General features: G+C 45.4%; 1 protein-coding gene across 1 annotated transcript; it reads left to right on the top strand.

Moving 5' to 3' along the window:
• Window positions 1–61,316: 61,316 nt before the first annotated feature.
• LOC148530698 (general transcription factor II-I repeat domain-containing protein 2-like) lies at window positions 61,317–62,717 on the top strand. Its single transcript, XM_088468284.1, has one exon. It carries the CDS (start codon window positions 61,317–61,319, stop codon window positions 62,715–62,717), a length of 1,401 nt encoding a protein of 466 aa, XP_088324410.1.
• The last annotated feature ends 9,372 nt before the right edge of the window (window positions 62,718–72,089 follow it).

Raw genomic sequence — 72,089 nt, 5'->3', positions numbered from 1 at the left:
ATTCAGAGAATTTGTACGCAGCAGCGTGCAAAGATATGCAAATATGGCAGCTGCCGGGATTTGTATTGAGACGCCCACTGGCGGCTTCGCAAATCCAAGCGAATGAGTACAAAGAGGCAGCATCAGAGGCAGATCAGTCAGTAATGAGACTACTGAGTAACCCTGTGGTTGCGCAGAATGGCCGTGGGAGCTGAGACGCTGGAGTCATTATTACTGCGCACAGGATTGCAGTCGCAGGCAGAGACACATCCACGAAAATGGTTGCAACATGCCGGCGTTTGAGTCACCACCCCTCCCCTCTGTTGCCACCCAGAAACGGACCCTGCTTGTCAATCCCTTTGTGAATAAATCCTCAATGCGAGCGACACTGGTAATGACACTTGGCGCATGCGCAGTGCGACTCAGACACATGTACAGATTACTGATTATCGCTGAACTGCGTAAACATCAGCTTTGCGTCCATCTCTGAATCAGGCCCATAGAGTGGAGGACAGGCTGCATTTATAATGATATACTTAGGCATGGAGAGTACCCAGCCATTTCCACTCCACGATAGAACTTCATTTGTACATTGGTGGAAATGCCGGGCACAGTACATTGGTGGAAATGCCAGACACAGTACATTGGTGGAAATACCAGGCACAGGTGGAATAGCCAGGCACAGTACTTTGGTGAAAATGCCAGGCACAGTACTTTGGTGGAAATGCCAGGCACATGTGGAAATGCCAGACACAGTACATTGGTGGAAAAGCCAGGCATAGTACATTGGTGGAAATGCCAGGCACAGTACTTTGGTGGAAGTGCCAGGCACAGTACTTTCGTGGAAATGCCAGGCACAGTACTTTGGTGGAAATGTCTGGCACAGTACTTTGGTGGAAATGCCAGGCACAGTACTTTGGTGGAAATGCTAGGCACAGTCAGAGCACTGCAATAAACCACTTCACATTCACACACTCAATTACCACATGTAATAAAGACAGTCCAGCTGTCATCTCATGATTATCATTAATACAGCCACAGCATTATTATTGCTAAGGGTTAATTACATACATATAAGTTTACACTTGCATTCATTATTTTATAACTGAAAGAACATATTTTTAGAAGAATATTAAATATATAAAGTGACTTTATATATACTTGAATACAATATTAACTGTATTTAGTACATACCAAAACAAATAATTTCACAACCTATAAACTTCTCTTTTTTGTTACTAAGATTATGCCGCCTTAAAGGTATAGGGGCTGATTCTGATTTGGGAGCAAAGAAAAAAGCAAGTAACTTTGCACCTGACCATGTTGCAATACAGTTATTATTTTGCATGAAGGGTAAATACTGGCTGCTTTTGCATTTAACTTACAAATGCTGGGAAACTTTATTTTTAAACTGCAATTTAGATTTGAGTTTGGATGTTTTAAATTTGCCCCACCAGCAGTATAACATGGTTTTGCCAAAGTGCAAAGTCAAGGCCCCCATATATATAAATCAGCAACGGATTGTTGCAATTCCCCAATCCCCAGACTCTGGGGTCGGGGCATCAGTGAAATCCAACATGTTGGATCAGGGCCGGATTTCCCGCTAGGCATCCTAGGCGCTCGCCTAAGGCCCGGCGGGACCCAAGGGGCCCGTGAACGGACCCCTTTGCCCTTAGAAATTAAAGGATCGCAGTGCTCCCAGAGACGCGAGATGTCATGACGTCACGCAGCGTCACGTGGTCCCGCCTCCTCTCCCGACCTGCTGTCTCTCTGTCTATATGAGAGAGAGACTGAACGCGGCGCGGCCGCCTGCCTGCAAATGAAGGAAGAAGAAGCCCGGAGACAAAGTCTGAGTCCCGCCCCCTGCCCTGTCCGTAGCCAGCCTCAGCAGCCTCTCTGCCAGCCTTCCAGGCCCGCCGCCGCCCACCAGCAGCTCCCAGCAAGGCCAGAAAGGTAGGGCCCCTGATATATATATATATATATATATATATATATATATATACAGCGTATATGATGTGAGAATGCATATATCAATGGGTGCAAATATATATATATATTTATTTTTATTTTTTTTTCACATCTGTTGACATTTTAGAAACTGCATATATCCAGTAGGTGTCACTAGGTCAAGACTTGACCTGGTGACACCTACTGGATTTATGCTCAGTTTTTAAAATGTCACTAGATTATATATATAATGTGCTGAGCTACTACCTATTGTGTAGGTGTTTTTATCTTATTTTCTGTTCCCTCACCTTCTCCCGTCTCCCTCTGTTCTTCCCCCTTTCCTCCCGTCTCCCTCTGTTCTTCCCCCTTTCCTCCCATCTCCCTCTGTTCTTCCCCCTTTCCTCCCGTCTCCCTCTGTTCTTCCCCCTTTCCTCCCGTCTCCCTCTGTTCCTCCCCCTTTCCTCCCATCTCCCTCTGTTCCTCCCCCTTTCCTCCCGTCTCCCTCTGTTCTTCCCCCTTTCCTCCTGTCTCCCTCTGTTCTTCCCCCTTTCCTCCCGTCTCCCTCTTTTCCTCCCCCTTTCCTCCCATCTCCCTCTGTTCCTCCCCCTTTCCTCCCGTCTCCCTCTGTTCTTCCCCCTTTCCTCCCGTCTCCCTCTGTTCTTCCCCCTTTCCTCCCGTCTCCCTCTGTTCTTCCCCCTTTCCTCCCGTCTCCCTCTGTTCTTCCCCCTTTCCTCTCGTCTCCCTCTGTTCTTCCCCCTTTCCTCCCGTCTCCCTCTGTTCTTCCCCCTTTCCTCCTGTCTCCCTCTGTTCCTCCCCCTTTCCTCCCATCTCCCTCTGTTCATCCCCCTTTCCTCCCGTCTTCCTCTGTTCTTCCCCCTTTCCTCCCGTCTCCCTCTGTTCTTCCCCCTTTCCTACAGTCTCCCTCTGTTCTTCCTCCTGTCTTCCTCTGTTCATTTGACCCCCTTTCATCCTGTCTCGCCTATCACACTGTGTATGTATGTATGTATATACATACATGCACACTCCTTTCATGTACATATTTGTTACAGGATGATAGATATAGAGATATATCTATCTCTATCTATATATACACAGTCTATATATATATATATATATATATATATATATATATGTGTGTGTGTATATATACAGTCAGGTCCATTAATATTGGGACATTGACAGAATTTTCATATTTTGGCCTCTATTCACCACCACAATGGCTTTGAAATGAAACAAACAAGATGTGCTTTAACTGCAGACTTTCAGATTTAATTTGAGGGTAATTACATCCAAATCAGGTGAACGGTGTAGGAATTACAACGGTTTCTATATGTGCCTCCCACTTTTTAAGGGGCCAAAAGTAATGGGACAAACTAAACAATCCTAAATCTAACTTTCACTTTTTAATACTTTGTTGCAAATCCTTTGCAGGCAATTACAGCCTGAAGTCTGGAATGCATAGACATCACCAGACACTGGGTTTCATCCCTGGTGATGCTCTGCCAGGCCTCTACTGCAAATGTCTTCAGTTCCTGCTTGTTCTTGGTGCATTTTCCCTTCACAAAAAAATGAGCAGCGCTTGTAGCATTCAATTAATAGGGAAAAAGATATTTATTCATATATAAGTCAAATATTGAATATAAAATAATATATTTGCCTTTGGAACTGTTTTGATACAAATTTTAAACATAAGGATATTTTAAACTGAATATATGCAAGTGCTTTTTTTTCACTTTTTTTCACTGTTTCACCCTTCAGTGATACTATTATATGTATAGGCTGTGACTTTTTAAAGTATATGTGGGGATTCAATTCTCCTATTTTTAGTTTGCTTGAAACTGTATATATTATTTTATATTCAATATTTGACTTATATATGAATAAATATCTTTTTCCCTATTAATTGAATGCTACAAGCGCTGCTCATTTTTTTGTGATCTACATTCTATATATCACCAGGACACTACCTGGCAATTGTTTGCAGCAGCTGTAGCATCCAGAGATAGAGGAATTTTAGAATACTCTATATAGCGCTACCTTTTTCATTGCTTATTCTCTTGCATTTTCCCTTCAGTTTTGTCTTCATCAAGTGAAATGCATGCTCAGTCGGATTCAGGTCAGGGGATTGACTTGGCCATTGCATAACATTCCACTTTTTACCCTTAAAAAACTCTTTGGTTGCTTTTGAGGTATGCTTCGGCTCATTGTCCATCTGCACTGTGAAGCACCGTCCAATGAGTTCTGAAGCATTTGACTGAATATGAGCATATAATATTGCCCAAAACACTTCAGAATTCATTCTGCTGCTTTTGTCAGCAGTCACATCATCAATAAATACAAGGGAACCAGTTCCATTGGCAGCCATACATGCCCACGCCATGACACTACCATCACCATGCTTCACTGATGAGGTGGTATGTTTTGGATCATGAGCAGTTCCTTTCCTTCTCCATACTCTTCTCTTCCCATCACTGTGGTACAAGTTGATCTTTGTCTCATCTGTCCATAGGATGTTGTTCCAGAACTGTAATGGCTTTTTTAGATGTTGTTTGGCAAACTCTAATCTGGTCTTTCTGTTTTTGTGGCTCACCAATGGTTTACATCTTGTGGCGAACCCTCTATATTCGCTCTTGTGAAGTCTTCTTTTGATTGTTGACTTTGACACATATACACCTACCTCCTGGAGAGTATTCTTGATTTGGCCAACTGTTGTGAAGGGGTTTTTCTTCACCAGGGAAATAATTCTTCTGTCATCCACCACAGTTGTTTTCCGTGGTCTTCCATGTCTTTTGGTGTTGCTGAGCTCTCCGGTGCGTTCTTTCTTTTTAAGAATGTTCCAAACAGTTGATTTGGCCACACCTAATGTTTTTGCTATCTCTCTGATGGATTTGTTTTGATTTTTCAGCCTAATGATGGCTTGCTTCACTGATAGTGACAGCTCTTTGGATCTCATATTGAGAGTCGACAACAACTGATTCCAAATGCAAATGTCACACCTAGAATCAAGTCCAGACCTTTTACCTGCTTAATTGATAATGAAATAACGAGGGAATAGCCCACACCTGTCCATGAAATAGCTTTTGAGTTGATAGTCCCATTACTTTTGGCCCCTTAAAAAGTGGGAGGCACATATAGAAACCTTTGTAATTCCTACACCGTTCACCTGATTTGGATGTAATTACCCTCAAATTAAATCTGAAAGTCTGCAGTTAAAGCACATCTTGTTTGTTTTCATTTCAAAGCCATTGTGGTGGTGAATAGAGGCCAAAATATGAAAATTCTGTCAATGTCCCAATATTTATGGACCTGACTGTATATATATATATATATATATATATATTGTGATCTAGGAAGACTGTAGTAACTGTGCATATAGTACAGTAGGTATCACTGGAGCAAGATAAGGAAAACCTGGCCCTCCCCATTTGGAAAAGAATAGGCGGCACTCTATTGTCTCCAGTAAAACGTGTATTGATTACCGATGGATTAAATACTTAGTCAATGTTTCAAGGTCCTAAGACATTTTCATCAGGATTTAAGAGTGCCGCCTATTCCTTTCCACAGATCGGACAGATTTCTTTTGGAGAAATAAAACTATGTATACAGTATATATATATATATATATATATATATATATAGTGCATGTACATGTATATAATATGACGTGTGTGTGTGTTGTTCTCCAGTGACATCTACTGTAATATATGCACACAATTGTTTGAGGGAGGGTGCCCCTAACCAATATCTTGCCTAGGGCCCCGTGAGGCCTAAATCCGGCTCTGTGTTGGATTTCCCTGATTTGCCGATCCTGACTAAAGTATCATCTGATTTGGCAAATCTGGGATGTCCCAGATTCCCTGAAGGATATCGATCATTCTTTCCTACTGGCGGACCGACTGTTCAGGGTGGATTGGGAATCAGGGGAAAAGACTGCCTAATGTATGGGACCTTAACTTGCTCTCTTTTGCTTTGCTCCCAATTGAGAATCAGCCTAATAATTACCACAGTATATTTGTTGGCTTCAAGATATATATGTTTATAATAGTACATTTCTGTATAATGCTTTTATATCATAAAAGTGATAATTCTGCTAATTTACAGAATAGGCTGTTGATGTTTTTTCCACAACAAATGTAAGATGTATTACTAAAGAAGTAAGAAGGTTTCAGTATGATGTTTAAAGTTTTGTACAGTGTAACTTTCCCCCCTCTCTGCAGACCTGGGCACATTGCTAAGTTAGTAGACCATCAAAGAGCATTGGTGCAAAACCAAGGCATCATGCAGTGCACATTGGCTGTGCTCCATAAATCATATCCAATGTTTAGACTACTGCTAAGATTAGGTTAACATTAAATTATCTGTCTCTTTCAACACCTATACTGTATATCTAATTACTATAACTATTTTTAATCATGAATATAGTTCCAGCAAATTGGGAACAAAACAGTAATAAATAAATGAAACTGGGTAATAATAATAGATGGACAAAGAAGGCTGCTGTGTGTAATCCTGTATAATGGATGCAAGCCAGCAATCTGTGGGCAATTGTGGTTTTAAAATGGCAATATATAAAACATAATACAATTATATTATGAGCATGGTCAGTGAGCATGACATGACCACAGTAGTAATGCACATAGGCATATCTTCCAATATTGCTGATTAAACATATTTAACAATTATGAGATACTGTATGTACTTGGAAACTGTATACACAAGTTGACAACTGCTGTGATAGGATTCATGCTGCAGACCTGCACTTCATCTTCTCTGCAGAAATAGCACGATACAGAAGAACATTATAAATCATGACCCAGGAGAAATAATATTTGGCAATCATAAATAACTCCCATTGCTGACAGTGGTGACATGCTGCAGAATATGATCTGATCATTGTTATCCTTATACTTGCTTACTGCTGAAAACTAGTTTCAGGGAGATTATAGATGGTTGATAGAATGCGCCGCATAAAGCGCGGTGCGCCATCGAGGGGGCTTGTCATGCTCCACCCAAAGGTCTAACTACTGTATGCTCCAGCTCCAACTATGGGCGTATCTGTGCTTAATTGCTTGTTGCGAGAAATTTCTATATAACATTAGTAACAATATATTTTGGGAAATGTAAGTATTGGTACTAACACAGCAACCTGCAATAATGGATTTCTTGTTTACAACTATTCGCTGTGATATTTCTTCTCACTCAGCACAATATACATGATAAATGTGATGCCTATGCAATAATTCCAGCTATTTGACCATTGTGTGAATTCATCCCTAAACATATATATCTTGCCTGGACGACTGAGAATTTGTTGCTAAGTAGAATGTAGGCTCTTACGAGCAGGGCCCTCTACCCTCTTGTTCTTCTCCCTACTTTAGTTTCATCTACTTCTTACTCACCACTAGGGCACCTAACACGCTTATGCTCTGTTGCTTATCTGGGTGTTATGGTCGCTAATGTAGCAATATATATTATCCATGTCCTGGTCCTGTATTGTATTGTTCTGTACGTTGCTTGTCTACAATTTGTTTATGTACTTTGTAAGGCGCTGCGGAACACTTGTGGTGCCATATAAATAAATAATAATAATAATAATAATAATAATAATAATAATAATAATAATAATAATAAGTATGCTTTCCAAGTGTATTAGATGTTATTTTATTGTGAACCCTGGACTGCTTGCATTTTGTATGCAATACCTAAAATTATTGGCTGTTCTGTTTTCCATACCTGTATGGTATACTCCAAATTATTACAGACACCAGATACTCTTACTGAACACCACTTACTCCAATCTGAGGAATGAATTGCTATATGTAATACTAAATCATACTTATCAGTCACATGAGCTACTGTGAAGAATTGTGTTTGAGATCCTGATAGTATTTATTTAAACAGGCTGCTTATAGTCCAATTGCTTTATTAACCAGCTACTGTACATAAAATATACTTGCCTTTAGATCATGCTTAACATGGAAGCTATTATTTTGAAGTCTTATTTTACATATTTTTTAACCTATATTTCACCTAAATACCATTGGTTTACCACATATGATGAGAAATAGTAGACTTACTTTAATGATCATCTTTTGGTAAAAAACAGATTTGAAAACTTTTTGTTGTATTTTCCTTTATGTGTGTTCACAGTGAGGAACTCACAATGAGAGTAATAGCTCTTCCTCTTTAACTAAAGATCACTAATGCAAATTCTTACTCTCAGTCACAGCTCACACTAGCAGCAGCAGCAGATGGGACTTTAACTCACTGCAACATACACAAAGAGATCAGAAAACACTGTTCCTGCTAGGGAATCTCCAAGAGGCTGCCACAGTGACTGCAGAAAATCGTCCTTGCTCAGCAACTCCTTGGTGGTCCCCAACAGGTTGAGTTGATCTGCAGTGAAGAATCAGGATTTATGATTTACAATCTGTGGTAGTGGGAGAGTAGACAGTGATCCAGGAGTCTCCCAAAGGATGCAGGAAGGTAGGCAACTATGTGCTTAAACAGCAGGAAACACTAATAGATGACACATGGAGCTTCCTTAGGTCAGACCTGGCATGAACTGCTTGTCGTGTTGTGCAGGGACTTACAACACACTAAGGTCCTGATTCAGAGGTAGATAATCTGCTAATATTGAATGTAGTATAGCTATTTTTTGCTACTGCACGTGCATCTAAGTCACACTGTGCATGCATCCTAATTGTGTCTGTAGTGAGTCATAGTTGTGATTTTAGACGCATGCATACTCAGATGGAGAAACTGCATCTGCCATAGGACTGGTGCAAATTTAAATGGTGCGAGTGCCTGTGTGTCTGAAGACACACCTATTAGCATTACAGTGTGTATGGATGCTGGCAGTGGGCATCTCAGTCGTTGCACATTCTGACACATGGATGTACACAAGGGAAGGAATTTGTATTGTCTCAGACAGATGACTGGTAATAGATGAAGCTGCAAGCTCTTCTGTGTCCACCTCTGAATCAGGCCCTAAAACTCACAAACACTGTTCTGAATTATGGCCCTCATTCAGAGCCGTACGCTCTGAGCAGAGCGCACGCTCTGAATGAGGGCCGCCCTCCATAATTATGGAGCGTCCTCCTGGACGCTCGTATAGCTGTGGGTCACCACCCACAGCCTATACGAGCGTGCAGTTTGATGGCCGCGATGGTCTTGACCATCGCGGCCATCGCCACTGCGAGCCGGAGCCTGCGGTTGAGTTTTTCAACCGCAAGGCCCGGAGTGATTTCAGTGGGCCGGCTTCTGACGGTAGACATTCCCTTGGGAACGCCCCCGTCTGGGAGGCACGCCCCCGGCACGCCCACCAAAGGGGGCGTGCTGTCAATCAACATCGACAGCACGCCCCCTTTGATCAGACACAACGAGCAAAGGAAAGTCCTTCGCTTGTCGCGTCTGGCGCATGCGCACGACGGAGCTCCCGCCGTCGTGCGCATGCGCAGTGCACAACATCGACCCACTTGCGAGCGCACAGCCGCTTGCGAGTGGGTCTGAATCAGGCCCTATATTTGTTAAATAATTTATATCTGTATTTATAACTACCTTTCTGCAACATGGAATTAATATCTCTGGATACTGGCACTTATTAACCTGAGTTAGAGATACTTTGCTGCTTTCTCTGCCATCTCTAAGTGTGCTCCTTTACTTCTGAGCAATGTAATAAAGAGAAATATCTATGTACATGTGATACCCTTGGATACAGAAAAACACTTGTAGGTTGCACATGTGCAGAGTGAGAAGGATGATGCCGAGGAGCGGAGCTGGTCTGAATGAGAGACTGGGCAAGCAATGTCACTGAGGTGGTGCCAGAGGACAGGGCCACAGAGTACCTGTGTGTGCATGGAGGGCAACATCTGAGTCCCGGCAGAAGGATAGACAGTGTGCAGTTCAGCGCGGCAGCGCTGTGGCTGCGGAAGATCCGTGGAGGCTGACAGACTATAAAGTGAAGAAGGGAGTCGTCCCACTGGAAGTCTGTATTGCATCTTGCTTTTGATAAATGTAAAGACTGAGTATTACTAATTGCTGGAAAAAGATATATAGACTTATATATAACATTAAGTGCAGGACAAAGATATAACTGCTAAAGTGCTGAAGATACTTGTGCCCACAGGACTGAGATATATATTTGCTGAAGATTCTGTTTTCTATTTGTGCAGTATGAACAACATTAGATACTAACTTTTGTCTTATTGTGGATTCCTTAATATGGATTACAAATACATGCATGTAATAGTACAGTGACTACCTAGCAAGAGAGTACTCCAACAACAGAACTCTTTGTTTACCTATAAGTAAATGACTGATAAGTTTGGGGTATTTATGGTCTTTTTAATAGTAACATAAAAAGATCATATTTGCTATTATTCATACACATGTGAGAGTTACTCAGAATATAATGTGTTGAAATAGTTGAGGAACTGCATTTTCTACCTAATAATAGTTAAAGAGGTGCTGCAGCAGCTGAAGTTTAGCAGCAACTTTGATTGCCAAGAGTAGTGCAGTTTGCTGGTTATCCATCATAGAGAAGTATTGATAGGGAATTAATACATATTATTATTATTATTATTATTATTATTATTATTATTATTATTATCTCATTTTGTGTCATATTGTATGGAAATTTCATAGTGATAATTACTTTCTACTTATTTGCAGGTTATACTTTATTGCATTAAGTTCCATGTATGCTGATAGCTATTGCTTGCATGCCATATACCAGGATCTACATCTTCTTACTTCCTTTAATTAATTTGCCAGATTATTCTGTTTATCAAGATTGTAACGTTAAGTGATTTTACTGTGTACGGGCCTAGCCTCTCTGCTGTAGTCTGACATGTAAAAGCCAGTGGAGTCATTGCCTGCCAGGGGAGGGAAGGTCCACTGGAGCTGCCGTCTCTACTGCAAGGTACCATTTATACTTAACCTATATGTACCCATGCTAAATCTCAGGGTACTACATAATTTTGGCATCACAATAGGATTTCAGAGTCCCAAACTTGATACACATAATACACAGGCAAGATGACTGATGCAGCATAGAACGTGAATGTGAATCTGGCTCCTGATAATAATGTTCAAGGTGGGGAAGACCTCACACCCATGATAGCAGTTGCCCACAGTGGATAAGAGCAAGCACTGACAGTTGCAGCAGTTACTGCTATAACGCCACTTACTATGCAGTATTACTTTGGAGCACCCTTGCTCCCCAGTTACTCTGGAGATGACCGAAATGCGTATTCCTGCCATTTTTCTGAATTCTAGGCAAGGGTCCACATTCAGTTTGTACTCTCTGACTGAACATCATCAGGTAGAGATCTTGAAAGCACAGTCTAAAGGTTGTGTCTTAAGAAAAATACATTTCTAGCCTGCGAGTGAAAGGAAAAGTGTTGAGCAGATACTAGAGAGATTAACCACAATCTTTGATCAAAGAACTTTGATCAAAGAACTTAAGGCCTGATTCAGCAGGGAACGCACACTAGCAGACACACGTACCCAGCCACTGCGAGTATATGCTAATCGATACATACGCACGGAGACCACAGCACAAGAAGCAGACACCCAGCAAAACATAAAGCCGGCCACCTATGCCATGATTGACAGCGTAAACATCGGGAACATCGAGTGCCATCGAAGCTACATGTAAGCTAAGGGTAGACGTGACCCTGCCGCAGGACTTGAGAGATTCCTGCATGCAGAGAGGCGCCCGGCTGCGTGCGGTGCCGCTGAGATTAATTTATGCACGCTCCTGTAACGGCGGGCGAACGCACAGGCACGCCAGCATTCGGCCGACCACCCCCTGTCACCACTCCCAAATGGCACTTCCTGTCAGTCAACATCGAAGGTCTCTGCGGGCTCCCTGCGTACTCTGAGAGAGTCCTTACCATACTCAGCAACCTGTTCACGCATGCGCAATGCGATCGCAAACATCGGCTCACACCGTGCATCCTCTCACTTGCGTTGCTTGCTGTTTCAGGCCCTTTGTCTGAATTGAAAATGTGCTTCTTTCCACATGCAAAAAACAGTACCTGAGAGAATTGCTTTGTGAACCTGCCCTTGGTTTACAGGAAACCTTCCAGGCTATGCAATGTATGGACGCTAATGAGGCCCAGCAACCAGAAATTCTTACTGACCGTTTTATTGAAGGAGCTCTAAAAGTTCAACTCCATCTGGTAAAAATGCAAGCTCCAAACCTAACCACTTGTTCTTAGACTTCAAAGAGACAGCCACTCAAGTTGCTGGGGTACCCAGACCAACATTGCCTTGATCCTCTCAAATTATGTGAGACAACGGTTAACAATGTTCAAAAGCCAATTAGGGATCCAGTCCAAGAATTACAAGACCAACTTACTGATTTGACTCTCATTGTAAAGAATCTGAAAAATGACAGTAGAACAGATCACAGGCCTGATGATGGCCCAGTCATATTGAACCAGAACATCAAAGGGAATGGCGAGAATATCCTTAATGGACCAGTAAGATGCACAAGACTGGCTAATTTGCTATTGATATAAACCAAGTGAATGTAGTGTACCATATAATCTCCAAGACCCCAAGGCTGAGGACCGACCCTCAGGACTCCTGTCCAGCGTAGGTTCAGAAGACAGAGAGTGGTGGCCTAGCTATGTTGCAGATGCCTTATCCTCAACATTAAAGTTAACGGAGTGGTCATGCTGGCTTTATTAGATACAGAATACCAAGTAACTAATTGCCTAAATTCAAGGAATATTGGAGCAAAGATGAGATTATGTTGCCCCTTTCAACTACCAGCAAGTGAAGATTTATGGGTGCCCTTCCAAGGATACTGGTAGACAACAAATTAAATGGTCCGGGCCTGCCTACCTCATCAAGGATGTTACATTACCAATATTTGTGAAAATTAAGAACCCCCACTTATTATTGGGATGAACATTTTACAGAATTGCCTAGATGAACTGATCATAGCCCTACAGAATGAATTGGGAACAGTGGCGAGCCCTGAGAGAAGAGCACTGCAGCGGATGGTTACTGCAAGTGCATCAAAGATGTGTTAACCTGAAAGGAAAAGTTGTGGACAAAATTGTGAGGATTAATGTGCAATATGGCTTGGGCTTTTCAAAAATAAATTGTGGCCCCACCTTTGCAGAATCAACCAGCCCTGGGCTATTCCCTGCACTCCTGGTGGCTGTGCATGCAGGATTAGTTGTGTAAAAAAAGAATTTATTGTGCTTTTAAAATGGGACTACAGGTCCCAGGAAGCCTGCCCTGGCATGCTGGCGCTTGTGTAACAACAAGTGCTAGCATACTTGGATATTAAAGTCCTGTTGGCACTTGTAGTCCCACTGTAAAGAAAATATTACAATAATAACAGGACATGCATGCCGACTGTGGTAACCATTTATTAAACACTCTCACACTCACACTTCATACTTACTGTACCTACTCCATGGATGTGCTCCATGTACAAGTTCATGGGTCTTGGTAAAACAATAAACCGCTGTGATCCGATCCCACAGATATGCGCTGTATGTACAGAGCTTCCCGAAACGACAGTTCCCATGTCGGTCATTGTCATAGGAGTCTAGGGGGAAGCGCTGACTGGCTAAGAACCAGATGGTCTCAGCCTAGCAGCAGACGGTTATATGGCAGAGCACGCTGATTGGCTGAGAGCATCTAGCTCTTATCCGATCATCACTCCCCCCTAGACGTCTATGACAGTGGGAACTGTCATTTCGGGAATAGCACTATACATACTATACAGTATGGGATCAGCTTACAGTGTTTTTTTTTTACCAAAACAAGTGGACTACTACATATAGAAGGGGACTGTGCACATCCAAGGAGTAGGTGAGTATGAAGTGTGAGTATGTTTAATAAAGGGTAACACAGTCGGTGTAAATGTCCTGTCATTATTTAATTTTTTTTTACATGGGGCTACAGGTGCCAGCAAGTCCTTAATGTCCAGGTATACAGACACATACCCCACAAATGCCAGCATGCCAAGGCAGGCTTGCTGGGTCCTATAGTCCCACTATACAAAAAAATATTCTAATACATTTTTTACACAATTAACCATGTATTCTCCACCACCAGGGGTGCAGGTAATAGCACTTTCTGTAGATTTCCAGCCCTGGGCTGACCAGTTTGGGGCTGGTTTTACATTATGGCAGGGGACTCCACACTGCTTGTCTCCCTGCTATAGTGTAAGCCCCCCAGCTGGTTCAGCCTGGTGCTGGTTAATGTAAAATCACGAGGACTCCACTCTGGTGTTCCCCGATTTTCCATAAACAGAATAAGCTGAAAGTTCCAGAGCTAGTTATGGATTTAGGGGTGGACCTGCCACAGAGTGGTCTAATGTTTGGTCAGTTTGCCTTCTTTTTATCATCGTTTTTTGGTCGGTTTAAAAACTGACCATTAGTAAACATTAGTAAATATCCTGTTTCTATAGTCGTCTATGTAAAAGTATTGATTGACGACGTGCATCAGTGCAAACATTGAGAACATTGATGCAGATCAGTCAGCCACGCAGTTTCTGAGTGAAGTCTGGCCTGTATTAAACATTGTGTATCTTCAGACACACTGAGAGTTCTCATACTGCGAAGGAGATCACAATGGCTAATTTATGCAGTCCCATGAATCAGTGTTTGAATAGTGTGATAACTTGGGGTAATTAGCTTGGTAGAGGGTGGATTGGTGCAGTGTTTAGGTGCTTAATGAGGGTCCACACACACAACTTTCAAGTAAATATATGGAATGGTGCTTTACTTTCCAGCATGGAAACTAGGAAACAGAAAATAATAAACAACCTAGCCCTATTTAGGGCATCTAACTCACTTATTGACCCCTGACTATCATGGTGCAGCTAGTCTGCCAATAAAGTCTCTGCCTGCTTCTCTGCAGGTCTATCATCGGCACCAGCCTGGCTTGGTTTGGCTGCCACGGCTATATAAAATACAGTCAGTCTTGGTGGCCTTCCCTGTCTCCTCTAGGCATAGGCTCTGGCTTTCCCAGATTGCAGCTTAGCTGCTTTAATGTCACACAGTCTGAGAGGTTTGTGGTCCCCCCTGCCACTTGCAGGTCCAGACTCAGGCTCCTGGCCCCCAATGGCTTGGCTTAGATTCACTGGGCTCTCTGGTTACCACAGTCCCAATTAGACTATCTCCTGACTGCTCTGCCTTCTCATCAGCCCATACCTGAATTCTCTCCACAAGGCAGCAATTACACATATTCTCACAATCCTTTTCTCCTCTGTGTGGGCAGATCTCTCCTGCCCCGCACAGAATCTGCTGCCACAATAGTCAAACACCCCTGAATTTCCTTTGCCCCCCCTGTTACGTCCCCTAAATACTTGCTACTTGTCACTCACTTTGTGAGTGAATCATTTGTGTGAGTGTAAATCTAAACCATTTGCTGCACATGGGCAGTAAGGCTTTCATAAATGTGCAATGGCTAAAAAATTCTTAATCAGTGTAAATATCGGCATTGCGTAGATCTCAGAATCAGGCCCATTGTGCCCAATGGGTAGTAGGGAGGGGTCACTCCTTTGTGCCTGAGACAGGGGCGTATCTATAATGAGTGCAGGGTGTGCGGTGCACATTGGCCCACACCATATTATCTAATATCTCTCTGAGGACCCACGTCGGGTGTCTCAGCCCTGCATAAAACGCTGGAAAATAGCCGCTGCCTTAATTTTTCCAGTGTTTTGCGCATGCACATTAGACTTTGGGCACACTCTAGTGACCAGAGTCTACTGATGCTGTGGTCAGATGCATCAGTCTGCTGATGGCCAGTAGGGAAAGAGGAGGGGACCATGGATGGTGAATGAAGATGGGCCCCCTCCTCTCTTAATATGCCCCTGACCTGAGGCCACCTGGACAGATCGATATTAAAAAGAGGAATTTTAAACTAAGCACAATAAATATTTTTAGTGCAAGTTTATCCAAATAAATGGTAAAGTGCCCAATGCTTATCTTATTAGGAAGTCTATCAGGTAAGATCATATAAACAGATATGGACGCGTTTCGTCTGTTCCACAGACTTCCTCTTTTAAATATCGATTTCCTGTTACATGTATGTTTTTTTATGCTCTTTTTTTTTACATATTACTGTTCTTATTAATTTAATACACATTGTTAATATTTTTATATACAAAGTTGATGGGTCTATAATTTATAATTGAAACATATATCGGGTTACATTTTTATATAGAGATGCATGTTTTGTAGCATTATTTGCACATTTATGATTTTTGATCATAAACTGGGACAGTTATATACATGTAGAATAGCAGAGCGATTACCATGGGGACAAAGGGCCTGATTCTGACCCGCTCGCAAGCGCTATGCACTCGCAAGTGGGTCGATGGTGGGGCATTGCACATGTGTGGCGTGTGCAATGTGCATGCGCGAGCCCAGGAGCGAGTGAGACATTCACTTGCTCTGGGGCTCGCTACAAACGGAGCGGCTGTCGATGTTGATCGACAGCTCGCCCTGTTTTGTAGGTGGGGAGGGGGGGTGGCTGGACAAACTGAGGCATTCCTGAAGGAATGCCTGCTGTTTGTGGGCAGCCCTACTCACTGGGGCTTGCGGCAGATGAGACCCTACCACAAGGGTCTCGTCGCAAGCCCGATGGTCGCCATGATCACGACCATCACCTGGCCACTTGCAAAAGCTGTGGGTGATCACCCATAGCTTAGCGAGTGGCCAGGAGGCCGGCTTTTTTTTAAAAAAAACGTCCTTCCTCATTCAGAGCAAGCGCTCGCTTTTTGCGAGCGGCTCTGAATGAGGTCCAAAGTCCGCTCTGCTATTTTCCAGTGCTGGTCTGACGCCGGTCCCGTAATTACATCACTTCTGGTGACGAGGCACAGTGGAGACCGGAAGCGGAACACTGGAGCCTCTGGGACGGCGGTCGGCCCGGAGGAGGGATTTGAGTCCTAGTGGGTTTGTAAGTATATAAGTTTGCATGTAATCACATTTCACTTTTGTCTCTCCTTAAGACGGGGTCACATACCCCAAAATGTTGAAATAAAGACACTTTGTTTTTACTACCATGCAAGCCTTGGAGTGCCGCCTGACGTCTGTTGATATTTGGAGGGTGTGCGCAGGGCCAGTGCAAGGTGTCTGGACGCCCTAGGCAATATTTCACCCACCGCCCCTGCTGTCTCTGATTCATACTAAGCCACATATTAGTGACGCTAATTTATAATATGCCACATAGCAGAGCCCCAAATCATACTGTGTCTCGTAACACTGCCCCAAATTCATAATATGTTATGTTCCACAATTTATTATATGCCACACAGCTGTATCCCCAATTCATAGTTATGCTACACATCAATACCTCCAATACATAATATGCCACATGTTTATGCCCCCAATACGTAATATGCCACAAATTTGTACCCCTAATACATAATATGCCACACATTTGTGCCCTCTATACATAATATGCCACACATTTGTGCCTACAATACATATGCCACACAGCTGTGTGCCAAAGTTATTGTATGCCATATAGCCATGAATTATGCCAAACAATGCCCCCAGTACATATGCCACACATGTACCCCAAATTCTTTATATTCCATACACCTGTGCACCCAATTCATTATGCATCACATCCAGGCACCAGCATATTTATGCCACACATTTGTGCTCCAATATATGTTAGTACCCATTGCCTCCCGCATACACTCACCCTTCCAGCACTTATTAAACCCACACACACATACACTAACCCTGTCAGCAATCACTAAAACCACCCCCACACACTAAACCAACCTGTGTGGGACTGATAGAGACATCCTTTTTTTTGTGGACTCAGCAGTGCCCTCCAGTGGCCGGCGCTGCTAGGCAGCCGCCTAAAGCTGCCTAATGGTATCAACGGCCCCGGGTGTGCGCACCTATTGGAAGGCACCCAAGCCAGTTACTGTGACAGGGTACCAGCAGCTGCAGAGTGCCGGATTTGTGAGATTGGAGATATATATATATATATATATATATATTACTGTATATAATATAATAAATAAATAAATAACTAATGGGCATATTATATTTCTAAATAATGAGCAGGTTGCAGCACCACAGTGTTTCACTCACAGATTGCCAATGACAGTCACTCACTGATTCAGACACCGCTCCCCCCTTACCACACAATCCTCTCCCAGTCCCTGGCCGCCGCCCGGAGTAGACTCGCGGAATGATGATGTACAGTCCTTTAAAATGTAAGCTCTCAAGAGCAGGGCCCTCTTCCCTCATGTTTTTCCTCACTCATACGATCTTCTACTCCAAACTCTCCACAAGGGCACTTAACACTTGGTTGTTGATGCCCTACTGCTTATTATGTTCTGTATTGTTTTGTATTGTAAGTCACTGTTTTTACGAGTTTGCTCATTTGTTAATGTACTTTGTAAGGCGCTGCGGCACCATATAAATAAAGGATGATGATAATCATAATAATAATACAGTAATAATCTCGCGAGACTATCCCCGGTAGCTCTTCAGCGCATACTTGCCAACTCTCCCTCATTGTCAGGGAGACTCCCTGAAATAGCAGCAATCTCTCTGTCTCCCTGAAGAGTCTAGTAATCTCCCTAATTGCACATTACCCCATTATGTAGCTATTATATAACAGAAATAACATATATATATACATTCAAATGGGATCATCAGTGTCATTTCCCTGAATTGGTTATAAGGCCCAATGATGTATCAGTGTTATCTCATCAGCAAGTAGATCTTACTAAGCAACAACTGCTGCTTTGGGACTCATTTACATTTGGATGTAAGTCAACTTTATGACACGCCTCTAAGGCAGAGCAGTACACGTCCATTTTAATGCCGCAGTCATAGGTGTTGCTGTCACAATCTCCCTGAAATGCTTTTTTAAAAGTAGGCAAGTATGCTTCAGCGGCGCGTCTGGGGACGGGGGTGAAAGCACAGTGAGTGAACCCCCCTCCCCAACCGTGGCACAGCCGCCCACCCGCTCAATCGCCCACAGTGAGAAAGGCTGCATGGTGCAGTGGGTTGCTTGCTGGACTGGTGGGCCCCCTAAGTCACAGGACCCCATAGCAAGCACACCCCTTGCACCCAGGGCCGTATCTAGGGTAGTGCGGCCTGTGCCACGGCACAGGGCACCGCAGGGTAGAGAGAGCTGTTTGGGCCTGTCAATTTTCCTGTTTATTATCATTCTCACTTGTAGCTTCCTCTTATTTCATCCCCAGAATCTCCAGGCCGCCCCTATCTCTTCCCTGGCCCTTCCCCATGAGGCCATGGCCCTTTTTTGGGTGTGCGTTATATCCCTAGTTGAAAAATGGGGGTGCTCCAATGCTCTTTCTGGTACAGGGCACCACCTGGTGCTCTGTACCAGAAAACAGGGCTCTGCTTGCACCGCTTGTACAGGGCTCTGCTTCCACCGCTTGTACAGGGCTCTGCTTGCACCACCCATAGTTACGACACTGTGCAGGGAGGCTGCTGCCACTGAGCAGCAGCAACAGTCTCATCTGGCAGTTGGGAAGAAGGAAGGTGGGAGAGATCACACTGATCACGCTCCCCCTTGATCTGCTCCTGACTGAGGAGCATAACGGGGTCCCCCTGTGGATCGTGCAGTATTGTTGTTTTTTGCAAGGAGGTGTGGCTCCACCTCCTTATATTAGGCCACGTCCCCAAGTACCTGGGCCCAATCACTACAGCCCTGTGCAGAGGTCAGGAGAGCTAGCACAGGTACAAAGTCAGGGTCAAACTAGTAGGGATCTGGTACATGAGAATTCAAACAGGAGCACAATAACAGTGGAATAAGGAAATGAGACCTAATACTCTGGCAGCTTGCAGCAGCCAGAATATAGTTTAAAATGGCAGCTGAATCTTGAATCTGCCACCTCAGTGATATCTGCGGTTAGCTGACTGGCACTTTAAATGCCAGCAGATATAGCTATCCCATCCCTAGATGGCGCACTTGCAGCAGCATGATGTGGATCCAGGCTGGACAGGAAGGAAAGCATTATTTATATTGCCCAAACTAAAATAAATAGTTGCTGTAGAAGGGTAATATATGACCCTGCTAAAAGAATTATCTGTTCAGTTGCATCAATATCTCCTAATCAGTTTCTTATATTTCAAGGCAGGGCTCTAGGGGACCGTGGCAAAGTGAAGGACTTGACACTCCTTTCATCATCCATATATATTTTTTTATTATAACTTTGCCATCAGTGCTGTATATGTGATACCCCGAAATTAGGGGATCTTACTACTGTATAGAAAAACTTGCCAGTCATTTTATCATAAATGCCCTTAAGTTGTATTTGTAGAAAAATTTATTTTATTAGGGGGAGTACTGTAAAATGCGAAAGATGTCAGTCTAAGAAGGGGTGAACTACCCCTGTAGTGGGGGAGGAATGGTGCAGTCTGGACCGGGTGACCCTGTGTAACTTAGGGTCCCATAAGGCCAGGATTAGTCCAAGGGACTGAAAGCAGGGGGGGTAAAACACCCCTGCTGGATGCTGGGTGGATGTAGGGTACCGCACGGGACCAAGGGCCCGTTAAAGTGGACCGCGAGGACAGGGAGAGGATATAAAAGGCCCTGGACACGGGGCTATTGCGCAGTTGTTCCGGAGTGTTGAGAGCAAAGGGAGGAGCGGCTGCGCTAAACATACCTCTTAATGCTGAAGGGAGGCAGTCAGCGGTCCGAGAGGCAAGAGTGCTCCAGCGGCAGTCCGGGGACATCTGGTCGGAAGGAGGAGACGGCTGAGGGCAGGCGGAAGTCCTGTCGAGTGGAGGCGCGGCCGAGGCGGAGACTTGGGCGGTCATCCAAGAGGAGGCGGAGCTAACACGGGTCCTCTAGAAGCTGTCGGGACCCTGCTGACACGCATAGAGAGAGAGAGAGAAGCGGAGTTAATACAGCGGGGGTAAGAGGCTTGACTGCATATATACCCTTGCACGCAGTATCCACTCACAGTTAACCCACAGCTAGCAGACAGCTCCCGACCCTCATGCCTATGAATCTGCCATAGCCTCCCTCAGACCTCAGTACAGGAGAGTTATCAAAATCACACTAAAGTGCCAATAGCCTGGAACTTATTAACTACTGACGGCTAGGACGAGTGTAAGATTTGGCAGATAGACTTTAGCAAAGGAGAGCCCCCTAAGGAACGAAAGAGACTTTGTATATTAAACTCTAATAAAAGCTACCCCTTGCGTGGATCTACAGTAGAAGTTTGTTAATACAAAATACAAAAGGAGGAGCATAGCCAGCTACAGACAAAATAGTAAGCTGGGCATAGTAACAAGCTTGCAGTTCCTTAACACTTCTAGCAATCTTCCTTAGAACTGCTTGTATTGCGAACACAGTGACTTGGTCTCAGTGCCCGACAGCCAGCCAGGTTTTAGGAAGGGTAATAAATAGCAACCAGGAACAGCTCAGCATTACCTTCATTCAAAGTGGAATTATTTCTGCTAAGGCAGCCTAAGGACGAAGTTCCATAAATCCCGGGCAACGCAGTGTACACTTTATAGGACTGGGTATAGTGTGTATTGCAAGGGATAGTTATTTCTGGCCAGAAAATCTTAAGAGATAATTTAGAGAAGGGGTGTATAGCAAATGAATGTTTATACTGCTCATGACTGGTAACTTACCCTTCTGGGGATATTGCTTATAAGTTTCCATGTTAAATTGTTATGTGAATAGTATTGAATGCATTAACCCATTCATATCAGTAGGAGTAGGAAGATAATTTCCGAGAGTCCGGAGGCTATAGTTCCTGCTCAATAAAACAGAGTTGTTTGTTTTGTGGTGAAAATAAAAATTACAAATGTAATTGTTATTGTTGCAAAAGTTGATGTGATTAAACTTGTATATCTTAGAGCAAGAATGCAAGTTGATATGTTATAATCTCTTGTGGTGGTAATAAAATACAAAATCGTTCTTCTTCCCAAACCGTTGCCTACTTACCTCTTTACCTCTCCGTACACAAGTAGAAGCTAAAAACACCCCATTCTTACGTTCACCCCTATTAGGGGTTTTACATATAGGGCATATTATATTTAGGGGGAGGTGGGATATTGGACATAGTGGTCCTTAGGGAAAACAGGAGTATGAGATTGTTCAGTAGCAGTGGCAGGTGGGTAGGGATATTGAGCAGGAAGAATGGGAAAGAGAGGAAACAGGAAAGGTGTAGAGGGATAGGAGGGAGAATAGGGGGGAGGACAATGGGGGCAAGATATGAGGCCCTGTAGGATATATGCAAACATTGGGCAAAATATAGAGAATGTAAGGATGGCATGACCTGAGTTAGAGTGTAGAGAGGAGGGCATGACCTGAGTTAGAGTGTAGAGTGGGGGGCATGATCTGAGTTAGAGTGTAGAGAGCTAGGCATGATCTGAGTTAGAGTGTAGAGAGCTAGGCATGATCTGAAGCAAAATCAATAAAGAGAGGGGCATTACCTTGTGGAGTCCATCAGCTTCCAGCAACATGAAGGCAGTACTGCTCCAAGCCCTCCTATGCACAGTATTACTTTGGAGGTAGATGGGATCTTCTAACGCACTAGTCACATCCCTCCATGACCTGGTCATGCCCTCACCAATGAGGAAAACAGATGATATTTTGCCATTTTATACTCCCCCTGAATTAGGATCTGCAGTATATAAACAGAACGATATGAGCTTTCGCTCTACTAACAATACCAGTGTAAAAGTAGAGTCGAGGGTGACCACCTTTAGGCAGCCCTTACCGCTTTCACCAAGTCTGGGTCCTGGGACCTTGTTCCTGGATAACAGCCTGACGTATAGTCTCGATCTTCGGCGGAAAATCGTACACATAGTTAGGACAGAGTCCCCTTGCTCCAGTGACACCGTAATTACTAAAGATTGCTGCGACCTTCACTGGTTGGGTGAATGATCATAACTGGCGCAAGGCCTCAGCTACCCAGTAATCACCTATGCAGTGTTTGCACACTCAGGTGTACTTTGGATCTCACACCGTTGTGCGAGAGTTCCCTATCCAGTGCTCATGTGAAGGACAGACAGACAAGGAGAGATACTCACACTAGATTTCTTGTCACCTTGACGAGTTGATCGTCATCCCCTAATGAAGAAACAGAACAACCTACCTACCTTAACAAACTACTGATACAAATATGAACACAATGGGATTACCTGAATATCCGCCCAGAAACACAACCTTCACTTCCGGAAACTAATTAGGCAGGTAATATATTTTCCTTATGAATTTACTGCAAACGTAACTGGAGAATTCAATACAAAAAATCAGTGAAACATTATTTTAAACATTGCAAATAAACTAGATTTAGTGACAATACACTTCTAACAGAGACACTCTCAATGTAGCTGTTTCTTCCCTCCTCCCGGCCGGCCGGCCCTGTCCGTGACTTTGTGAACCACAGAATATACCTCCGTATTTCCTGCTTTCCTAGGTTTGCTTTTCAGGAGAAAACAACCCTCCTTTACCCAAGCCTGAATATATTCTGTCCCGAAACCGGACTGTACCCAGAAAGGATATCCCTAGTGACCTGGGCCCAATGCCCGGAACATCTTGATGAGGGCTCTGGCCCACCTTCCAGAAGAGCTACACCCAATGATCCGGGCCTAATGCCCAGATCACTTATTAAACTCAGGCATGCCTACCAGAGCAGTTATCACTAGTGATCTGGGCCTAAAGCCCAAATCCCTTTATATATTCAGGCCCACCTATCAACGGGCTATGACTAGTGATCTGGGCCTCATGCCCAAATCACTTATATGTGCAGGCCCACCTACCAGAGGGCTATAAGTGACCTGGATTTAACACCCAGGTCACCCACTTAAACTGGGGCCAGTGAGAGTTATAGGGCCTAATGCCCACCTTTGGACCCCAGGCCCAGTGCCTGAATATCTGCCCTCAGGCCTAGTGCCTGACTGCGCCGTGGGCCTTGTGCCCGAACCCTGGTGGTCTAGGAAGGGGTTAAATATAGGTGGAGGTGGCCCAAGGCTACCTACCCGTATGTCGGGAGAGGCTGCAGTGGGGAGCTTTGTTAGCTTTTTTACTCCCCACCACTGCAACACTTCTCCGGTCCTCAACTTACTTCTCCCCCCACCTCCGACAGCCGCCGTCCTCAATGCTCAGCCGCGGTACTTCTGCCTTCTGATGTTGATCGTGGAGTCTTCTAGCGCCTCTGGAGCTCTTCTTCTCTGCAGAAGATCCTCTTCACTCGATCCCCGCCAATGTACTACCCCACCCCGCTCGGCAGCGCCTAGTCTAAGGAGCTGCGATTGGCTTGCCTCGACGGAATCAGATTGGCTTTCCTCCCGTGAGCCAATACTGGCTCGCAAATGGCGCCAATTTCAAGACCGACATCTTTGATTGTACGAGCTTGAATCTTTTCAAATGCTAGCTCGTCCAGCCCTGTCTCTCGCCGCCACACCACGCCGCCAAGAACCCCATTGATTACCGGTCCAGTGGACACCGGATTCCGGCATGGGTCTGGCTCTGCACGGGTGACCCTGCTCATATTAGTGCAAAAATGTCAGTAATGAAGCTCATTCCTACTGTGGTGATGGTGGTGCAGCTCCCAATGTCCAGTGTTCACTTCTAGCAGTGACAAAGTCTCCGATAGCAAGCTGCGGGCTCCTCACTTCTAAATCTTCAGTGCCGATGTCACTTCCATCTTCATTTACAGATCCCAACTTCCCTATGATGTGCTGTCTGAGTACAGCCACCACACCTGCTAAGGTACAGAGGCTGCAGCCCAGCACTAGATATGTGATGCACTGTTCCCTCATTTTGAACAGAGCAAATTATGCTCAGTGTAATGAATAATAATAAATCCTGGCCAACCACTAGTTACGGCCCTGTTTCAGGGTGTGCATACTATAACAAAGAGCAATTTATTTTTAAAACACTTGTAAACCTGAGGTCTTATCAAAGAGTAACAGTTAACATGTTACTTGCATGTATGCTTAATGTAGATGCCTAGAATAGAGATTACATCTTGATTATGAGTTATCTAAAGATATCCTAACTGTGAACTAGCCAATTTACATTTGTTATCATTGTTCATCCATTTAACTGTAATCAGATATTGCTTGTTTCAATTGTTATTAGACATTGCTGTTTCTATTTTCTTCCTATATCATTACTGTATACCATTGTTCTGATGGTATACCATTGTTGATCTTCATCTACTGATATGTTGTAATATTGTCACTATTTTATTTTCCTCCTATGGTTACCTCATAACCGTTATCAGAGATTAAACATGTATTATGTCACCCACTATTTATCAGTAACACTGCCTTTTACTAAACGTGCCAAGTGATTTATCGCCTTTCCTGGAGTGTGTGTGATGAGTTGTGGTAAGTCCCTTATAGAGTTAGCAGTGCCCTGATTAGAAAACCTAAATACTTACCACCTGCAGTGTGGAGACTGGCGAGGCTCCTCTGACACCAGAAAGAAGCACTTGTGGTTGCTGTGACTGTAGAAATTGATGCACCTGGATGGAAAGTGCTGATGCTGGCTGGCTTTGTAGTCTCCTCTTTTATTCAAACCCACTTCACGCTGTCATGTTAGTGAAGAAAGTGTCAGCATCACAAGACAGCTGCTTCCCTGCCGTCTCCCCGATGAAGAGGATAACATTCTGTTTTGTCCTTATATTTTTATACTTTAGTATTATTATTGGTATATATATTTTGTTCCATATAACATATACTGTATGAAAACACTATATCCAAGTATAAGTTATTGTTATTTTAGCTATGTGCATTTCATACTAGCCTCAAATTCCAATAACCTACACCTACTCTTGTCATTGCCACACACATCATGTTGCATGACTGCTATTCTCATAGACACAGGGCATGATTCAGAGCCGCTCGTAAAAAGCGAGCGCTTGCTCTGAATCAGGGCGTGTGCTTTTTTTTTTGTTGTAGCCTCCTGGCTGCTAGCATAGCTGTGGGTTACCACCCACAACTTATGCGAGTGGCCATGATGGTGGTCACGATGGTCAAGACCATCGCGACCATCGGGCTTGCGACGAGACCCTTGTGGTAGGGTCTCGTTGCCGCAAGCCCCAGTGGACTTCCTGCACTATTAGAGCAGGAAGTCCACCTACTGACATCACTAGTGATGTCAGTAGTGCCGCCCACAAACGGCAGGCATTCGCATGGGAACGCCTCCGTTTGTGAAGCCACCCCCCGCCACGTCTACAAAATGGGGCGAGCTGTCGATCAACATTGACAGCCGCCCCTTTTGTAGTGAGTCCCAGAGCGAGTGCTTTTTGCGCTCGCTCCGGGGCTCGCGCACGTGCAGTGCGCACGCCGCACGTGACTATTAGAACATTTTTGATAATGTAATGTATGTTACATTACATTATCAAAAATGTCCTAGTCATGACTCATGACATGACATGTTCACAGTAAGCTGGTAGGTTGCATTCCCATCCCCCTCCCCCATCACCCCATGCATATTAAGAGGAGTCTCCTGACCTGTCACCTGAGTACTGACTCCTGAGAGGAAGCTGAGACCAGACCCCGGGATGACGACGGACGGATCCTCGACTCGTAACTATGCACAAAGAGTGGAGAAATAACATCATGTGACCTGTTGTCAGGGCTGCATCTATAAATCTATAGATAAAGTAGCCCTATCAAAGGGGCAGCCTATAAATGGATTTATGATAGTAGTGTTTTAAATGACATAATTACCACCTTTTTTTCACCCTTTACCTACATTATTTAACTCCTTAACAGTATATTCACTGGTTTGATTAACTCTAGCCTTGTTTTTTTCTGGATGGGAAAGGTGCTACATGAGGACTAGATTTGTGTTCCCACCCCTTTTTTGTGCATCATCAGCTTAATATAAGCACTGACCTGCTGCAGACTGGGGCCTCCAGTCACCTCACCACCAGTCCGGTGACCTCACCACCTGTCTGACCAGCACTAGAGAGAAGGAGCCGGACTATGCGGCAATCAGCGGCAGCGACTGAGCGGGACAAGGAGGCAGAGCCAGTAGAAGCTGGTCTGGGCGGAGCTGCTGCATCTTGCATATGACGTCTACATGCGGCATGCGGACTGGTGAGTCAACCGCAGGCAGGGGGCGGGGGCGGGTGCCGGGGGCGGAGAGGTGGTATTGCGGATGGTAATCACTCGTCACCCGGTAGTTGGAGCAATATGCACAGTGCTAAAAAAAACACGTTTACTAACAGGCCGGGGCTGCAGGGGGCTGGAGGGCCTCTTGAATCTTCGGGCCCTTGGGCAACTGCCCATCAAGCCCAATGAAAGAGATGGCCCTGTATAAACCCTATTCCTGGATTCTGGGAATCAAGCTACTGACAAAGTCGTCCGGGACTACCACGAAGAAACGTGTTTAGCGCCCCTCAACTGTCACAGATGACTGGAGAATACTCGGGAGGTTCCGGACCAGCACACTTTTATCTACACTCAGGCCGCATATACCGTCAATCATAACAGCAAAGGCAGGACTCCTAGCTAAGTACTGGGTCCTTCCCAAGGCTGGTAATACACACTACGTTTGCTGGATATTAACCCAAATTGCCCTGAAATTAACTCTGTTTTAATCTAACGAGTACTGCTATGCACTGTGGGCCTGAGAAATTAACTCCGTTTTAATCTAACGAGTGCTGCTATGCACTGTGGGCCTGATTCAGAGCTCTGAAATAGAGCTCGCTCTGAATCAGGGTGTTTTTTTTTGTGTGGCCTCCAGGCCGCTCGCATAGCTGTGGGTGACCACTCACAGCTATTGCGAGCGGCCAGGATGATGGTAGCGATGGTTAAGACCATTGCGACCATCGGGGCTTGCGACAAGACCCTTGTGGTAGGGTCTCGTGGCCGCAAGCCCCAGAGAGCTTCCGGCTCTAATAGAGCCGGAAGCTCTCCCACTGACATCACTGGTGATGTCAGTGGGGCCGCCCACAAACGGCACACGTTCGCTTGGGAACGCCTCCATTTGTGAAGCAACCCCCTCGCCATGCCTACAAAACGGGACGAGCTGTCGATCAACATCGACAGCCGCCCCTTTTGTAGTGAGCCACGGAGCGAGAGAATTTCTCTCTCGCTCTGGGGCTAGCGCACACGCAGTGCGGCCTCTGCGCGTGTGCAGAGCCCACCATCAACCTGCTTGCGAGTGTTAGCGCTTGTGAGCGGGTCTGAATCAGGCTCTGTGTGACAGAAGTTTCAATTATATGAACAGTGACTTTGTATCAATTGCGATTTTATCTATATTGTTCGACTGATTGGACCAAATCTCACCTGCATTTATTGATGTTTTGTTTTTTATGCAGTAATAAATATGTCTAACTTTTAAGCCAAGCCATATGAGGATCTTTATATCAGAGAGCCATTTGAGGATATATGTATATTTTCCTGTTCAGACCATCGCGACCATTGGGCTTGCTATGAGACCCTTGTGGTAGGGTCTCGTTACCGCAAGCCCTGGAGTGCTTTCGGCTCTATCAGAGCCGAAGGCACTCCCACTAACATCACTGGTGATGTCAGTGGGGCCGGCCCCAGATGGTAGGCGTTCCCATGGGAACGCCTCCGTCTGGGCAGCCACGCCCCTGGCACGCCCACCAAAGGGGGCGTGCTGTCACTCACCATCGATAGCACGCCCCCTTCGGTACGAGACCTGGAGCGATGGCTTGCCCGTCGCTATCCGGGTCTCGCGCATGCGCACGACGGAGCTGGCTCCGTTGTGCACATGCACACTGGGCCAACGTCGACCTGCTTGCGAGCGCCCAGCACTCGCGAGCGGGTCTGAATGAGGCCCTGATTTCATTATCTATTTAATGAGTTCATAGTTACCCTTTCTTAGATGTATCCATTTACAACTTTTCTATGAACGTCAGGTGAGACCCTTAGGACTAATTGATATTATAACTGTCTCCTTTAAGGAGAATTTCACTGCATTTTGTAATTAATAACAGCGCTGTTCAATTATTTATCGTATATCTTGATGTGCTATTGGAGCTTGACACATTCCTTATTAAACCCTTAAACACTCCTTATTAAACTCCTTATTAAGAAAGCTGCTTCTTGATTGCACCCACCTGGTCCCCCCTTTATTTGATTTCTCTACTGCGCATGTGAAAATCTACAGGAATATGGAGGCTGATCCATTCTCCAGATGATTTCAGCAGTGCATGCTCTGGACTCCGCAGAGGTAATGGTGTCCATACAAGGTGCAATTTTTTACCCGATATGGAAAATTTTGATGGGTTGTACCGACTAATCGTATGAAAATTGGTGTTTTTTGTGTGTTCTGCGACCCCGATGCACGTCCCCGCCGTCCTCTAGTTGGATTGCAGATCAGATGGTTTTGCAGAGAGATTCCAACCGATCGTGTACGATGCATCACACATCGCATGTACTTTTGTTCATATGCGATCCGATGTGGGATCTGTGATATCCCTGGCCACTCCCAGCCACCATTTTGTGTCAGACGAGGTGGAGAAGAGATCAAGAAGCAGCATTGTTTTGACTGTCTGTCCAGAGTTGAGTTCAACTGAGTATATACATCCCTGCACCATCACCCCTGCTCCACCAATGCATACCCCTGCCCCACCAATGTGTATAAACCCCTGCCCCATCAATGCATACCCCTGCCCTACCAATGTGTATAAACCCCTGCCCCACCAATGCATACCACTGCCCCATCAATGTTTATAAATTGCTGCCCCACCAATGCATACCCCTGTCCCACCAATGCATACACCTGCCCCACCAATGTGTATAAACCCCTGCCCCACCAATGCATACCCCTGCCCCACCAATGTGTATAAACCCCTGCCCCACCAATGCATACCACTGCCCCACCAATGTGTATAAACCCCTGCCCCACCAATGCATACCACTGCCCCACCAATGTGTTTAAATCCCTGCCCCACCAATGCATACCCCTACCCCACCAATACATACCACTGCCCCACCAATGTGTATAAACCCCTGCCCCACCAATGCATACCACTGCCCCACCAATGCATACCATTGCCCCACCAATGCATACCACTGCTCCACCAATGCATACCCATGCCCCACCAATGTGTATAAACCCCAGCCCCACCAATGCATACCCCTGCCCCACCAAAGTGTATAAACCCCTGCCCCACCAATGCATACCACTGCCCCACCAATGTGAATAAACCCCTGCCCCACCAATGCATACCCCTGCCTCACCAATGCATACCCCTGCCCCACCAATGCATACCACTGCCCTACCAATGTGTATAAACCCCTGCCCCACCAATGCATACCCCTGCCCCATCAATGCATACCACTGCCCTACCAATGTGTATTAACCCCTGCCTCACCAACACATACCACTGCCTCACCAATGTGTATAAACCCCTGCCCCACCAATGCATACCCATGCCCCATCAATGTGTAAAAACCCCTGCCCCACCAATGCATACCCATGCCCCACCAATGTGTATAAACCCCAGCCCCACCAATGCATATCCCTGCCCCACCAATGCATACTCCTACCCCATCAATGCATACCACTGCCCTACCAATGTGTATTAACCCCTGCCCCACCAATACATACCACTGCCTCACCAATGTGTATAAACCCCTACCCCACCAATGCATACCCCTGCCCCACCAATGCATACCCATGCCCCTCCAATGTGTATCAACCCCTGCCCCACCAATGCATACCACTGCCCCACCAATGTGTATAAACCCCTGCCCCACCAATGCATACCCCTGCCTCACCAATGCATACCCCTGCCCCACCAATGCATACCCCTGCCCCATCAATGCATACCACTGCCCTACCAATGTGTATTAACCCCTGCCCCACCAATACATACCACTACCCCACCAATGTGTATAAACCCCTGCCTCACCATTGCATACCACTGCCCCACCAATGTGTATAAACCCCTGCCCCACCAATGCATACCACTGCCCCACCAATGTGTATAAACCCCTGCCCCACCAATGCATACCCCTGCCTAGCCAATGCATATCCCTGCCCCACCAATGCATACCCCTATCCCATCAATGCATACCACTGCCCTACCAATGTGTATTAACCCCTGCCCCACCAATACATACCACTGCCTCACCAATGTGTATAAACCCCTGCCCCACCAATGCATACCCCTGCCCCACCAATGCATACCCATGCCCCTCCAATGTGTATAAACCCCTGCCCCACCAATGCATACCACTGCCCCACCAATGTGTATAAACCCCTGCCCCACCAATGCATACCACTGCCCCACCAATGTGTATAAACCCCTGCCCCACCAATGCATACCCCTGCCTCACCAATGCATACCCCTGGCCCACCAATGCATACCCCTGCCCCATCAATGCATACCACTGCCCTACCAATGTGTATTAACCCCTGCCCCACCAATGCATATCACTACCCCACTAATGTGTATAAACCCCTGCCCCACCAATGCATACCACTGCCCCACCAATGAGTATAAACCCCTGCCCCACCAATGCATACCACTGCCCCACCAAAGTGTATTAACCCCAGCCCCACCAATGCATACCCCTGCCTCGCCAATGCATATCCCTGCCCCACCAATGCATACCCCTACCCCATCAATGCATACCACTGCCCTACCAATGTGTATAAACCCCTGCCCCACCAATACATACCACTGCCTCACCAATGTGTATAAACCCCTGCCCCACCAATGCATACCCATGCCCCATCAATGTGTATAAACCCCTGCCCCACCAATGCATACCCATGCCCCACCAATGCATACCCCTGCCTCGCCAATGCATATCCCTGCCCCAACAATTCATACCCCTGCCCCACCAATACATACCACTGCCTCACCAATGTGTATAAACCCCTGCCCCACCAATGCATACCCATGCCCCATCAATGTGTATAAACCCCTGCCCCACCAATGCATACCCATGCCGCACCAATGCATACCCCTGCCCCATCAATGCATACCACTGCCCTACCAATGTGTATTAACCCCTGCCCCACCAATACATACCACTGCCTCACCAATGTGTATAAACCCCTGCCCCACCAATGCATACCCATGCCCCATCAATGTGTATAAACCCCTGCCCCACCAATGCATACCCATGCCCCACCAATGCATACCCATGCCCCACCAATGTGTATAAACCCCAGCCCCACCAATGCATACCCATGCCCCACCAATGCATACCACTGCCCCACCAATGTGTATAAACCCCTGCCCCACCAATGCATACCACTGCGCCACCAATGTGTTTAAATCCCTGCCCCACCAATGCATACCCCTGCCCCACCAATACATACCACTGCCCCACCAATGTGTATAAACCCCTGCCCCACCAATGCATACCACTGCCCCACCAATGCATACCATTGCCCCACCAATGCATACCCATGCCCCATCAATGTGTATAAACACCAGCCCCACCAATGCATACCCCTGCCCCACCAATGCATACCACTGGCCCACCAATGTGTATAAACCCCTGCCCCACCAATGCATACCACTGCCCCACCAATGTGTATAAACCCCTGCCCCAGCAATGCATACCCCTGCCCCACCAATGCATACCCCTGCCCCACCAATGCATACCCATGCCCCACCAATGTGTATTAACCCCTGCCCCACCAATACATACCACTGCCCCACCAATGTGTATAAACCCCTGCCCCACCAATGCATACCCCTGCCCCATCAATGCATACCACTGCCCTACCAATGTGTATTAACCCCTGCCCCACCAATACATACCACTGCCTCACCAATGTGTATAAACCCCTGCCCCACCAATGCATACCCATGCCCCATCAATGGGTATAAACCCCTGCCCCACCAATGCATACCCATGCCCCACCAATGTGTATAAAGCCCAGCCCCACCAATGCATATCCCTGCCCCACCAATGCATACCCCTACCCCATCAATGCATACCACTGCCCTACCAATGTGTATTAATCCCTGCCCCACCAATACATACCACTGCCTCACCAATGTGTATAAACCCCTGCGCCACCAATGCATACCCCTGCCCCACCAATGCATACCCATGCCCCTCCAATGTGTATAAACCCCTGCCCCACCAATGCATACCACTGCCCCACCAATGTGTATAAACCCCTGCCCCACCAATGCATACCACTGCCCCACCAATGTGTATAAACCCCTGCCCCACCAATGCATACCCCTGCCTCATCAAAGCATACCCCTGCCCCACCAATGTGTATAAACCCCTGCCCCACCAATGCATACCCCTGCCCCACCAATGCATACCCATGCCCCTCCAATGTGTGTAAACCCCTGCCCCACCAATGCATACCACTGCCCCACCAATGTGTATAAACCCCTGCCCCACTAATGCATACCACTGCCCCACCAATGTGTATAAACCCCTGCCCCACCAATGCATACCCCTGCCTCACCAATGCATACCCCTGCCCCACCAATGCATACCCATGCCCCACCAATGCATACCACTGCCCCACCAATGTGTATAAACCCCTGCCCCACCAATGCATACCACTGCCCCACCAATGTGTTTAAATCCCTGCCCCACCAATGCATACCCCTACCCCACCAATACATACCACTGCCCCACCAATGTGTATAAACCCCTGCCCCACCAATGCATACCACTGCCCCACCAATGCATACCATTGCCCCACCAATGCATACCACTGCTCCACCAATGCATACCCATGCCCCACCAATGTGTATAAACCCCAGCCCCACAAATGCATACCCCTGCCCCACCAAAGTGTATAAACCCCTGCCCCACCAATGCATACCACTGCCCCACCAATGTGAATAAACCCCTGCCCCACCAATGCATACCCCTGCCTCACCAATGCATACCCCTGCCCCACCAATGCATTCCACTGCCCTACCAATGTGTATAAACCCCTGCCCCACCAATGCATACCCCTGCCCCATCAATGCATACCACTGCCCTACCAATGTGTATTAACCCCTGCCTCACCAATACATACCACTGCTTCACCAATGTGTATAAACCCCTGCCCCACCAATGCATACCCATGCCCCATCAATGTGTATAAACCCCTGCCCCACCAATGCATACCCATGCCCCACCAATGTGTATAAACCCCAGCCCCACCAATGCATATCCCTGCCCCACCAATGCATACCCCTACCCCATCAATGCATACCACTGCCCTACCAATGTGTATTAACCCCTGCCCAACCAATACATACCACTGCCTCACCAATGTGTATAAACCCCTACCCCACCAATGCATACCCCTGCCCCACCAATGCATACCCATGCCCCTCCAATGTGTATCAACCCCTGCCCCACCAATGCATACCACTGCCCCACCAATGTGTATAAACCCCTGCCCCACCAATGCATACCACTGCCCCACCAATGTGTATAAACCCCTGCCCCACCAATGCATACCCCTGCCTCACCAATGCATACCCCTGCCCCACCAATGCATACCCCTGCCCCATCAATGCATACCACTGCCCTACCAATGTGTATTAACCCCTGCCCCACCAATACATACTACTACCCCACCAATGTGTATAAACCCCTGCCTCACCATTGCATACCACTGCCCCACCAATGTGTATAAACCCCTGCCCCACCAATGCATACCACTGCCCCACCAATGTGTATAAACCCCTGCCCCACCAATGCATACCCCTGCCTCGCCAATGCATATCCCTGCCCCACCAATGCATACCCCTATCCCATCAATGCATACCACTGCCCTACCAATGTGTATTAACCCCTGCCCCACCAATACATACCACTGCCTCACCATTGTGTATAAACCCCTGCCCCACCAATGCATACCCCTGCCCCACCAATGCATACCCATGCCCCTCCAATGTGTATAAACCCCTGCCCCATCAATGCATACCACTGCCCTACCAATGTGTATTAACCCCTGCCCCACCAATGCATATCACTACCCCACTAATGTGTATAAACCCCTGCCCCACCAATGCATACCACTGCCCCACCAATGAGTATAAACCCCTGCCCCACCAATGCATACCACTGCCCCACCAATGTGTATTAACCCCAGCCCCACCAATGCATACCCCTGCCTCGCCAATGCATATCCCTGCCCCACCAATGCATACCCCTACCCCATCAATGCATACCACTGCCCTACCAATGTGTATAAACCCCTGCCCCACCAATACATACCACTGCCTCACCAATGTGTATAAACCCCTGCCCCACCAATGCATACCCATGCCCCATCAATGTGTATAAACCCCTGCCCCACCAATGCATACCCATGCCCCACCAATGCATACCCCTGCCTCGCCAATGCATATCCCTGCCCCAACAATTCATACCCCTGCCCCACCAATACATACCACTGCCTCACCAATGTGTATAAACCCCTGCCCCACCAATGCATACCCATGCCCCATCAATGTGTATAAACCCCTGCCCCACCAATGCATACCCATGCCCCATCAATGTGTATAAACCCCTGCCCCACCAATGCATACCCATGCCCCACCAATGTGTATAAAGCCCAGCCCCACCAATGCATATCCCTGCCCCACCAATGCATACCCCTACCCCATCAATGCATACCACTGCCCTACCAATGTGTATTAACCCCTTCCCCACCAATGCATACCCATGCCCCTCCAATGTGTATAAACCCCTGCCCCACCAATGCATACCACTGCCCCACCAATGTGTATAAACCCCTGCCCCACCAATGCATACCACTGCCCCACCAATGTGTATAAACCCCTGCCCCACCAATGCATACCCCTGCCTCATCAAAGCATACCCCTGCCCCACCAATGCATACCCCTGCCCCATCAATGCATACCACTACCCCACCTATGTGTATAAACCCCTGCCCCACCAATGCATACCACTGCCCCACCAATGTGTATAAACCCCTTCCCCACCAATGCATACCACTGCCCCACCAATGTGTATAAACCCCTGCCCCACCAATGCATACCCCTGCCTCGCCAATGCATATCCCTGCCCCACCAATGCATACCCCTACCCCATCAATGCATACCACTGCCCTACCAATGTGTATTAACCCCTGCCCCACCAATACATACCACTGCCTCACCAATGTGTATAAACCCATGCCCCACCAATGCATACCTCTGCCCCATCAATGTGTATAAACCCCTGCCCCACCAATGCATACCCATGCCCCACCAATGCATACCCCTGCCCCATCAATGCATACCACTGCCCTACCAATGTGTATTAACCCCTGCCCCACCAATACATACCACTGCCTCACCCATGTGTATAAACCCCTGCCCCACCAAAGCATACCCATGCCCCATCAATGCATACCCATGCCCCACCAAAGTGTATAAACCCCAGCCCCACCAATGCATACCCATGCCCCACCAATGCATACCACTGCCCCACCAATGTGTATAAACCGCTGCCCCACCAATGCATACCACTGCTCCACCAATGTGTTTAAATCCCTGCCCCACCAATGCATACCCCTGCCCCACCAATACATACCACTGCCCCACCAATGTGTATAAACCCCTGCCCCACCAATGCATGCCACTGCCCCACCAATGCATACCATTGCCCCACCAATGCATACCACTGCCCCACCAGTGCATACCCATGCCCCACCAATGCATACCCCTGCCCCACCAATGTGTATAAACCCCTGCCCCACCAATGCATACCACTGCCCCACCAATGTGTATAAACCCCTGCCCCACCAATGCATACCACTGCCCCACCAATGTGTATAAACCCCTGCCCCACCAATGCATACCCCTGCCTCACAAATGCATACCCCTGCCCCACCAATGCATACCCCTGCCCTACCAATGCATACCCCTGCCCCATCAATGCATACCACTGCCCTACCAATGTGTATAAACCCCAGCCCCACCAATGCATACCCCTGCCCAACCAATGTGTATAAACCCCTGCCCCACCAATGCATACCACTGCCCCACCAATGTGTATAAACCCCTGCCCCACCAATGCATACCACTGCCCCACCAATGCATACCCATGCCCCACCAATGTGTATAAACCCCAGCCCCACCAAAGCATACCCCTGCCCCACCAATGTGTATAAACCCCTGCCCCACCAATGCATACAACTGCCCCACCAATGTGTATAAACCCCTGCCCCACCAATGCATACCACTGCCCCACCAATGTGTATAAACCCTTGCCCCACCAATGCATACCCCTGCCTCACAAATGCATACCCCTGCCCCACCAATGCATACCCATGCCCCACCAATGTGTATTAACCCCTGCCCCACCAATACATACCACTGCCCCACCAATGTGTATAAACCCCTGCCCCACCAATGCATACCCATGCCCCATCAATGTGTATCAACCCCTGCCCCACCAATGCATACCCATGCCCCACCAATGCATACCACTGCCCCATCAATGCATACCACTGCCCTACCAATGTGTATAAACCCCAGCCCCACCAATGCATACCCCTGCCCCACCAATGTGTATAAACCCCTGCCCCACCAATGCATACCACTGCCCCACCAATGTGTATAAACCCCTGCCCCTCCAATGCATACCACTGCCCCACCAATGTGTATAAACCCCTGCCCCACCAATGCATACCCCTGCCTCACCAATGATTACCCCTGCCCCATCAATGCATACCACTGCTCCAACCAATGTATATAAACCCCTGCCCCACCAATGCATACCACTGCCCCACCAATGTGTATAAACCCCTGCCCTACCAATGCATACCCCTGCCCCACCAATGCATACCCATGCCCCATCAATGTGCATAAACCCCTGCCCCACCAATGCATACCCATGCCCTACCAATGCATACCCCTGCCCCATCAATTCATACCACTGCCCCACCAATGTGTATTAACCCTTGCCCCACCAATACATACCACTGCCTCACCAATGTGTATAAACCCCTGCCCCACCAATGCATACCCATGCCCCACCAATGCATACCCCTGCCCCATCAATGCATACCACTGCCCTACCAATGTGTATTAACCCCTGCCCCACCAATACATTCCACTGCCTCACCAATGTGTATAAACCCCTGCCCCCCCAATGCATACCCATGCCCCATCAATGTGTATAAACCCAGCCCCACCAATGCATACCCCTGCCCCACCAATGTGTAAAACCCCTGCCCCACCAATGCATACCCCTGCCCCACCAATGTGTATAAACCCCTGCCCCACCAATGCATACCACTGCCCCACCAATGTGTTTAAATCCCTGCCCCACCAATGCATACCCCAGCCCCACCAATACATACCACTGCCCCACCAATGTTTAAAAACCCCTGCCCCACCAATACATACCACTGCCCCACCAATGCATACCATTGCCCCACCAATACATACCACTGCCCCACCAATGTGTATAAACCCCTGCCCTACCAATGCATACCCCTGCCCCACCAATGCATACCCATGCCCCATCAATGTGCATAAACCCCTGCCCCACCAATGCATACCCATGCCCCACCAATGCATACCCCTGCCCCATCAATGCATACCACTGCCCCACCAATGTGTATTAACCCCTGCCCCACCAATACATACCACTGCCTCTCCAATGTGTATAAACCCCTGCCCCACCAATGCATACCCATGCCCCACCAATGCATACCCCTGCCCCATCAATGCATACCACTGCCCTACCAATGTGTATTAACCCCTGCCCCACCAATACATTCCACTGCCTCACCAATGTGTATAAACCCCTGCCCCCCCAATGCATACCCATGCCCCATCAATGTGTATAAACCCAGCCCCACCAATGCATACCCCTGCCCCACCAATGTGTAAAACCCCTGCCCCACCAATGCATACCCCTGCCCCACCAATGTGTATAAACCCCTGCCCCACCAATGCATACCACTGCCCCACCAATGTGTTTAAATCCCTGCCCCACCAATGCATACCCCAGCCCCACCAATACATACCACTGCCCCACCAATGTTTAAAAACCCCTGCCCCACCAATACATACCACTGCCCCACCAATGCATACCATTGCCCCACCAATACATACCACTGCCCCACCAATGTGTATAAACCCCTGCCCTACCAATGCATACCCCTGCCCCACCAATGCATACCCATGCCCCATCAATGTGCATAAACCCCTGCCCCACCAATGCATACCCATGCCCCACCAATGCATACCCCTGCCCCATCAATGCATACCACTGCCCCACCAATGTGTATTAACCCCTGCCCCACCAATACATACCACTGCCTCTCCAATGTGTATAAACCCCTGCCCCACCAATGCATACCCATGCCCCACCAATGCATACCCCTGCCCCATCAATGCATACCACTGCCCTACCAATGTGTATTAACCCCTGCCCCACCAATACATTCCACTGCCTCACCAATGTGTATAAACCCCTGCCCCCCCAATGCATACCCATGCCCCATCAATGTGTATAAACCCAGCCCCACCAATGCATACCCCTGCCCCACCAATGTGTAAAACCCCTGCCCCACCAATGCATACCCCTGCCCCACCAATGTGTATAAACCCCTGCCCCACCAATGCATACCACTGCCCCACCAATGTGTTTAAATCCCTGCCCCACCAATGCATAGCCCTGCCCCACCAATACATACCACTGCCCCACCAATGTTTAAAAACCCCTGCCCCACCAATACATACCACTGCCCCACCAATGCATACCATTGCCCCACCAATACATACCACTGCCCCACCAATGTGTATAAACCCCTGCCCTACCAATGCATACCCCTGCCCCACCAATGCATACCCATGCCCCATCAATGTGCATAAACCCCTGCCCCACCAATGCATACCCATGCCCCACCAATGCATACCCCTGCCCCATCAATGCATACCACTGCCCCACCAATGTGTATTAACCCCTGCCCCACCAATACATACCACTGCCTCTCCAATGTGTATAAACCCCTGCCCCACCAATGCATACCCATGCCCCACCAATGCATACCCCTGCCCCATCAATGCATACCACTGCCCTACCAATGTGTATTAACCCCTGCCCCACCAATACATTCCACTGCCTCACCAATGTGTATAAACCCCTGCCCCCCCAATGCATACCCATGCCCCATCAATGTGTATAAACCAAGCCCCACCAATGCATACCCCTGCCCCACCAATGTGTAAAACCCCTGCCCCACCAATGCATACCCCTGCCCCACCAATGTGTATAAACCCCTGCCCCACCAATGCATACCACTGCCCCACCAATGTGTTTAAATCCCTGCCCCACCAATGCATAGCCCTGCCCCACCAATACATACCACTGCCCCACCAATGTTTAAAAACCCCTGCCCCACCAATACATACCACTGCCCCACCAATGCATACCATTGCCCCACCAATACATACCACTGCCCCACCAATGTGTATAAACCCCTGTCCCACCAATGCATACCCCTGCCCCACCAATGCATACCACTGCCACACCAATGTGTATAAACCCTTGCCCCATCAATGCATACCACTGCCCCACCAACGTGTATAAACCCCTGCCCCACCAATGCATACCACTGTCCTACCAATGTGTATTAACCCCTGCCCTAACAATGTGTATTAACCCCTGAAAAAAACAAAAAAAATGTATTTTATTTTATTTTTTTTAAATTATATAAACATAGTAAACAATTCAAACATATAAACTAATTGAAAACCTTCAAACATCATATCTTTAAAAGGGTAAACATTTATAAATATATTATAATCAATTTGTTTATCCAACAGGAATGACAAGTGCTCTTGAAAAAAAAATCCTAACAGAATTTATTGAGCAGTACCACCAACATGAATGTTTGTGGCGTGTGAAAAGCGCAGATTATCGCAACCAACATAAGAGAGCTGCTGCAGTCCAGGCACTTGTCCAAGTAAGCAAGCCCTATCACGATGAGGTGGATCCAAATTGGGTCAAGCACAAGATCCAAAATTTAAGTATATGTCCGAGGCAATCGGAAACAAAAGGAATCTCGGGCATCCAGAGCAGGGGCAGCTGATATATACTGCAGTACACTGTGGTATTTTGATCTCCTAAAATTTCTGCATGAACAGGAGCCTCAATGACCATCACAGGCGTTATTGATTGACAGTATTCCTGAGGAAACTGCAGGGGACAACACAGAAAATGAACAAGCGTCCTCCAGTGAAGTAGCACATTTATGTCATTATGCGCAGTATCTAAAGTTTAGCAGTTTTTACATATATCCTATTAGGTCTTAACTAGACCTTTTACTTGCGGCTGGTGATATACAATTATTTAATCCTTAACAGCGCCAGGAAGTGTAGTGATTTTTTCACTAAAGCCAGTAAGTATAATAAATTTTTTTATACACTACATTCATTTTTATTTACAAATTCACATGCCAACTAACTTTAGTTCATTAATGTATACTATCCTCCTACCATGGTACTGCCCCCACTCCGTTAAAGTAGGTCATATATTGCTCCCTGACCTCTTTAGCCCTTGCAGTCCCTGTTGTTGCCAACACTTAGGATGGGGCCACAGAAACCATAGACAGTGTTTCCTCGGGATGTTCCCGGTCATCGGGCACAGCTGTATCTGATGCCATACTGTGTAAAGGTGTTTTTTGCCTTAGAAAATTGTGGAGAACACAGCAGGCCAAGACAACCGTATCTATTTTGTCCACATGAAGGTTGATGCTTGTATGGAAAATCCTAAAACAGTTGCTTAAAATCCCAAAAGTGTTTTCAACTACTCTCCGTGTCCTGGAAAGACAGTAGTTGAATATGCACTTTTCTTTTGTCAGGGCACGTTGTGCATATGGCTTCAGCAAATACTCGTGGAGTGCAAACGCCTCATCAGCAACAAAAACATAGTTTAGGCCGTGCTTCGTTTCCATACTTTGTGGCAGGTTCAGGCGTTGGGATGTCAGTCTCTCATAGAAGAGGGTTTGCTTAAATGACCCCCCATCTGAAGCACGGCCATTTTTGCCCACATCAACAAAAATAAATTCATAATTGACATTCACAACCGCCATGAGCACTATGCTGTAAAATCCTTTATAGTTATAATAAAATGATCCACTGTGGGCAGGAGCATTAATCCTGATATGTTTCCCATCTATTGCTCCGCCAAAGTTTGGGAAGTTCCATCTACATTCAAATTCCTCTGCAATGGTCTTCCATTCCTCCACCGTTGTTGGGAACTAGAATAATGAAAACATTGTATTAAACATTTGTAAAATCTGAAATTAACATTAATCAATTCTGTCTTTCCTCCAACAGCCTCCAACACCTAACCTTCTCGACTTGACAGTCAGACCGCAAAGTCCCTCCCAAAGTGCCAGTGAGGCAGATGTAAGTGATATCTCATAACCTACCCCTAAACGCCGGAGATACCAACGCAAGAACCCAGTTACAGAGGATCCTCTATTAGATCAGGTCAAGCTAGCATTAAACAAACCGCCGGACATGTATGACCACCTTGGCACACACATTGCGAGCAGTTTACACTAAATGGTTGAAAGCCAGCAAATACATGCCCAGCAGATTCTGTATGAAACAGTAATCTGGGGGAGATCCCAAAATCTGGCCAGCACTACAAGGATCACTGATGACCCAGTCCCACAGACAACGATGCAGCCCTGGTATGGGCCATCTACATCCCACAGTTCATCTCGCAGTTACCCTCCACCAAGTTACCAGGCCACACCACAAATAGAGCCAACCCCATCCCAACCTACACCCCATTCCAGTTTACCAATGCCGCAAACCACTAACCCCTCAACAACCTTAGGTGTATATAGCGCCATGTTGGCGGAGGATGAGCAACCCACACAATGGTATAACATGTAATTTGCAAATGTTCTACTGTATCAGGTAGTCTTTTCTCATTCAAAACCTGCTGCATGGTATGGGGAGCGGATGATGTGGTTTGGGCAGGTCCACTAAGCGCATGTCGCAAGGACAGATTGTTGTTTGCCACAGCCTCAATCTGCTCTTGTGCCATGGCTTCTTGGCCTGTTCAATCCATCATCTGACACACCGCATACCATGCAGTTAGTATTGGGCGACAAAGAACTGGCTGATGTTGCAATTTTTATATAGTTAATATATAACATGTTTTTGGTAAACACACAAAATAAAACCATGTTGGTTTTGCAGTTATGATCCAAAAAATTATATATACATTTATATATACAGCCATGTTGGTTGATTTGCTTAATAAATACATTAATAAAAAAAAACATTGACACAAAAAAATTAGTACAGTTTTTACTTACTTTAAAGTAGTGAAACTTCAGGACTTTCACAATGGCATCACAGGTGTCCAGGATGATGCACCCCAATGCTTGGGCGGAAATGAGGGTGCCGAACTTCAGGTCTTAAAAAGACCGTCCTCTTGCCAGATATCGCAGGGTAGCCACCAACCTCTCCTCAGCCGGGATGGACATCCTCATATTGGTGTCCTGCCTCTGGATATAGGGAGTCACCAGACACAACAACTCCTGGAAGGTGGCTTTATCCATATGCAAGAAGTTGCATTAGTCGTCTGGGTTATTCTCCCTGAGCTCCGTCAGCAGGGGCATATGGGAGCAAGCCTCCCTCCTTGTCAGCCACTCCTTGGTCCAGCAGGACCTCATCCTCCTCCTTCTCTCCTGAACTCCTTCACCTTTCAGCCTCAGATAGCCATAGGCTAGCAGTAGCTTATAGCGATAGGAATCCATCAAGGAAGCTGAAATCACACTTTGTAAAGGCAAGCCTTTAGAACAAAGCAAAACACACTAGCAAGGTAAACCTAGGTTCACTAGTCATTGAGCAGAGTGTGCAAAAATCTTAAAATGGCTGCTGTCTTTATAGCCACTAGATAAACCCGCCTCTATTGACATTCCAGCAGATGCATCGTGTGGTAATTTGCTGCATACGATCTATCTTATATGATTTCAAATCGTGTACGATAAATCAAATCCTCCTCTTCCATCATTCTAAACTTCCCTTTTGCCCACCACTGCCAATTTACCCTACTTGCTCAGGCTGCCGCCCCATCCCAACACTCTCTCAATCATCAATCTGCAACTATCATCCAGCAATCCTGACAATCTCAATCACATCCCTAACCTTCATTCTGCCCCACTGTGCCCTCTGGAATGTAACTTCTGTCTGTAACAAAATTGCCCCCACCCATGACCTTTTCCTCTCCAAATCCCTGAATCTTCTAACCATGACTGAATCCTGGCTCTACCCATCAGACACCAATTATCACCAGTGCCCTCTGGTGGTCGCTCATCAGACACCATCCACTATGCATGCCCTTGTCTAACACATTTGTAAAAAATACAACCCTTGACCCTGACACTGCCTCTAATTACTGCCCCACCTCTCTCCTTCCATTTGCCCCAAGCTCCTCAAGTGAGGAGCTATGGGCAAGGAGCTTACTACTCTTCTTTCCTCCTACTCCATTATGGACCCACTGCAGTCTGGCTTTTGTTCACTCCACTTTACAGAAACTGTTCTCACTAAAGTCAGTAATGACCTTCTTGCTGCCAAATACAAGGGCCATTACTCTCTGCTTATTCTTGATCTCTTGTCATTTTTAACACTGTGGACCACTCACTCCTCCAAATCCTTCACTCCCTTGGTCTGTGTGACACTGCCATTTACTTTCCATTCTCCTACCTCTCCGACTGCTCTTTCTCTGTTGCTTCTCTTGGCTGAATTTCTCCCCCTCTTCCACTACCAGTTTGTGTATCCCTAGGTCCCAGTCTTGGTCCCCTTCTATTCTCCCTCTATAATTCCTCCTTAGGTAAGCTCATCAACTCTTTTGGCCTCCAATATTATCTCTATGCTGATGATACTCAGATCTACATCTCTACTGAACTTCCCTCCTCTCTTCTTTCATGTTTTCAGCTGTCTAGCTGCTATCTCCTATAGTATGTCCGAGCACTTTCTTAAACTTAACATGTCTAAGACAAAGCTGATCATCTTCCCACCCTAACAAGTCCATGCACTTCCCTCAATTTTGCTATCCATCAACAACATTACCATTTTTACAGGAGCGCTATTTTGGAGCTATCCTCAATTCTGCCCTTTACTTCAACCCCCACATTCAGTCTTGTCGCTTCCACCTTCATAATACTGTATCTCCAGGATCAGACCCTTTCTAATCATGGAGGCAACAAAGATCCTCAATCACTCACTGGTCATCTATAGACTGGACTACTGTTACCTTCTTTTTTCTGGTCTCCATGACTCCTGTCTCTCTCCAATCCAATTTGTCCTCAATACTGCTGCTCAGCTCACCTTCCTCTCCAAATGCACTGCTTCTGACTACTCTCCAGCAGACCCTAAACTGGCTACCCTTCAGAACACAATTCAAGCTGCTCACCTATAAAGCCCTAACCCAATCCTAACCCATACATCTCTGACCTCATCTTCCTCCACACTCCTGCCTGTACACTTTACCCGTTAATGAATGCTGTCTCCTAACTCATTACTGCCTCCCAATTCCAAGAATTTGCCTGTGCTGCTCCACATCTCTGGAACTCTCTCCCTATCAGACTCTCCATCTCTCTCCAAAGATTTAAATGGACTCTGAAGACCCACTTCTTTATTAAAGCCTTGTTAGTCATTTGCACTTTTTTCGTGTTTTGTTTGCACTGCTCCTGTTTAAGGGCCTGATTCAGACCCACTCGCGAGCGCTGAGCGCTTGCAAGCGGGTTGATGGTGCCACAGTGCGCATGTGCACGACGGAGGGAGCTCCGTCGTGCGCATGCGCGAGACCCGCATAGCGACTGCCAAGCCGTCACTATGGGGCTCGCACCAAAGGGGGCGTGCTGTTGATGGTGAGGACAGCACGCCCCTTTTGGGGGCGTGCCGGGGGCGTTGCTGCCCAGACAGAGACGTTCCCATGGGAACGCCTACCGTCTGGGGCCGGCCCCACTGACATCACTAGTGATGTCAGTGGGATTGCTTTTGGCTCTGATAGAGCCAAAAGCACTCCTGGGTTTACGGCAGCGAGAACCTACCGCAGGGTCTCGTCGCAAGCCCGATGGTCGCGATGGTCTTGACCATCGTGACCATCTTTTTGGCCGCTCGCATAAGCTGTGGGTGGTCACACACAGCTATGCGAGCGGCCAGGAGGCCGCTCCAATTTTAGGTAGGAGGGCACTGATTCAGAGCGAGCGCTCTTGTCAGAGCGTCCGGCTCTGAATCAGGCCCTAAGTTCTATATACGGTTCTGCATAAATAAACGATAATAATAATAATAAATCACTTGATTCTCAAAAGAGGCAGTAGATAAAAAGTTGTAATAAACATGTGTAGACCTCACAGGCAGCTAATACCTTTCATCAACATATGTGGCCTTTCCCTATATACCGTACAGTGTTGGCTCACATGTACTCTTTTGCAATGTATACTTTTGTCTCAATTTATTGATTGTCAAAGAGATCCTGCAGGTAGGTACCTAGAGACTTAACATAGGTAACTAAGTCTTAGGGCATGGGTATAATAAAAACAAAATTAGGCACATAGCAATGATTCTTAAGTGGCTCCCCTTTTCTAGTCATTTTCTAAGTTCTGGCCTACCTACTGCAGTGCAATATTTGACATTCCAACTGAAGTCTTTATGTACAACTCTGGTTCAACAGCTAGCAGGCAGGGTCTGGAGGTACTTAGAATATGAGCTAGTCATAATTGGACAAATATGTACAAAATCTAGGAGCCAGCTCTAAACATTAGATCAGTGTGCTGAGCCATAGGTGCCAAGTGTAGAAAAATAATATTGCAACAGAATAATAAAGGAATAAAAACTGTTCTCAATTTAATTTGTATATAAGAAGGTGTACACTGTGTTATCTTTAATACTACTCCATGTTTTTCCTTTATTTATTTTAAGCTTATTTCATGATTTTTACTAATTAAACAACCATTCACTTTCTAATCTTCCAATGGTTAATACAAGAATATTTGTACTTATTCTGCACCAATACACTTATGTTTTAAATTTCTGGTGATGATACAATGTAGACTGTAGATCTCTGGCGGCTATATACATTGCTGGTGTTGCCTAAAACAGTGGGAGCCTGATTTAAAGTTGCCAGCAATTCTGTCTGGGGATCTCATGATTTGTATCAAACTGCGCGTGTCAGAGCCTGCATACACCTAAGTTACCAATTATGGGCCATTCAGAGTTGTATGGAGCTCAGTTGTATCTCACTTGTGGCTGAGTGGGTGCAAATGGGCGACAACTGTCAAATGTAGGTTAGGTGTGCCTTGTACAGCTTGTGGGCATGTAGACAGAAGTGCATGCTATGCAGTGGTGAGCATATACAGAGATCCAGCTGACTTCAGATGGATCCCCTGCACCAGGTCTGTGCCAATGCATTGATGATGTCAGCTACAGTCACATAGATGTGGATACCTCTGAATACAGTTGGAGAACCGCATTTATTTCAGAGTACAGAATATGGACACAATTGCAGCCTATATGAAAATGTCTGGAGTTTTTAATGACCTTTTGATGCCCCATACAGCATACCAAACAGTGGCGGATGCAAACCCAGGGCTGCGGCAGAGGGGAGCCACATAAACCATAACCACTAACTGTACCTGTAAATTAATATTGGCAGGTATCTGTGGGAATGTAAGATGACCGGGGATCAGTGCTGTGTATCACAGCCGCATCCACTGGGACAAAGCAAATAGCACCTCCCTGGTGTATCTGCTTGCTAGATTCCCATTGGCTAGTTAACACAGGAGTCTGGGGGATGGGAAGGTACCCCAGGGTGACCAGGGAGGTGGTGATTGCTCTTTGCCCTGGCTATTTCATCAGAGCTGTGTCCAAGCTCATAACGGCTGCACTACAAATCACGTGAATGGACCACAGACCCTTGTGGGAACACTACTGCAAATCTCCACAAGACCAATAAGCTTGAACTACACTTACCAGTGAGTACATTCAATATGTGGTATGCCACTAACATTGTGTCAGGTGGCACCAGAGGAGGGGCTGCAGCGCAGTCCAAAATTCAAATAATGGAGCCACACCAACTGCCCTTCCAAACCGGTTGGAACTTACTGGCAGTTGGTGTGGCTCCTTTATCTGAATTTTTGAACTGCGCTGTAGCCACCACTGGTAGTGATTACTGAAGATTGAGCCCTTTTGGGCAAATAGGACAAAGTCAATCAGGGCACAATAAAAAAGAAAGTCACAGCAGGTGTATATCATTTTGCATTAGATACATCTTTTCAAGTTTCTTGCCAGCACCAAAATACTCTAAGTCACAGGTTCTCAAACTCGGTCCTCAGGACCCCAAACAGTGCATGTTTTCCAGGTCTCCTCACAGAATCAAAAGTGCAATAATTAGCTCCACCTGTGCACCTGTGAGGTGATCTGGAAAAAGTGAACTGTGTGGGTTCCTGAGGACCGAGTTTGAGAACCCCTGATCTAAGTGCATTTATACCACTGAAAAATCAATACGACCAAAGAAGACAAACTAGTGCATTCATTTATATTGGAATAAATATTTGCTTTTACCAAATATAAGCCTACAGCAGTCCAATGTTCACTTTCATCTCCAATAGTTTGGAATCTGCATAGGCCGCAGCGTGATTGACAGGCTGCAGACATTCCGGGGTTAAGCCACGGATAGTTTCCCAAAATGGAGACGAGTTGCTTCCATTTTGTGGAAGAGACAAGAACACTGACTGCACCTTCCAACACAGATTTACTGGCCTCGGCAACGGAGATGGGGTGACCATCCTGAGTAGCTTTGGGCTTATTCAGATGACTGATGCTGTGCCCAATGGCTATGCTGTAAATCTGATTGTGTATATTTGGACGTCGCCCTCGGATCTGAGATGCCAGCAGTCTCCAGATGATGCCCCCTGTGGCATTAGCAGAATTTCGCACAGACACTGTGTACAAAGAGGTAGCGGCTGTGCCTTTAGCGTCCATCTCAGAATCAGAGCCTATATCTCTAGTCTGGTGATTACCACACTCACATAACACATAAAAGAGCACACTCACTATAACAGCAATAAAGCACTTCAGCCAAAGCCCTACTATTTCCATCCTTTGTATATTTATTGTACGCTGGGCCTGATTCAGAGATGGACGCTATTGACATCAGCTGTGTGAAAAAAGGCAAAATCCACACAGGATGCGTCTTGTGTAAAAAGTTGACCACCACAGGCTTCTGTGATCTGCTGCGTCCAAAAACGCAGCACCGGATCACCATCACGTCCATCGGGCAGGCATCAGCCATCTGAGTGACCCTAAAGTTACTCAGAATGGCCGACACATCTCCGCATCTTCCGAGGCCAGTAACTCTACGTCTGAAGACACCGACACTGAGCTCGGCACTCCGACAAAACGGAGGGTATGTTTGGTACCCGTCTCCTTCCTCAAAAGGCTGCAGCCTGTTAATCAAGCTGCGGCTTCCCACGCACTGCGTCCGGAGCCACAATAGTATCGTAGCACATGTGCACTGCGGCTCCAGTGCAGTTATAATACATCTAACAGCTGCACCTGCGACTGAATCGATCCAGCGTCCATCTCTGATTCAGCCCCACTCTCTGTTGGTATATACTATGGTTGTGTATATTTAATACTATATTACTGTTGTGTATACCTATTTTGCATATTATATTAGCTATGAATGTATCAATGTTACGTATATAGAAATAATGTTATAAGACATTTGACAGAAGTGGTGGGATCCCTATCCCTCCATAGAATTCCAGTGTTTGTCCTTCTGCATTATTTGCTATACGAGCTGTACACGGTATATCCAGTCATATCAGTCTCATCACCCACAACCTCTGAAATTACAAAAGTGGTGGTTTATAAAAACATAATTGAGTAAAAACAAACAAAAACATTTTGTTTAATATGGAATTGGCAAATGTTTAATGATTGTATTACCCTCACACTTGTAAGTTTTTAATATTATTTAAAAAAATTGTTTATTGCTAACACATTCTAGTCAAGTTAAAAAAAAAACTTCAAATAGACAAAAAATTCATTTATTTTTTAAATTAACTGCAAAATAATAATTTTAATATATATTATTTTAATTGCAGGAGCCAGTTAGAAGTTTATAGTGTTTTACTTGACACTTTTGTGTGAAGGTATTACAGTCTTGTTCTATATAGTTCATATATAATGAGCAGTATAGGGACAGCCAATGGTTGTATTGAAAATGTGAAATACATGATTGTCCCCTTTCTCTTAATTCTTCACAGAGCGGTATATTATGAATCATACAGGTCACTACAAAGCAGAATCCTTAACAGCACATGGTGTAAAGATTTTTTGATCACAGCATGTTCCTGGCTGCTTAGGACATGGTGCGCTCGGTTGTAGATTATTTTGCAACCTTTCCAGCCAAAAAGTCTGCAGATGGAATTTGCTTAATCTAGTAGTGTACCTACATTTCCAAGATAATACTGAACATGTGGAGAGCTCCAAATTGAGAGATCATCTTGGCTTAAGGAGTGCTGTGGTTCTGTCTCCTGTAGTGGGCTCCTGTTTGCTGACTATCAGTCAGTTGCCTGGACAGTTATTATCTAAAGAGCATTGACCTTTTGATTGCAGGTTACCAGGACATGCTAGGTTGATTCAGTCAGAAGGTCATCCACCTGACATTAGACAAAAGCCTGAAGCCAGCAGAGTAATCAATATTAAAAATTAACCAACCTTAGGAAACAGTTACCTGTTAATGTTACCTAGACTGAGACAAAAAGATAACCCTGCTGGGAACATTTTAGACAGTGTCAGTTGAGGTGGATGCTTTTCTGCATAGTCCATGTAACATCACTCGGGGGGTCTAGCACTTAGCAGATAATCAAACAGTAGGCTGGTGTGGACCCACTGCCCCTCCCTGTGCCATTTTACAGGGGATGTTATAAAAGTGTCACTGGTTTAGGTGGTCATACACACACAGCTGGATGAGGAGTCCTGGGCCATAGCACCACCTCACCACCCACCCTACAAACCCCTCTGGAATCTACCATACATAAGTGTTTCATTAACCCATTCAATGTCTGGGGGATGTTTGCCAAGGGATAAACATTTATTCCATGTCATTGTGTGCCTGAAACAATGAACGTTCTGTCCTCATCCCAAAAATCCTCTGAACAATCTCTGAAGGAGGATGTATCGGTCAGCGCTGTGTGACATGTCATGCAGACTCAGAGAATAGTATTGTATACAATGTAATTCAGCTCTACAATGAAGATTAGGTATTTATTGTAATTATCATTTTTGTTCATTTATATGGAGCCAGCATATAATACAGCACTATACAGATATTTTTATTCATGCACAGATAGAGCTTATAATCTGTTATGAAGTAAAAACAAAATGAAACAGATAATTAAAGAATTTAAAGCTAAGAACAGCTGTCTAGGTTCTGCATATAAAGCACTTTCCTGTAACAGTCTTTTATCTCTTTCTGAATTTTGTGTTACCTTGATGTCCATCAGTGACATAACATGGTTGCCACTGAAGATCAGTGCAGGTCCATGTAGCAGGGGTCCATTCACAATTCCAGCTCTCAGGATTTGAAGACGCACACTTAGGTCACGCACAACTTCATGAATCTATTTTTATTATCACAGTAATGATCCTACTTGTTTTAACAGTGGTAACATCTTCAAATATGACCTGTTGTGTGAATTGAGGTCTAGTGTTTAGAAACCCTTCTACAGGACTACACTGATATAAATAATAAGCTTTCAAATACAATGGGACACAATAGATTGGGGTATTTTGGTACTTTGTTAAACAATCAGAATTCAGAGTGAGGCAGGCAGCTGTCCTTGGTACTGCATTTGTTTGGGGCAATATGGAAGAGTGGATTTACAATCAGATGCATTCCAGTACTTGGGAGGTGAAAACAAAGGTGAGAAATCCCCAGTTGCTCTGCTGGAAGTGACAATTGGGACTGGGAGCAATTTATATGTACCCACAATGTTGTGTTTACAGTTTATCACAATATATTAGTGTGGAATTAATGCTATTTTGATAACTCTGGAAGTTTGTTAAAACAGTTTGTCAAGAAAGTTAGCAAACAACCGTTTATCTGTCCTTTAATGTGTGACTTAAGTACTTCCTAATATCATGATTGGCCCAGGGGCAGGAGGAATTCTTTCCTATATGTGTCCATATTTAGGATAAACCTCCAAACAGATGTGTAATCAGTAAGCGTCAGGGATAATCACTGAGATATTCTTAGCATGAACTAAGTGCCAGAAGCCTAAATAAAAGGGAAAGATGCTTGAAAATATCAATGAAACTTCATTAAACATACAATGAAATTTGCACTAATGTAGCAACAACCAGCAAATCAGTTTTTCTCAGATGTTCTAGTGCCATTAGAGAATGAAAGCAAACATCTGATTGTTTACCATTAGAGATGTGCGCTGACCCCCGTGTTTTGGTTTTGGATCTAAAACCTAAAACCTGAAATTCGGATTTAGGGGCCAATGTATCAAAGCTTGATGAGAGATAAAATTGTGAGAGACAAAGTATTAACCAATCAGCTCCTAACTGTCATTTTTCAAACACAGCCTATAAAATGAAGCTGATTGGTTAATACTTTTTCTCACAATTTTCTCTCTCATCAAGCTTTGATACATAGGCTCCTTAAAGTGAATTCCAAACCGAGTTAGGATCAGAACCACGACATGGATCTGTTCCCGATCTCCTCAGGAGATCAGGACCGTGACTTGGCTCTGTCTGGATACATGAACTTCGGGTGGATTCAGATTTCTAGGGACCGATCCGCACATCTTAAGTTACTATGGTCTACAATGGAAAGAAGAACAGCACAATAAGAAAATGGGCTACAGTGTACTTAAATGTTACCTACTGCATGGAAATAATGCATTCATTTATTAAAATGAGTAAAACTGTTTTGTATTGTATTATGACAGAATCTTTACCTTTTCCTGTGACCAATGCCTAAAAAGACGGCCTCACAGTTTTCCTGTCTGACAACTTATGTACTATTCACTTCTGGACTGAGCCTGGATCACTTACACTTGTCACGCAACAAGGTCTTCACCTCAAACGGAAGCTGGTAACTACTCATCCTACTCCCTAATACCAATCTTCCCACCTGTCCATCCTAATATTAAGACTTTTCAAACTGTCAGATTATAATTGCAAATTTAGGTGGAACTTTTAACGCTTCACATGTCCAGGAGGATTTTGGTTACATTCAATGTATCATGTACAGTTTAATGTCTTTATACACATTTTGTTTTTGCCCTTGAATTGTGGTTCTAACAACTTTTAATAGATGAATGCATTCTGTAAACACAATAGTTCATTTTTATTAACAGTATAGCCCATTTACTTATTGCGCTGCTCTTCTTTCCTCTATAGGCATATTATATATTATTCCTACAGGTGACTATCCTGATATATGACAGCTGCAGATGGTGTTTTAGCTCTATAATTATCTGATACATGACAGTTCCATAACAACACCAATAGGGGGCCTAACCTTTTCGTTCTTTGGTTACCTGTGCATCCATTTTTTTACCAATGTGTGCTGAATTTAGAATGCTCTTATGGAGTAAAACATAGATACTCCCATATCTAGTAAATAATGTAGCTCTGTTTTCTTGCAATGGATGATACTCAAAGCATGAGGTAACACAAACACAAATAATGGCACCAACACAAATAATAAATGTAAATCAACTGAGAAATACAGAGAGGTATAGCATTTTATGATCATATGTTTTATCCAGCATTTCTTATAATATTACATTATGTATTATTTAAACACTAGTCCATTTAAGTTTTGTGCTATCATAGATTAGAAGCTGAATGTGGAGCCTGTGTAACATTTGTCTGCTGTATGCAGGATTTCTGAGAAGGTGTGTGTGGTTTTATTTGCTGCACACACATAGATTTGCAGTATATTATTGCTTGCGCCGATAGCAAAAGTTGTTCTGTATCGTATACATTTATGACATTAATATTGCCACGCTGCTGGTACCATGTATGATCAGGGCCGGTGCTACCATTAAGCAGCTTTATGCGGCTGCCTAGGGGCGCTGGCCACTGGAGGGCGCCGCTGAGTCCTTAAAAAAAACAAGGATGTCTCTTTCAGTCCCTTCTGGGTCTACTGATGACCAAGGATGATGCACATGTGTGTGTGTGTTTGTGGCACATGTGTGGTATATGTATTAGGGGCATTGTATAGCATAATTCATGGCTATGTGGCATTCAATGCATATTCTGCACAGCTGTGTGGCATATGTATTGGAGGTATTGATGTGTAGCATAATTATGAATTGGAGATGCAGCTGTGTGGCATATAATAAATTTGTGGCACAGATGTATGGCATATAATTAATTGGAACAGTGTAATGAAGCACAGTATGATTCTGGGGCTCTGCTGTGTGGCATATTAGTTGGGGCATTTCTATATAGTATATTATGAATTTGGGACAATGCTGTGTGGCATATTATAAATTGGCATCACTAATATGTGGCATAGTATGACATAGTATTGGAGGAAGCAGGGGCGGTGGATGAAATGTTGCCCAGGGCACCCAGACAGCTTGCATCAGCCCTGTGTATGATATGGGTAAAACCGGGCACGGACATATTTCTTTTCTGTTTTGTTTCAAAATGTTGCCTTGTGCTATCATGGCAGCTTTCAATTAAGGTTATAAAAGGCCTAGTTGGGTGTAGCTCACAGCCAGCCCTTGTATAGATGTGTCCCTCTGTATCTAGTAGGTGAGTACATTTAACTGCAATGTAATGGCATATATCAGGGGCGTATTTATAATGGGTGCAGGGTGTGCGGGGCACATGAGCCCGCACTGCACACCCTGCACCCATATTATACTTACCTCTCCGGAGTCCCACATCAGCGCAGGTGTCTGCGCTGTAAAAAACGGCTGGAAAATGGCTGCTACGGCCATTTTTCCGTCATTTGCGCAGTACAGGGAAAATGGCTGCCACAGCCATTTTCCCGGTGACCTGCGCATGCGCTATAGACTCTGGACACACTCACTAATTTTCTTTGATACTTTTAAAGTACCAGTTTTATTAAAGCCAAATCTCGCCAAACCAATACATTCGGTTTTGCCTTTAAAAAAACTGCCATTTAAAAAGAAAAACAGGGAAATCATTGAAATTAGGCAACTGCAAAAGTGCAACACTGGAGCATTCCACTTTTTTATTCATTATGGGCCTGATTCAGCAAGGGACGCATGTGATAGATCGCACACACTCGGCCGCTGCGTGTATATGCCAATCAGTGCGTATGGACCTCATCCGCAGCACAAGGATGCAGACGCCCAGCAATACATAGTGCTGCCCATCTCCCTTTACTCAATACTCAATCAGTACGCAGAATAGTGCAAACATTGGTAACATCGAGAACCATCGGACCCAGACGCACATTAGAGGATGACCTGACCTGGCGCAGGATTTTGGCCACGTCCTGCGTGCATCGAGTTGTCTGGCTGCATATGCTGCCGCACTGCCTTACTTATGCCCTCCCCTATAATGGCGCCCAACCACCCCCGTCACCACCCATAAATGGCACTTTCTGTCAATCAATATCGGAAGGGTCATATTAAGGCCTGTGGGGGCCCCTGGGCAACAAACGTGTGGGGGCCCCCATCAATAAGTTATATATATATAATATACACACACGTCTATCTGCCTGATGTCCAATGCCCCCTGTAGTTGTGCCCCTTCTGCAATGCCCCCTGTAGTTGTGTCCCTTCAATGCCCCCAGTAATTGTGCCCCTTCTGCAATGCCCCAAGTATTTGTGCCTTTCCTCCAATGCCCCCAGTATTTGTGCCCCTTCTTTTATGCCCTTTGTAGTTGAGCACCTACTCCAATGCTTCCAGTAGTTGTGCCCCTTGCAATGCCCCCAGTAGTTGTGCCTCTTCTTAAATACCCCCAGTAGTTGTGCCCCCTGCAATGCCCCCAGTAGTTGTGCCTCTTCTTAAATACCCCCAGTAGTTCTGCCCCTTGCAATGCCCCTAGTAGTTGTGCCCCTTCCAATGCCCCCAGTAGTTGTGCCCCTTGCAATGCCCCCAGTAGTTGTGCCTCTTCTTAAATACTCCCAGTAGTTGTGCCCCTTGCAATGCCCCTAGTAATTGTGCCCCTTGCAATGCCCCCAGTAGTTGTGCCTCTTCTTAAATACCCCCAGTAGTTGTGCCCCCTGCAATGCCCCCAGTAGTTGTGCCTCTTCTTAAATACCCCCAGTAGTTGTGCCCCTTGCAATGCCCCCAGTAGTTGTGCCTCTTCTTAAATGCCCCCTGTAGATGTGCCCCGTAAAGTAGTGCTCCCAGTAGCTCTCCCTCCCCTCCCACACCCCTGTTAAAAAAAACTTACCTGTCTTCGCTCCACGCTGTCACGGCTCCCGAGTCCCGCGCCATCACCGTTACTGCTGCTGCCGCTGTCTGCTGGATCTAACTGGATCCAGTAGAGGCGCGCAGGCTCATCTCCTCTGCGGTGCACGGGTGACGTCATGTGTGGGGGCCCCTGGACGACCACCCCTGTCGTCCTGCCCTTAATCCGGCCCTGCCGATCGCATTGGCTAGTTTGGCACGCGCAGTGCGATGCAAACGCATGCGCTGTGTGAAAACATCGGCTGACTGCGTGCGTTCTCTCCCTTGCGTCCCTTGCTGAATCAGGCCACATTTTTTAATTCCACCCCTCCCCTCCATTTTCTTCCTTTTGTACTCTTATCCTTGAAACATTGCCTTCGAAAAATCTTGATAATTTTTGTTAATACAATATATACAAAGCTGAATAAATAATGCTCTAAGGATCATTTAATAAACTACAATTGTGACGCCCCAGCACAATTATTGTTTGTGAGGAAATATTCCCCATCAGGGGCATAATTAGGTATTTAAAGGCCCCATAGCAAAAGTGTGTAAGGGTCTCTATCTACCACCTAATGGTTACAAATGTATATAACATATGTAATTTAGACAAGGAAGACGGGGTCCCCCTCAGTTCTGGGACCCATAGCAGCTGCCTGCACCCCCCAGGGGCATATCTATAATGGGTGCAGGTTGTGTGGGGAACACAAACCCCTGGGTCCAGGGGGGCCCTTCACCGCACACCCTGCACCCATAATATTACTTACCTCTCCGGAGTCCCACGTCGGTGTGGGGGTCTGGCGCTGTAAAACAACTGGAAAATGGCCGCGGTGGCCATTTTCCCGTCGTTTGTGCATAGGCAGTACAGGGAAAATAGCCGCTGCAGCCATTTTCCCGGTGACCTGTGCATACACTATAGACTCTGGGCACACTCTAGTGCCCAGAGTCTATAACTCCGGTGCTGGCCGTGCACAGCTCAGTGCGCTGCTGGCCGCTGGGCGGAGAGGAGGGGGCCCATGTCGGAGACTGCACTCAGGCCCCCTCCTCTCTAGAAACGCCCCTGCACCCATGACTCCAGTGGTTACATGGTGGCTCACGTTTGTGTTAATAAATATTATCAGAGTAAAGGGAAATGCAAATGTGGGAGCGCTACTGATTGTGCAATGGGTAAAAATCACACACGTATATGGTTATGACAAATTGAAAAATAACCTCACATTTAATAACAATTGACATGGGATAAATTATGATAAAAATAAAAGATAATCAGAAAAAGCATATGAAATAAATGACAATAAAAACATGAATGTAAAAATATGTAATATCCGACAATATGAGAATTGAAATGTAAGTACTGATTCAGCTGCTAACCAATACTGGTGAGAATGTCATATCTCAATTAAAAAGTACCCATAAGGATGTATAGATGTTCACCAGATGGTATATTCTTGAACGGGTAAAGTCACTGTGTATTCAAAAATACTATGAACTGTATTTCATGGAGCAGAGGTATTCACAAGAAGTTCCAGTAACTGCTGGTAAATGAGTGAATGGTGCCAACAGGAATGTAAATAGCTCTGGTAGCTTACCCGCTAGATGAAAGATAAAGTTCGGGTGCTGTGCGGCAAAATAAACTCCGCTGTGTGCACTCTTGTGGGTCCCGGCCCGGAAAGAAGAGTGGAAAAGCAGGACGTCTGTAGCGATGAGGCACTTAGTATGATGCGGCTTGGATGTATATAAGCCGCTTCTGCTCAAGCAACGTCTCGCTGAGCTGTGCTTAACCACCAGGAGATGCTTCTCAATAATGCTGCTCAAAGTGGCGGAGTGGCTACAAAGGGCAAATCCTGTAGTGATGGAAGGTCAAAGTGGGAACACGTAACATGTTTCTCGGGCTTGATCAGCTGGCCGTTTCCTCAAAGGAAAAAGTTCCCACTCAGATGGCTCAGTCTTATATCCCCAGATAATTATAATGATCCATTGCAGGTGAGACACTCATTTGTTGCAAATGAATTATGAGATTGACACTGTGTAGCAGCAGACTTATATGTGGACTGTTCACATCGGACAAACTTCTTAGAACAATATACTTGACAACTGCATTGTTTTAGCAGATAAAATCTGAAAATTCAAGTATTGTAAAAATAGAAAAAAAATGAAAATTATAAAAATGATAATGATGGTGAAAAAAGAGATAAAATTAATATATAATGTAAATAATAAAAATAATAATAATAAAAAAATATTCACTAGTAAATGATAAATAATGTATAATAAATAGTAAACACATATACATATACAGACATATATACACATACAAATGCATGTGTACACGTCTCAATATGAAAATGAAATAAATTCAAATGAATGAAAGTGAATATGAATAAAGGATAATTGAATGATAAAAAATACAACATGAGATAACATACAAATGTCTATGATATTAATTTAAAATGCATAATGATGTAAAGAACGACATAGACATTAGTTAATTGCATGATACAAGAAATAAAACTAGTATACAATGTTCAGATACTTAAATTATGTAAACAACAATCAATGGACAAATAATTAGATAATAAAAATATTTAAAAAAAGGGTGGGGGAGCATAACTGACATGGGTAGCGTATTTGCATTCGCCGTAATAGTTGAATGATAACAAAAACCTCACATAATATTACAGCTAGGTTGAAGTGAATTTCTTTAAATAAATTATTGAAATGAATATAATGCAATTGTATAAATAAAACATCCCTATGCTTATAATTTCATAATTTTATCTTGGAAGTTTGTCCCACATAGGGAGACCCAATATCTCTAATGCTGGGCATACACGGCCAGATAAAATGTCTGTCAGACCGACAGACATTTTATCTGACCGGCTGCCAGCCGCAGATGTCGCCGGCATACACTGTGAGATTTCTCTCACAGTGTATTCGGCAGACATTTGCGCTCCGCCCCCGGGGGAGGAGACATTTCCCTGTTCCTTCCGTAGGAAGGAACACAGGAAATGTCTGTCTGTCGGCCGCGCTGGGCATACACTGCCAAATGCGGCCGACAGTTTACCGGGTAAATATCGCATCAGACGGGCATGCTGGACAATCCAGCATGCCCGACCGTGCAATATTTAACCCTCGGTCGCCCGCACACACGCTACAATTATTGGGACGATCTGCCGATAATTGTAGCGTGTATGGTCAGCATTAGTGATATGTGCATGAACAGTGTAAGATAATATGGACTTTGTAAGTAATAAGTGGAGTGAAGAAGGTGAAGAAAGTGAAAGGACCATATGTTAGTATGCGTGTTGCAGCAGTGGTCAGCCCCAACAGTGAGATGTATTTAGAGTGACTCAAAGTATAAGGACTGACCTGTGGTGCACCATGCATATACTGTATCACGAGGTATCTGATAGCAAAGTTGGCAACTGATATTGCATGAGGGTCTGGGCATCCCTATGACATATAGGGACTTAGGGTGTGGGGTTCAAAAATCATATGGGTATCAACAGTTATTGAGCTCAATAGTATCGTTAAGTCCTTTCGGTGAAATAGTGTCTAGGTTAAAAATCCAGAAGGCCTCACGTTTGCATAGAAGATTAAACCTGTCTCACCTCTTGTCGTAAGGTGAATTTTCTCCAAAGCTATGATGGTTATGTCTTTCGTTTCTTTCACTTGGCAATTAGCAATGTGTCGCGAAAGGCTATGTTGATGATATTTCTTCTATGTTCTAAAAATCGAAGATGTAGACTACGTGTGGTCCTTCCAACATATTGGATGCCACATATACATTGAATGACATAGATTACAAATTGTGACCTGCAATTCAAGAAACTCTTAATCTCAAATTTCTCTTTGGTACTGTATGAGGTGATAGTGTTAATACCATTAATCGTATGTTTACAGGTTATACATTAATCGCGTGAACACTAGTAAAAGCCTTTAGGTTTGTGGCAACAATGCAGTTGTCAAATATATTGTTCTAAGAAGTTTGTCCGATGTGAACAGTCCACATATAAGTCTGCTGCTACACAGTGTCAATCTCATAATTAATTTGCAACAAATGAGTGTTTCACCTGCAATGGATCATTATAATTATCTGGGGATATAAGACTGATCCATCTGAGTGGGAACTTTTACCCCAGAGGAAACGGCCAGCTGATCAAGCCCGAGAAACACGTTACGTGTTCCCACTTTGACCTTCCATCACTACAGGATTTGCCCTTTGTAGCCACTCTGCCACTTTGAGCAACATTATTGAGAAGCATCTCCTGGTGGTTAAGCACAGCTCAGCGAGACGTTGCTTGAGCAGAAGCGGCTTATATACATCCAAGCCGCATCATACTAAGTGCCTCATCGATACAGACGTCCTGCTTTTCCATCCTTCTTTCCGGGTCGGGACCCGCGAGAGTGTACACAACAGAGTTCATTTTGCCGCACAGCACCCGAACTTTATCATTCATCTAGTGCAGGGGTCCTCAAACTACGGCCCATGGGCCACATGCGGCCCGCTGAGGACATTTATATGGCCCGCCGAGTGTTTATGCCGCCGCTGCCTGTCTGTCATTTTTTTTTACATGAGAAGGACGGTCATTGGTGGAAGAGGGAGAGGGGGCGGCGGCCGCCGCCGATTGGCTGGCCGGCTGAAGCGCTGGATCATGAGAATTGTTGGCTGCAATCTAGCTTCAGGCGGTGAGAGGAACCGAACAGCGCAGCCGGACTACAACTCTCATCTCCCAGGATTCAGAGGAAGCCAGGGCATTTGGGGGAACCACCTGAGCGGTGACTTGTGGGCAGTGAAGGTCGGAAGCGGGAGCGCGAAGAGCGGGAGAGAGAGAGTGCGGGAAACGGAGGCATCACAGCGCAGAGGCAGCTTGGAGGAAGTTGGGAGCATTATTACCTCAGTGTGAGCCTGAGGTAAAAGCGGAGTTTCACCAATCAGACTGCAATGATGGGCATTGCAGTCTGTATGTCTCTGTGTGGGCAAAGTTATTGCTGGTATATTGTTTTTGTAGCGCTGTATATATATATTGGTATTTTACTAATAGCAATTTGGAATCCCTAGGAAACAATGATGTCAAGAAAAAGAAAAATTGACTTGGAGTGTAGGATATTCAAAGAACAGTGGACTTATGATTACTTTTTCATGCAGTACAAGGAAAGAGCTGTATGTCTGATATGCCAGAATATAGTGTCTGTGTTCAAAGAATATAATTTGCGTCGACACTATGAAACTCATCATAAAGATAAATATGATTGTTTGGTTGGAGAAGTGAGAAAAGATAAAATATTAAAACTGAAAAATACATTGACAACTCAGCAAAATACTTTTGTGAAGCAGAAGCAGCTAAATATTTCATCACTGCGAGCAAGTTTTCAAGTTGCCAAGCTAATAGCATGCACTGGCAGACCATTCGTGGAGGGAGAATTTGTTAAAGAATGCCTTCTTTCTGTTGCCAAAGAGATGTGTCCAGAGAAGGCCGATTTATTTAGTACAGTGAGTCTTTCAGGACCTACAATTACACGGAGGATTGAAGAAATGGGAGACAATTTGCATCAGCATTTGCAAAACTCCACAAAAAAACTTTCATATTTTTCCTTGGCACTCAACGAAAGCAATGATGTTCGTGATTCTGCACAACTTCTAATTTTTATTCGTGGTACGAATGATTATTTCGAAGTCATAGAAGAGCTTGCTGCACTGCAAAGCGTCAAAGGAACAACTACAGGAGAGGATATCTATGAAAAGGTTTGCCAAACTATGAATGGTTTGGAGCTGGACTGGGCTAAACTAGCCAGCGTGACAACTGATGGTGCTCCTAGCATGGTGGGGTCTAAGAAAGGAGTAATTGCTCGCATTAACCAAGAGATGGACAAACATAACCATTCTCATCCAATAGCCATACACTGCCTCATCCACCAACAAGCGCTGTGTAGTAAATCACTGAAGTGGGACTCTGTTATGAAAATTGTGGTATCTTGTGTTAACTTCATTAGAGCTCATGCACTAAACCACAGACAATTTCAGGAATTTCTGTCTGAGCTAAATGTTGACTATGAAGATGTTCTGTATCACACAGAAGTCCGTTGGCTGAGTCGAGGGAGAGTTTTGAAACGTTTCTATGACTTACTTCCACAGATTACAACTTTTCTGCTTTCAAAAAACAAAGAAGTACCAGAGCTCAATGATGCAGAATGGAAATGGCACCTTGCCTTTATGACAGATGTAACACAGCTACTCAACAATTTCAATATGCAACTTCAAGGAAAGGGGAAGCTCATCTGTGATATGCAATCACATGTCAAAGCATTTGAAGTAAAATTAGGCCTCCTCATCAAACAAGTGAAGGAGGAAAACTTCTGCCATCTCCCCACAACTCAAAATCTGTTAGCGGAAAAACCATTGATTGCATTCCCAAACAAAACATGTGTGGATTCACTGGAAAAATTTGCAAAAGGAGTTCCAATTTAGAATTAAAGAGCTTCATCTCCATGAACAGGACATACAGCTTTTCCGTAACCCATTTTCTATTGACATTGAAAATGTGGATACAATTTACCAAATGGAACTGGCTGAACTGCAGAATTGTGACTCTATGAAAGACGCATTCAAGTCAAGCAGCCTTCATAATTTCTATGCATCTCTCCCCTCTGAGACATATCCTCATCTCAGGAACCATGCACTCAAAATGGCAACCATCTTTGGCAGCACTTATGTCTGTGAACAGACTTTTTCTAGAATGAAACATTTGAAATCTCCAACCAGATCAAGACTAACGGATGCACACTTGCATCACTTGTTACGACTAGCAGTGACAAATATGGAACCAGACATTGACCATCTCATTAGCCAAAAGCAGGCCCATAGTTCCCATTGAAATACTGGTAAATTTGTTGATTTAACTTTACTTCATTTTAAATATTGTATTTGTTCCCGTTTTGTTTCTTCACTTCAAAATAAGATATATGCAGTGTGCATAGGAATTTGTTCATAGTTTTTGTTTTTACTATAGTCCGGCCCTCCAACAGTCTGAGGGACAGTGAACTGGCCACCTGTTTAAAAAGTTTGAGGACCCCTGATCTAGCGGGTAAGCTATCAGAGCTATTTACATTCCTGTGACACCATTCACTCATTTACCAGCAGTTACTGGAACTTCTTGTGACTACCTCTGCTCCATGAAATACAGTTCATAGTATTTTTGAATACACACTGACTTTACCCATTCAAGAATATACCATCTGGTAAACATCTATACTTCCTCATGGGTACTTTTTAATTGAGATATGACATTCTCACCAGTATTGGTTAGCAGCTGAATCAGTACTTACATTTCAATTATATTGTCGGATTATTACATATTTTTACATTCATGTTTTTATTGTCATGTATTTCATATGCTTTTTCTGATTATCTTTTATTTTTATCATAATTTATCCCATGTAGATTTGTGCACTTCAGTTCTCTCTGGAGCGCCTAAATTTGTTTCTATTCTTACTTGTTTATTATCAGAGTAATCTGTGATGAAACTCTGGCCCCATAACCTATTGACAGAATATCAAATTAACACGATGAGGAGTAGATATATATATATATGTATATAATTGAACAGCCTGGAGCTTATGTTGTTGCTGGGCATTGCAGTGGTTGGTGGTTTTGGGAGATTAATTTTTTTTTTCAACAAAAGATTACAACATGCGATGTCCAAGTGTTGTACTTTTTTATATTGTTTTTAGAGGCGGACTACAGGTGCCAGCGAGCCCTTAATGTGAGGGCATGCTGATCCACAATTGCCATAGTGCCTGGGCAGGCTTGCTAGGACTCGTGGGCCACCTGCAAAAACAAAATTATTAACTTTTTTTTTTACTATTAGCCGCGCATCGACCACCACGGGGGATGCGGGGAATAGTCCTGGGCTGAAGGTTGTTCCTCGGGAGGGGAAATCTCATTTCGGGTTTCTATTACTGTCTGTTTAAAATAATTGATGTTTTCACAGACTGTCTATTGCTGTCTAAAGTTTTTTTTTTTGCCATTTTACGTTGGATTTGCCTTTAATAAATATTTGCTAGAAAATAAAATAATGATAAAAAAACTCCCACCAATTCGATGTTCACTAAATTTACCCACAAAAGTAAAATGTTCGACAAAGCAGCATCTGTATGGAGTTCGTAATGTACTCCCTGTGTTTGCATAACTTTCCTCTGGGTGTTCTGGTTTCCTCTCACACCCTCCAAATATACTGGTAGGTTAATCGGATTCTGACAAAATTAGTCCTAGTGTGTGTGTGTGTGTGTGCTTATATTATGTTAAGTAATTTAGACTGGGGCAGGAACTGAAATGAAGGACAAATACTCTCTGTACAGCACTGAGGCCCTGATTCAGAGGCGCTCGCAAAAAGCGAGCGCTTGCTCTAAATCAGGGCTGGCGCTTGGTTTTTTAGTTGCAGCCTCTTGGCCGCTCGCATAGCTGTGGGTTACCGCCCACAGTTAATGCGAGCGACGAGGATGATGGTCGCGATGGTCAAGACCACCACGACCAACGAGCTTGCGACGAGACCCTTGTGGTAGGGTCTAGTGGCCGCAAGCCCCAGAGAGCTTTTGGCTCTAATAGAGCCGGAAGCTCTCCCACTGACATCACTGGTGATGTCAGTGGGGCCACCCACAAATGGCAGGCGTCCGCATGGGAACGCCTCCATTTGTGAAGCCACCCCCTCGCCATGCCTACAAAATGGGGTGAGCTGTCGATCAACATCGACAGCCGCCCCTTTTGTAGTGAGCCATGGAGCGAGTGCTTTTTGCGCTCGCTCCGGGGCTCACGCACGTGCAGTGGGCATGCCGCGCATGCGCACTGGGCCACCATCGACCTGCTTGCGAGCGCAATGTGCTTGCGAGCGGGTCTGAATCAGGCCCAGAGTACACTGGCGGGATATACAGAAACAATAATAATAAATAATATTGATTACCTCTAACATTATAGGGGTGTATGAAGCTTACATACACTTGGAGATAAATGACCCTGACACCTAGAACATAAAGTAAAGACAATATCAATGAATGCTTACATGTAGTGTATGGTGCAACATCTAAAGAGGTACCTGGGGTTTCCAATAGGATCTGGCTAAGGGCCTGATTCAGGGTTGTACACTAATGGCTGTGTATGTGCAAAAATATGCTAATGAAACAGCGGGCGGGACTTGTACAGAGGGGCCCACCTGAGCCAACGCAGCTGTCGGCACCCGTGTACACACTGGACGCAGATCAGGCAAACACAGACTTCCTGAGTGAGTCGATTGCCACCGCTTCTGAGACGCCAGAGCCATGTTTCCTGCGTACTGAATTTCATTCGGCAACTGGTACATGCCGAAAAACAGTTGCAATACGCCGGTGTTTTTCTCCCCACTGAAAATGTCCTCTGTCTGTCAATCACTTGCTAATAAATCCGTATTTGCAATTCAATCACCACACATGCGCATTGCGGCGGTGATGCATGTGCAGCTGGCCGATAATCACTCAACCGTGTGAACATTGGCATATCATCCCTGCGATGTGTTCCGAGTGGCCGCATCAGTGGTCTCTTCAATTCTCTATCGGGACTCCTATGCATGCATGGTTACAGATCATGCATGTGTGGCGGCCATTGCCGGGGACAGGTTCCGTAAGAACCCTCTCAAGGTAAATTTTGTGAAGTGTAGCCAATAGGCTACAGCGGCTAATGCCATCTTCAGATGATACTATGAGGGTAGTGGTTGCTGTTGGTACATTTAGTCCATACATAATAATTGCGGGTATCCCCTGAAGACTGGTGTTTTTGGGGAATATGCCGCAAATATTTAAAGAAAAATAGGCCTCTTTGACTATTGCTGGAATTTGCACTACATTTTGCTGTGAGATTATGCAAATGGTCATGCAAGACATCTGTATCCCTAAAGCAGAAAGGAAGAGGGAGGGATGTTGGAGGGCTCAACAATGTATGAGCAAGGGGCAAGCAGTTGGTATTCTTGCCCCCCCCCCAAAAAAAATATACATGGTGCATCCACATTTTTGTAGCCTTATAAATGACCCATACTGAGCCTTTATAATGGCACTGCTCCAAGCTTGGACCAGCAAATCTCCTCCATGTACAGTGACTGGGGGGCAAGGATAGCACAGGGAGACAAGATGTTGTGTAATGGAAATTTGAATCCAATGGAGATCAAGTTGTTCATCTACAATAATATTAATCATGATTGGAGGAAGATAATCTGCATGTTATAGCAACCTAACAAATAACATACAGCATCAGGTTAAATGTGTTAAATGTCTAAACCCTTTCCCTGAGACTCATTTCTATATGGGATGTGTATTGGGGGTCATTAGCATGCATTTGGCTAGAGGCGGGAAAGGCTGTATGGCAAGGAGGAAATGTCCCTTAAAAACCCTTTTTTAATCCTTCCTGCCCCCTGCTCTTATAAGGTGTCTGAATACACATCTTTTCATTAGCACATTTACAGTTTCACTGACACGTATACATTCAGGCTGTAGTCTCAATTATTTCATTGTACATGTCTATATTTTGTTGTATCACTCTGTTTTTTGGAATTTTATTCTGGACATCAGAGTCTTTTCCCAATGCAGATGACTGTTCCCTGTCTTGAGTACAAATGCTTTGGTCTGTATGGTATATACTCATGGACAATTTAACATTTGCCTGTGCTGCTCCCTGCGCTGCATTCAGCAATGGATGGATTCATTAATGACTTGTCAAAACAGATTATTATGGCAAGCTCTGTCCCTGTGCTCACAGCAGTGGCCCTGCCTTGTCAGAGTGACACTTATGTTCATGATCTGTTGATTGCCTCCTATTACTGTCTTGAGCACAGAAACAAAACTTGTCATAGTGATCTATTGATCACAACTTTCTGAAGCACTTAAACTAGGGCGGAGTACTGCATTGCTGGCATGGCCACCTCTGGGTACACTCCGGACTTCACTGGGTACAGAGCAATAGGAGTTCATCTAGCAAAGTGGGGGCTCCAAGGGGGGAAGACCAGCATTGCCCAGATCAGCTCTGGGCCCCATAGCAACCAGCAGTGCCAGTGCTCCCAGTGGCAATGATTTCAATTACTTTCCCAATGTAAGTTTGTGATCAACAAGACAGGTGAACTGAGATGATGCACTATTTCTGGAACTAGTTATAACAATTAAAATGACACCTAAAGAAGATGTGTGGCATATTATGTCGACATTCATAATGTCGACATGACTGTAATGTTGACATACAGTATGTCAAAACTGTCCATGCAGGCATTTGTCGTGTCGACACTGATGAAATGTTAACGTTATTAGAATGCTGACAAATCGCCCCTCGTGGTCTAGCAGGGACTCACCTGGTCTGGTGGCTCCAGCGATGTCTTCTGGTTCCAGCAGTGACATCCTGATGATTAACCAACGGATAATGCGGCACTTACAGCTGTTAATATTGCTAACCATAACCGTTCTCATAGTGCCTAACCCAAATCTCCCATCCTGTAATATAATCCTGACCCTCCGTTGCCGCAGTCTAACCATAGACCTTCTCCTAGTGCCTAAACCAAATCTCCCATCTTGTAATATAATCCTGACCCTCCGCTTCCGCAGTCTAACCCTAACCCTTCTCCTAGTGCCTAACCCAAATCTCCCATCCTGTAGCATAACCCTCACCCTCTGCTGCTGCAGTCTAACCCTAACCCTTCTCCTAGTGCCTAACCCAAATCTCCCATCCTATAATATAACCCTGACCCTCTGCTGACGTAGCCTAACCCTTCTCCTAGTGCCTAACCCAAACCTCCCATCCAGTAGCTTAACCCTGATCCTCTGCTGCGGCCTAACCCTAACCCTTCTCCTAGTGCCTAACCCAACTTCCCATACTGTAGCATAACCCTAAACCTCTGCTGCCGCAGCTTAACCCTAACACTTCTCCTAGTGCCTAACCCAAACCTACCATCCTGTAGCATAACCCTGACCCTCTGCTGCTGCAGCCTACCCTAGCCCTTCTCCTAGTGCCTAACCCAACTTCCCATACTGTAGCATAACCATAACCCTCTGCTGCGCAGCCTAAACCTAACCCTTCTCCTAGTGCCTAACCCAAACCTCCCATCCTGTAGCATAGCCATAACCCTCTGCTGCTGCAGCCTAACCCTAACCCTTCTCCTAGTACCTTACTAAAACCTCCCATCCTGTAGCATAACCCTAACCCTCTGCTGCAACAAGCCTAACCCTAACCCTTCTCTTAGTGCTTAACCCAAATCTCCCATCGTATAATATAACCCTGACCCTCTGCTGCCGCAGCCTAACCCTAAACCTTCTCCTAGTGCCTAACCCAAATCTCCCATCCTGTAGCATAACCCTAACCCTATGTTGACGCAGTCTAACCCTAACCCTTCTCCTAGTGCCTAAACCAAACCTCCCATCCGGTAGCAAGACCCTATGCATCTGCTGCTGCAGTCTAACCATAGCCCTTCTCCTAGTGCCTAACCCAAATCTCCCATCATGTAATATAACCCCGACCCTCTGCTCCCGCAGCCTAACCCTGACCCTTCTCCTAGTGCCTAACCCAAAGCTCCCATCCTGTAATATAACCCCGATCCTCTGCTCCCGCAGCCTAACCCTGACCCTTCTCCTAGTGCCTAACCCAAATCTCCCATCCTGTAATATAACCCCGACCCTCTGCTCCCGCAGCCTAACGCTGGCCCTTCTCCTAGTGCCTAACCCAAAGCTCCCATCCTGTAATATAACCCTGACCCTCCGCTGCCGCAGCCTAACCCTAACCCTTCTGCTAGTGCCTAACCCAAACCTCCCATCTTGTAGCATAACCCTAGCCCTCTGTTGCTGCAGTCTACCCATAGCCCTTCTCCTAGTACGTAACTCAAACCTCACATCCTGTAGCATAACCCTGACTCTCTGCTGCCGCAGTCTAACCATAGCCCTTGGTCCCTGCAGAATGTCAACATTGAACATGTTGACACTGTGAACATTCTGTGGATGCCAATATGTTCAACTTTGACATTTCTACAATATCAACATCATAACTGTCAACATTGCGGTGTCAATATTATGACTGTCGATATTGTAAATGACTACATCCCAAAAAATGGTACCACCACTGAGCAAAGCAAGGGCAACTGTTTTATAAACGCCTCACAGGAGTTCCAGAATCTATCTATCTATCTATCTATCTATCTATCTATCTATCTATCTATCTATCTATCTATCTATCTATCTATCTATCTTGTAATTAGTTAAATGTAAAACAGTTGTTCCTTTTTGTATCTCATTACATAGCTGTCTGCAGTCATTTCACTTTTTCCTTAGGACATCTGTGTATTGGGTGTCAGTCTGGCCCCCACTACCTGCCTCCCCTTTGTAACCATGGCTGGAAGAGGTCTGCACATATAAAGACCCCCTGTGTCCTTGCTAATTTTCTGTATTCAGGAAGACCCCATAATGCTGATTTGCTCAGCGGGAAGCCATTAGGAGCGCATACAAGACCTGAAAACCCTTCCCATCCAATTAGGATGCATTTAAACAGCTGGGTGATGTGTGTGGGGCAGCAGTGGAGAATATGCTTCCTCTCCTCAATGTTAACCCCTTTGCTTCTGTCATTAGGTCATGTCTTTTTTTTACATAGGACTGAGGGCCTGATTCAGAGCCGGATGCTATTTGCGCTCGCTCGTTCACAAAAAGGGGCCGGATATTTAAATAGAGCGTTCGCTCTTTGCGGTCTGTTGACGCCTCTATGTCTGAACGAGCGAACGAAACATGCGCTCGCTATTTTTAAAAAAACGCCCCCTGGCCGCTCGCATCCTACGTCATCTCCGCTATTTATTAGATTAATCGAGTACATCGAAAGGCGTTTGAACTGCTCGCAGTGCTTGTGGTAGCATTTTCCTACCGCAATCATGCGAGCAGTTCAGGCTAAAAGACAACCAAGTGACGTGGTCGACGACGCTGCTTTATTAATTATGCACACCCTTAAAACGCCCGTTTTGACCGTTTGGCACACCTGCGTTCGGATCTCCACTCCCCATTTTCAAGCACCTTCCCTGTTACCACCCACAAACGCCTCATCCTGTCACTCAAATTAGCAGGCATTCGCTATTTTGCGAGCATACAATTTCCGACCGCAATGACTGGTTCACACATGCGCAGTTGTGCGAACATCGCTCGGAGCGAACGAGCGGCCGCTTACGAGCGGCTCTGAATCAGGCCCCGAGTCATTTATTAAGTCATTATAATTAGTCACTCTGTGCCCTTAAAGCATTTACCCCTTTACTCAGGTAAGTATTTTGATATGTAATTTAATTCTATCTATCCATCTATCTATCTATCTATCTATCTATCTATCTATCTATCTATCTATTTAATCTGTCTAATTTTTTTTTAAAACTCTGCAGTTAGATTAGTAGGTACACAACCCCAAAGCTGGGGTATTTTAAAATAAATATACATTATTATTACATATACTTTAGAGCACTAGAAAATTACATGTTCGTTCTAGTGTCAACTTTTTTGTCATTTATATATAATTATGTGAGTTAGTGGTCATAATGTATAGAATATAGTTGTAGGATATTGTTCTGTTTATTATGGTATTAATTTCAGAAATCCTGTCTAAAATAAAATCCCACCAGTTTCATTATGTTTTTGTTTTTTTCTGGTGTAAATATAAGAAAAGAGTAGATATAAGGTCTGAATTATAGTGAATAAGCTTTTATTGTTATATGGTGAATCAATATGCTGTGTAAATATTATACATTGTTTGTCAATAAGTGAGTATTGCTATAAATGTAATAAAATATATTTTACAAATGGTAACAATGTGTTATGTGGGTACACGCATTGCAGACATTGGACCTGATTCAGACCTGCTCGCTAGCAAGCAGCCACTCGTTGCAGACGATGTTCGTTAATGTCCGCATGTGTGTAGTTCGCAGTGCGATTTTGCTCGCTTGCCTTGCAAAGACAGCCCAGTGGAATGAGTGACAGGAGAGGCTGTTTGTGGGTGGTAACAGGGGCAGGGCAGTAGTAACGGGGGAGTGGAGTTGCGGACACAGGCGTGCCAGAGTGTTTCCACGCCGTTCTGGGGCATGCATAATTAACATAGTACACGTCACCTGGTTGAATAATACACTGAACTGCTCGCAGTACTTGAGGTAGGGTACAGTCAACCGCAAGCGCTGCGGTAGGATCCGATGGAACCCGATGTACCGATGGCTGTATATACTTCCTGGAGATGACGTACGCAAGTGGGCGTCTAAAGACAGGCTGGTGAGACAGGCTGGTGGGCATCTGTAAACACAAAATGATCGCTTGCCCAGACATAGTGGGCGTGCTTATGCCTTAACGTCATTTAGCAAAATTTCCATACTCTGGGAGCGAGAGACCGTATCTAGCGAGCGGGTCTGAATCAGGCCCATAGTCTAAAGCTGGGTACACACTGACAGATACATTGGCCGATCAATTGATCGGCCAATGTATCTGCTGCCTGTCGGGCAGTGTGTACCCGTGATATGTCGGTGAACGTCGGAGTTCACCGACATATTGAATTAGCTGTGCTGCACAGCCGATGGACAGATATGTCTGCAGACAGATCTGTCCATCGGCAGGTGTGTACATGCAGTCTGCAGACCGCCTGTACTCACATTGCGGCAGCTGCGAGGAGGGGGGCGGGACCCGCTTGGCGGGACACGCCCCAGCACGCCCCCTGGTCACCGGGACCTACAGCAATACACAGATAATGGCCATTCAGTGTGTATGAACGACCATCATCTGCAGATATATCCGCAGATCACTCGATCTGCAGATATATCTGTCAGGTGTGTACCCACCT

The sequence above is a fragment of the Taudactylus pleione genome, unplaced genomic scaffold, assembly GCF_031769625.1.
Source record: "Taudactylus pleione unplaced genomic scaffold, aTauple2 ptg000085l, whole genome shotgun sequence".
Lineage (NCBI taxonomy): Eukaryota > Metazoa > Chordata > Amphibia > Anura > Myobatrachidae > Taudactylus > Taudactylus pleione.
This window is presented reverse-complemented; position numbering and strand designations above follow the sequence as displayed.

Bases quoted from the DNA above. Each gene is read 5' to 3' on its own strand.
- LOC148530698 (XM_088468284.1), top strand. From the start codon at position 61,317: ATGATGTCAAGAAAAAGAAAAATTGACTTGGAGTGTAGGATATTCAAA.